Source organism: Rhododendron vialii, chromosome 13a (assembly GCF_030253575.1).
Source record: "Rhododendron vialii isolate Sample 1 chromosome 13a, ASM3025357v1".
Classification (NCBI taxonomy): Eukaryota; Viridiplantae; Streptophyta; class Magnoliopsida; order Ericales; family Ericaceae; genus Rhododendron; species Rhododendron vialii.
Genome location: NC_080569.1, coordinates 18,426,399 through 18,497,974, shown reverse-complemented (window position 1 = coordinate 18,497,974; position 71,576 = coordinate 18,426,399). Strand labels below are relative to the sequence as shown.

General features: G+C 40.9%; 4 protein-coding genes, 1 long non-coding RNA gene and 1 pseudogene across 7 annotated transcripts; 4 read left to right on the top strand and 2 right to left on the bottom strand.

Moving 5' to 3' along the window:
• Window positions 1-11,858: 11,858 nt before the first annotated feature.
• Window positions 11,859-12,679, top strand: LOC131314202 (uncharacterized). The gene is made up of 2 exons (XM_058342708.1): window positions 11,859-11,986; window positions 12,098-12,679. Exons 1-2 carry the CDS (start codon window positions 11,888-11,890, stop codon window positions 12,620-12,622), a joined length of 624 nt encoding a protein of 207 aa, XP_058198691.1. The 5' UTR covers window positions 11,859-11,887; the 3' UTR covers window positions 12,623-12,679.
• A 1,034-nt stretch (window positions 12,680-13,713) lies between these two features.
• LOC131313947 (uncharacterized) lies at window positions 13,714-14,616 on the top strand. Its single transcript, XM_058342442.1, has 5 exons — window positions 13,714-13,856; window positions 13,951-14,044; window positions 14,180-14,287; window positions 14,387-14,489; window positions 14,531-14,616. The coding sequence occupies exons 1-5, from the start codon at window positions 13,828-13,830 to the stop codon at window positions 14,614-14,616; spliced, it is 420 nt and encodes a 139-aa protein (XP_058198425.1). The 5' UTR covers window positions 13,714-13,827.
• Window positions 14,617-25,547: 10,931 nt separating this feature from the next.
• On the bottom strand, window positions 25,548-44,045 carry LOC131313946 (eukaryotic translation initiation factor 3 subunit B-like; annotated as a pseudogene).
• A 1,845-nt stretch (window positions 44,046-45,890) lies between these two features.
• Window positions 45,891-46,156, bottom strand: LOC131312839 (uncharacterized). The gene is made up of 2 exons (XR_009196000.1): window positions 46,025-46,156; window positions 45,891-45,990 (listed from the first exon to the last, which is right to left on the bottom strand). It is a non-coding gene; the product is annotated as an uncharacterized LOC131312839 (long non-coding RNA).
• LOC131312837 (uncharacterized protein At4g19900) lies at window positions 45,989-57,378 on the top strand. Of its 3 annotated transcripts, XM_058340832.1 has the most exons (5): window positions 45,989-47,517; window positions 47,739-47,888; window positions 49,505-49,639; window positions 54,901-55,095; window positions 56,695-57,378. In XM_058340832.1, the coding sequence occupies exons 1-5, from the start codon at window positions 46,082-46,084 to the stop codon at window positions 56,879-56,881; spliced, it is 2,103 nt and encodes a 700-aa protein (XP_058196815.1). In that variant the 5' UTR covers window positions 45,989-46,081; the 3' UTR covers window positions 56,882-57,378. The 3 variants fall into 3 exon arrangements, with proteins under 3 accessions (XP_058196815.1, XP_058196816.1, XP_058196817.1); XM_058340833.1 differs by lacking the exon at window positions 47,739-47,888; XM_058340834.1 differs by lacking the exon at window positions 54,901-55,095.
• A 9,542-nt stretch (window positions 57,379-66,920) lies between these two features.
• LOC131313945 (uncharacterized) lies at window positions 66,921-68,282 on the top strand. The gene is made up of 3 exons (XM_058342440.1): window positions 66,921-66,939; window positions 67,244-67,608; window positions 67,992-68,282. Exons 1-3 carry the CDS (start codon window positions 66,921-66,923, stop codon window positions 68,280-68,282), a joined length of 675 nt encoding a protein of 224 aa, XP_058198423.1.
• The last annotated feature ends 3,294 nt before the right edge of the window (window positions 68,283-71,576 follow it).

Below are 71,576 nucleotides of genomic sequence, written 5' to 3'. Positions count from 1 at the left end.
GGAGCAGTGGATGTAGACGCGGCACTAGTGCTGGGGTGGGCGAGTCTTCTGTCAATGACCCCTCTGTACGAAGGATCGTATCCCAGCAGTATATCAGCGTCTCGACCCCGACCAGCTGTTCGGGGTACCAGGTTCGCCTTTATATTTAAGGATCTTGTTGATGTCCTCTGTTCGGACGTAACTAGGCTCTCGTCTTGGACGTTTGTTGACGTTTTCAGCTGCACAATCGGAGTTATTAAATCAAAAATTAGACACAATAGAAAGCTACGAGAAAGCAGCAAACAAACAAATAGCAAAGATGCAAAATAAGAAGCATACGTGGGTATCCCCATATATGGGGGCAGTGGAGACCCAGCACCTGACCATCCTCTCCTAGTGGCTCAAAGGCTCCAGTGACGTAAAGGAAATCGATTTCATGATCCCGAGCAAAGTCTGGCAGGTTTAGCACGAGACACTTGTCAGCCCTTCTAACTTTGAAGTAATAGGTGTTGTATTCAGGGTTTAGTACAATGCCGTACCACCACTGAATATCCCAAATTCCTAACTGGGTCCCCAGAATCCTATTCAAAGCTATTACACCCATTATCAACCTAAAGACGTTTGTTGATATTTGCATGGGGGTAAGACGATACCAGTTTAGGATCTGGCGAAGTAATGGGTGAAGGGGAAATCGAACTCCGCCTTCGATGATAGCAACAATGGGGATACACATTCGATCCCAGGAACCTCCGTCTCTATCTGCGCCCAGGGGGGCGAGTTCGAGACCAACGTTCTCTGGAACGTTATATTCCCTCCTAAATGCCGCCATGGCAGTAGGGGTTTCACATAATTTCCTAAATTTACTGGGTCTCAAGGGATTCTCACCATCGTCAGCCATGGGTATACTCAGGAAAGAAGAAAGACTGAAAAAGGGTGCAACTGAAACCCTAGAAAACGACTCACGAAATCGAGAATAGAGATCTCAGATAAGAACCTAAACAGAAGAAATGAAGTAAGAACGAGGATCTTACAAGAATATGGTGACGATTCCCTGGAATGCAATCGAGTTTGTAGACGACGGTAATGGCAAAAAGCTTAGAGAGAGAAGGAGTTTTGGAGTTTTGAGTGGGGAAATCCAAAATGAGCCCTTTCTGGGGTTTAGATGCCAGAGACGGAGACGAAACGTCTCGTCTCACACCGTTACCTTTTAAGTAACGGGATAAAGGGATCAAGCTAACGTCGTATTGACGTCGTTAAGATAAAACGTCAGTTCACATTTAATGTAAAAGCGTACGATATGCGCCACGTGGAGTCATTACCTTGAGATGGTATAATGACAGAGGCGCCAAAAGGCATCAATGAGATATTGAAATTATGACTGCACGGGATCAAAAGAGTTTGGTCTAGATAGAATTCTGTTTCTAAGCTTCATATATTGCCCCCGAACAGTGGTAAATACATGAAGCTGGGGAGCAATTGTAGGGAGGTATTCTCGAGAAGATACATTTAGTTACCGAACACGTGATGTTTGGAAACACGTGGTAAATACGACTGGACTTATCGCCGGGCAGTATGAAGAACAGTGATATGGAATAATGACATGTGAAGTCCTTGGTCCATGCAATCTGTTCGGCTGAATAAAGGCCAATGACATGACAAGTCACTGGTGTAAACTATCTGTTCGGCAGATAAGAGACATTCTGATTACATTTGGACCAAGTTACATGTGAAGTCCTTGGTCCAGGTAGTCTGTTCGGCCATGAGACAGCCGAACAAAGAAGGAGCTCCAATCGAGAGTAGGAGCAGAGGGAATACTCTGGAAGATTCCAGAGTAGTCATGTCCCATAAAGGGATAAAGATCCCAAGAATATAGGATCTGAGAAAGATACCCAACAAGTATGGGATGTTCGGCTCTTAATGGAAAAGAATCCTAAAAGGACTCTTTTCCATAAACTGATAAGGGAAACGAGACTCCTTGATATCCTGGGTTTCCTATACGAGTTAGGAATCCTATGGCAACAAGGATGCTTGGACAGCAAGCATCCATAAATCTATAAATATGAGGTAAACCTAGAGGTGAAAGGTACGCAATACTTTGCACTCTTGCTTTCCTACTGATAATTAGGGTTTAATTGCTAGTACGTGATACTAACAAAGGCATCGGAGGGCCTTTGCCACGAGAGGCAGAGGTGCGCTCACCCCCTGTCTATTTTGCAGATTAGGGTTCAGACGACGAGTTAGGGTTCCGGTGAAGAGGCACGAATTAGCCGTTGCGATCCAGTTGATTCGAAATACCAATTGTTTTCATCCCCCTACAACTTCAATAGTGTATACTCCAATTGACACAAGTAGTTAGAGAACTCTTCATTTACCGATGCAATTAATTACCTTTACAAGTTAAAAATGGCGTGTACCAATATTTTTAGCTCATTTAATATGTTTTTTCTTCTGCTTCAGGGGCAACCATTAGCATTTGCCATTAACTAATACACCAAATTCTTTCCCCGCATCAAAACCCTTACAGCCTCTTTGGATGGTGAGAAAGAGTGAGATAAGAAAGGGGAGCCATTTCTCAAAAAATCTCACTATTTTTGGTGAGATTGGGTGGGAAAGGGGATGAGCCAATCAAAACATTTTATTTTGTACTTTTCTCTCCATTTCTCACCAAAATAATCAATCCATATGAGTGATTTGGCTAGAAATCAAAACCCTTTCTTTTCTTCTCTCTTGAAATCACTCCATCAAAGGGGCTGTTACTCCAAAAAAGGGAAATTTACTGGCAGGAGGCGTGGACCAGCCTTAATCACCACTTCAATGGTGTACACTCTCCAAATCACCACTACATGGTATCTCCGTATTTTTATCACCAATACATGGTACCATGTCCGGAATGGACTATTCTGCTCTTACTACTAAAACGACGTCTTTTAGGTAATACTCCTCAAAACCCTTTTTTCTCCCTTCTTCTCTCTCCACTGGAACGTAATGGGTTCCCGAACGTAATCTCCTTCCGCATTCCTCTCTCTAGGGTTTGCTCCCCTTCTTCTCCTCTTTCTCCCCCTTCTCACAATAATTTGCCCCTACCCGACGCCCGACTTGGTTCCCAACTTCCGTTTCGTAATCTGCCGGAGATGCTAGCTCGAGTCCGTCAATCATCCACGCTTCATTATCCCAAATTCGTCGTCGTCGTTCCTGCAAACACACAAGGTGTGTAAATATATATCTCCGTTGAATATTGTAGTTGCATCTTAAATATCATTGCTGTTGAAATGCCCTAGATTTGTTGAATTTGTGCAAGACTCCAAGTCAAGGATTAGTAAAAGTAAAATCCCAAGTTACTAACTGATAAAGCAAGCTAAAGCACCAGTACTTGGGGCTTTTGATGTGCGAGTTATTGTTGAATTTGGGGCTTGTCTGCGTGAGAGTCCTTTTTTTTTATTTTAAAAGAATATAAAGTACTTGAGAAAATTAACATAACTTAGGTGTGAAGAGTCCCAATTTGATTTATACAATATAAATAGAAGTGGAAGAGGGCAGAAGTGCTTCATGGAGTGACTGAGTTGGGCATCTAGTTTCTTCTCTAGCAACACATTTGAGTTTTGGGCATTCATCTTCGCCATTTTTAATTTTTTCAAGGAAGAATAGAGGCTACGGATTTAAAGCGGAGAGGTTGGTAAGAACATAGGGAAAGAAGCTGGGAGCACTTCTTGGGCGATGCATGTTATAGTTTTTTATCTAATGCACTGGACCATAATGATTTCTCGTTCGCATCTATGGTAAAAGGATGCTCACGTGCCGACTAATGCAAAGTGTTTGGTTGTTTATTTTTTGTCTTGGACATAATGTACTTGTTGCCAAGAAACCGAAATTATTAAAATTGGGTTCTTGCCAAGAAACCAAAATTACTAAAAAAAAAAGGGCCATACAATTTTATTTTGCTCTGTACACATTTGCATCATAATCTTAAGAGGGCCATACAATTTATGCTTATGTTATTTAGTACCGTTGTGACCTCTTCATTTACAATATTACAATACTAGGTGTAAGGCACCAATGGAAAGTACCAACACCAATCCCTATCTCTTATTCTTGTACCTAATGAACTTGTTGCTAAGAATCAAGAATTAAAAAAAAATCCTCATTTTCCTGTTGTATAAAGTGCATACATGTTTAGATATACTTGTTGTATACATGCTCCAAGATTTTGATTTTTGTAACTAATAGCAGTTAGGCACTTTTGTGTGCTTTTTGTAACTAAATTCAGTAATTGTGGAGTTGTTTTGGTTATGATTTTTGTAATTGAACCTGTTTTTTTTACAGGTAACTGTACTCTTTCATTTAAATGCCAAACAAGATATGTCAAGGTCCAATCTGGACTAAAAAACAAAGCTATCTCAGCCAAGTCGCTAAGACATAAGTCTTGGAGTCACCAAAGCAAAAAGAATAAAACTATACAACCATGCACCTATCACCTATCAGCCAACTCTCTAATTTGATACTAGATTTCTTAATAGACTTCCCCTTGGAATGCAGCAAGAACTATTTATTTTCATTCTCCCACGTGAGAGGGCCTATGTGAATATGGTTCCTTCGCAAAATCTCCTTTCAGACAGCTCTAGAATATGAGCAATCGAAAAATAAATGATTATGAGATTCAAGAGCCCCATTTCTACACAAAACACAAGTGACATTGTCCACCAGACTCCATCTCAGTAGTCGATCCTTTGAAGGAAGTTTACTTTGCATTAGGCATTACCATTTCAATGTTGTGCCATAGAATAATCTTTCAGCTAAAGGGACAAAATATTATGAAGCATGGTAACTTGGTAAGAATTCAGGAAGTGAGTGACTGTATTGACATGAGAAGATGTGCTAACTTTTTATCTTCATATTAGAGTAATTCAAAGGTAAAAAGTATGTCCAAAGAGATTGCAATGGTACCGGTGGTTTGATATAGGGACATTGCATTATTGCCCAAGAGCAGCTTATTATTAATTTGCTCCTGGTGGTTTGGTTAGGTAAACCACATAATGCTTGATTGTTGTTTTACATTTGCCATCGCTCTAAAGGTTGTTATATATGCAGATTGCTAATTTGTGCCTTCCTGCAGGGTAAAGATTGCTATCCTTACTTAGTTGGATAAAAAGTAGTTCGGACACGTAATGGAATGACTTGTAAAATGGAAATTCATGAAGGTCTCAAAGGCCCTTTATTTTCAATTTGTTGCTAGGGATTACTATTCTCAACTATTTTTGTGTGCCTCTGGTCATTAGATTTGTTAAATCCCCAAACCCCCCTCCTTTTGAAAAAAATAGGTATTGCATTGATAGAAGGGGTGATAAGCACCCAATATTGTAGATATTTGGTGCATCTAGTCCTGGGTTATTGGTGATATTATTTTGCGTTTTCTTTAGCTTTTTAGGGGAAATTACCGGAAAGAGGAGGGCCAGGGCCTTAATCACCACTTTCATGGTGTGAAGTCTCCAAATTACCAAGACATGGCATTTGCAAATAATATCACCAATACATGGTATGAGGTAATAAGCATGCCCCAATCCCTTTCCATTTTTCCTTCTCTCCTTTTATTCTCTTTTCCATTCTCCAGAGCCAGAGGTATGAACCTCCCATCTCTCTAGGGTTTACTTCGGCTTTCTCTCCTGCGTGCTCCCCACACTGTCAAGACTTCTGCCTACTCCCTCCTAGTGAGAGCCAACGTTGTTCCCCAACTCCCTCCTTCGCATCTGTTTGAATCGTCTACCCCGGAGATGCTGCCTTCAATCGTCCAAGCTTCCAACATTGCCATCCCCAGTTCATCAGGTTAGTTGAATCGATTCCCTCAGCAGAATATTATCGGACGCCGCCCTCTGCCTCTGTCCTCTTCGCATTCAAAGGACATGTATCATCTTTACCTTGATGATTCTGTAGTCTAGGGTTTATTTGACTGTGTCGTGGAATGGAGGGCTCACGCTCCTTAGTCGTTTACAGATTTTAGTGTTGGTTTGTAGTTTGAATACTGATACTATTCATTTCGGTGGCTCAATGGGTTTGGCCACCCCTCTTTTTGATATTGATAACAAAATTGGTTCAGTATTTGTTCCTTTATCCTCAATTTAGTTCAACGCTATAATCTGGGTATTGACTTTCAAGAAAAGCGCACTTGTGTTCTCTTAATCGCATCAGAAACTTAAATTTATGGTTCTTTGTTGCTAAGCTTGGATTGTTCTCTTAAATTAGTCGTGTTCACTGATTTAGATAAAGAAAAGTCATTCATGGTTAGTGAAGGTTCTACTAACCCAACTAGAATATGTGGGAAAATTAGTTAACAAAATGGTAAAACCATTAAAATGTTTGGTTATCCTAACTCAGACTTGGGGAGAGATTAATTGATTTTTTAGTACTACTACTACTACGTAGGAGTAAAAGTAGTGTGTGCATTTTATGATGTCCATCATATTGTCATGTGATACACATCCAAATATTGTCATATGATCTCCATCCTCGGAAGACTGCCTCCTACCCGACACCCGACCTTGTTCCCCAATTTTCTCATTCTGTCGGAGACCTACCTTCCAATCCGTTTCAATCGTCCACGCTTCGAACGTTTCAATCATCCATGCTTCATCATGTAACTTTTCTATGGATTAGGGGTTTTGGAATAACGTTAATGTAGATTGAAGTAACTGGGACAAGGGCTTGAAATCTATAGATTTAGTTTCCGCAGTTACGTGTTTTTTTTGGTACGTATGCAGTTATGTATTTGCTTGAATTCTTCTTTTATTTGTTTTCCGTTTCTATTGGTGTAAGTGAAATCAATTTTTTGCAATTCCCTCAAGATACAATATTGTGTCCTATCCTTGCATATCATGGGTTCTAAAAATCTGCTCTTCATTGTTACTTTGTTGGTTCGGTGATGAAATTTGATAGAAAAATGGTTTCTTAGAAAGATTTTGTGCAGTCATTTGGGCATAAAACCATTTTAAGATGTGAAAGAAATTGGGTCTCGAATTTGGTCTTTCGGTATGGAAGGAACTGCCCGTCTTGCTCGGGCTCGGGCTTTGTTGGGCCAAAGTTATATTACTCTAGCCCAATTTAATTTTAGACGAATTGACGTGGTTGTTTGGTTTAGAACCAAACCAGTGTGTGACTATTCGTGTGAACCAGTGCGTGATTCCGAACCATTGCATCAGTTCATTTGGAACCGACACAACCCAATTCTTTTGTGACCCTTTGAACAAGTTTCGTACCCCTTGGGACAGATTCTTGGTTGCCTATGAATATAGGTTCATTCCAGCCATTTCAAGCAACCAAAAAATCCTCAAAGCACACATACATTTCGCATATAGAGTCCGAGAGAGTTCAACATAGTTTTGTTCGCGGGGCACGCACTTGAAGTGCTGCGTTTGCGTGCGTAAAGATTGTTGCATCCTGGGAAGTGGACGTCCATAATCGTGAGCACCGTGGGCCGTGGCGAGGACGAAATCTGCTTTAAGGACACAGTGACCCATCGCTAGACTCGATCTATTTCTTCTTCGTCGGTATCTGCAATCTGTGAGTTGTAATTTTCTTTTTACTGTTACTGTAAGATTTGTTTCCCATTGGCTTAATTAATTTGTTCACACAGTTTCTTTAGCTTCTAACTTATTTGTACTGATTACACACAAGTGCATCATTATACTAGTTCTAATCTAGTTTCTAAGGCACGCACAAAAGTATTATTTCCTTGCTAATTTTCCAACAGAAATTTGGGGTAAACTAATGTTTCCATGTCTGTTTTGTATGAAAAGGAAAAGGGTGAATCTAGGTTGCAAATTTAAGATTGTTTTCCCCCAAGAAATATCAAGTTTGCATGTTGGTTTCTAGAAAGTTTGAAATGCTTCGGAGTTCGGAACTTTCTACCAAAATTGAATTTAGTTCCTTGCGCATATTATTGTCATGGAAATGACATGCTAATGGTATTATCCTTCTGCTTTCAGCACCTATGGCATGTTTGGATGTTTAGAAGGATTGCCTTTTTTGCCAAGTTAAAATTGGGCCCTTCTATGTTCATCATAAATTGTTCATAGTTGGGTCATAAATTGTTGTTCAAACTGGGCTCACCATTTGATATGCCTACAATTCACTAGAAAAGCTTGTCCATCTATCGTACAAGATGCTTTCCAAGTGTCTACCCTGACTTCATAATCAAACTGTAGGCCGGTGTACAAGCGATGAAGGGGCAAGTCAGAATCATTCAAACAGTTTATTTTGTCAACACTTATTTCACACACATCGCGTGTGCTCGGTCTGTAGTAAGTATTTAAGTCACGTGTTTACAAAAGCCATTTCTAATTTCAGAACTTCACTTTCTGCAAGTGTTCTGGCGTTAAATTAACATATGGAAAAGTATACTTGGTTTACCAAAACCCATAAGTGTAGTTAAATAAAACACACGGCAACTTATATGAAACTATGAAAGTTGACAAAAAACATACCTCAATTTGTAAGATTGTGTACGACTTACAAATGTAATTATGTACAACACAAATTGGTGCAAGAGACTTATTCATGTACTTATGTTAGAGGATAAAGTGGGTACTGATATGCGAAAGAGGCTACTCGTACGGTTGGTGTTATGCCCACGCAACAAGGTGCATGATGACATGTTACGGAAGTGCTGATTGTGTTTTCGTCTTGGTCTTTATATCTTGTTTATTTCCTGGCGTGAAGAATGTAACTAGTGTTTGTATTGGTTTTGAAGTTAGTTATCATTAGTGTGAGTCTTTTTTAAGATTGCGGAGACTCCAAGGTATATAAAGATACTAGTGATTGCAGATGATGTTTACCATCATCTAGCTTTTGGGAACACCCAGTTTATGCCTATGGGAGTGTTTGCATCAACGTACATGTCCTTGTTATTACAATTGGCTCTATATGAAAGAGATGGACTGTTTTGTTTTGTTTGTTTGCATAACTGTCCCAATTATTACAAGGGCCATATTACAATTGCCTTTTTTTGTGACTAGGTGGACTGTGTAAATGTACAATAGAAACATATTTAAGAAAAGTTAGAGCATGTCTCTACAATCTCACCCGCAAACAATATGCACACAAAGTGGATACAACCAATCATATTGATGCACAAGTTTTTTTTCCTTTTTTTAGTACCACATGTATAGAGTTCTTTTTAAAAAAATGGGACTTTTCGATGCAATTTTGTAGTTTTTCTTGGCTGTGTGTTGTGTCCTAGTTCTTCATTTCAGTTTCAGTCTTGTCCTAAGCCTCCTATAATCATGGTTTGACCATAACATTTCATCTGATCCTGGTTGCTGCTGATGCCTAATATCGAAGATGGTTTTGATGCTGGTGAATCATTTGTTTGCTACTGCTGCCTGCCTTTGATGATACAAATTTTTGCTTGCTAGTTATATCATTTGAAATGTTGTTCTCTACTTCTGATGCTGCAAATACCCTTGCTGATGCTCATAGCTAGTTTCTTTAGTCTATTGATTTTTTCTATCATGGATGAATTGGTAAACTGTTGTTTGTTACTGTTATAATACTGCTACTGCTTGTTGGCATTTCCATTGCTCCCCATGATTGCTGGTGCTGCTAAAAATCAAGTTCAAATGAGCTTCTTGGTGTTATCTAATGCCATTACCTACTGTCATAGGTCCCTCGTTGCTGTTAGTGCTGTCTATTGCTAATTAGGAGTGATACTTTCTTGTGCTATCCTACCTCCAAAGCTACTTTCACTGCAACACATAAGGGCTTTAATAGCATTAATTGATAGCGTTTTTAAAGAAATGCTATTATAGAAATACACTTATAGCGTTCCGTAGTGCAAAAACAAGGAAACGCGTTCTCACTCAATTACTATATTGTTCAGCGGTGCGCCAAAATTTTGGAAGCGCCTTTCTTCTGCGCCCAAAATTTCACATCCCCTCCCAAAAAATTCAATTGATTTCAGTACTGGTGCCATTCGCACCCTAACTCCTCCTTCGACGATTTCATTAACGCTCTGAGAAACATCAATTTCACCAATCCCTCTCCCCTCTTGTTCTGCAAAGAAACCCTAGAACCATTGTAGATTATCGATCGAAGGGGTATTTCACCAAACCCTAGAACCATCGATTTCATTAATAAATCAGATTTCAGGGGTCTGGACCACCTTACGGACACCTCAATAATCCCTGGGGACTAATCCCGGTCCTCTCGCGGAGGCCTTAATTGAAGTATGCGCAAAGATCCTTGTAGATTAGCCCCACAAAAATTGTGTTAAAATTGATAACACAAGGAGGTTCAATAGTAATAGTTACTCTCCATTTTTAGCCGGGGGAGGTCATATCAACAGATCAAGTGCACGTAGGCAAACAATTACTATCCAACCCAGAAATATAAACAATCACGATTAGAATTATCTGGAAGCACAGAAGCACAGAATCACCCAAACCGACCTCACAAAAACAATATGAGGTCGAATGCAAGGATAACTTTTAATAGTAGATGTGAAGGAAAAGATGAAGTAAAGACCATTACTTTGTAAAACTCATAATTGTCCTTTGTCTTGGTAAAGCCCTCTGAAAATCCATGATTCAAGCAAATCCAAGTCTACTATGCACATTGAATTTACAAAACAAGCAAAGAATGCATGAATTACTTCAGAGAAGTATGCACAGAGAAGAACACAAAATGTGACAAAGGGTTAGGTCTACACTGTTGTGATATTATGATGCATTTAAGTTTGCATGTAAGATTTTGGGACAAAGGTTTTGCTTGTTCATCAATAGACTGGAAAATTGCTAAGACCATTTTGCCTGTCAAATGTTGTGGTGAAAATTGAGTTAGGTAGAATGGATAAATGTCTCTCTCTCTATATATATCATGAGGATGGTGAACCATTAATATCATTATCGACACACTGTTTTGCAATATTCAGTGTGTTCGGGTACTCTTCTCCCATAAAACTGAGGAGAGCATAGCACAGAAACAAACTGTTTACGCAAACAATGGTGATCCAAAGTACTGTTATCTTGTCCTAAAATCCTAGTTTCTCTCTGTGGTTTACACTGTTTTGCAATATTCAGTGGGTTCGGGTACTTGTAAGATTTATTATGTATTCAGCAAGCTAAAAGCTCAATTTATTCTTTAAAAGAGAAACAATGATATTGTTGCACATGATAATAAACTTTTGCTAGTCAATATTCAATTTTCGCTTGTCTTGTTTGACCCACATGGTGATGAGTGATGATGGATCAGTTGAGTTCCTTTCTTGTCTATACATGGATGCTGAAACAGTTTGTGAATTAGATGACATTTGGCACCTAAAGGCAAGATTTTTGTTTTGGCAAGCAAAGGGTCAATAGAAGAAGATATGATATGGAGCTCACATGACTGTTTCTTTTGTTGTTGATAGGTAGGTAGCTCCTTTGCAACAACCTAGGAACTCAAAACAAAGTACCAGCTTGAGTACTTAATCCTGTTTGCTCATAATAGTTTCAATAATTAAAGTTTTGTTATTTTTGCGTTGTATGAAGGATGACAACAGGAAAGAAGCGACTGCGAGTTGAAAAAGCAACAAAGGCAGGAGTTGAAGGGTCAAAGGCAGCAGAGGGACGTACCCACACCAATCCTTATTTGCTTTTCTTGTACGTATTTTACAACGAATATAGTTACTTTGTTAATGTGTTTACTTCCATTTGTATTTGGTTGTGTTGTAATGCATTTTTAAAAATTTCCAACTACAGTAAAGGTTATCTTAAAGAAGCCAAAGCTGCCAATAAGAGTCCAAGGTTTATAATTGGACAGGTTAGAGTTAATGCGGTTGTAGTTTGTATGGTTATTTGGTAAACTGTAGTGCATGTTTGTATGAACACAAAATTTTGTCTCCACTATCCAGCATACCAAACTAGCTGCGGAAATATGGAAGCAGATGTCTGATGCGGAAAGAGCGCCATTTGTGGACAAGACCAATGAAAGAAAAGCCCGCATTAAAAAGCAAATTCCGAAGGAAAAAAAGAAAAATGCTTCGGTATGGTTTTAGTTATTGTTGTCGTTTTTGGTATAGTTAATCGTTATGTTAACATATCATGTGTGTAACAATGATGGGTTGTATTAAATCGTAAACCCTTTGTACGTGTAGCCGGTATTTCGCAGTCGGTGCTCGCCGTTGAAGTTGGTGAAAGTAAATGAGGCATTGACCAAAGCCCAACAAGATGCTGTTCAAAGAGTGGGTTTTGGTTCAATGCTTCAATTGAAGTGTACAATGTTGAACCGTGATTTTATAAGTCGGTTAGTTAAGCATTTCAACCCTGTCACCAAGAGCTTGGAGTTTGGGAGGGTCAAGGTTTATACAATCACGCCTGATGATGTTCGAAGGGCGCTAGGGCTATTTTGTGGAACGATACCAGTTCCGACGGACACTCAAGACCCCCACTTTGAACACATTACGAAGATGTTTGGGAAAAACAATAAACCGTTGAAGAGAGGAGTCACATTTGCGATGATGCAACAAGTATTCAATAAAAAGAAAGTTGATGTGAAGTTCCAAACGTCGTACGTGCTGTTTGTGCTTTCTTGTTTCTTGTGTCCAACCACGAAGGATGTGGCCGCCACAAAATTTTACCCGGCAGTGCACAATATATTGCAAACTCCTACATATGCATGAGCAGAATTTGTGCTTGATTGGTTGGTGAATGAAATTGCGAAGTACAAGAAGAGATGTGGCAAGGTTGGTGGTGGTAAGAAGGATTCTGTTGGCGTTGCTGGTTGTGTGTTACTTCTAATGGTAAGTACATCAACATGTTAAACTTTCGTCAATTGTTTGCTATAAATTTCGTTTGTAATCTATTCTGACTCGTAATATTTTTTTGTTGCAGCTGATATATTTTGACAAATAGCTAATGGGTATGAAGGTTGGGAGTGAAGGTGAACCCCTTATTCAGTCGTGGACGACAAAGTTAATAAAAGAACGTATTGCAAAGGATGAGACGTTGGAGTTGGTTGATCCAATTTCTGAGCAATTCCCTAAGGCTTCTTATCGGCATCCGGTGAGGAAACTTCACTTCGTTGCCGATATACAATTGTACCTCTTATGTCATTTATATTTATAACATTACTCCTTAACCTTATGTGCAGTGCACAATTGCTGCGTATCATGATTTGAAGAAAAATTTCCTCAACCAAATGCAACATCTTGATGCCCTGGAAAGCGCATTGATGGGTGATGTTCCCAAAACATGCGCACCAAGTCTGTCAAAGAGGAAGCCATCCACGAAGAGAAAGAATCGAAATGAAGATGATGTTGAGATGGGTGATGTACATATGGACGTGGAGGATTTTCCTTCAACTTCCACTGTCAATCCGAAGAAGGTTAGGCATGGGGTAGACGTGGAGGACATGGATGGCAGCCGCATGAGTGGCCTTTTATTTGCCCGGGAAATGCCATTGTACTCTCCGGAGGCTTTCCAAGTGGATGTTGTACAACATGCGCAACATGTGGAGCTACAAGAAGAAACTGTGGTGGAAAACGAAGGTGAAAAACAAAGTGCACAAGAAGAAGACGAGGAGGAGGACGAGGACGAGGACGAGGACGAGGAGGAAGAAGAAGAAGACGATGATGATGATGAAGGACAAAGAGATGGAGAAGGAGATGAAGAGGTTGAAAAAGAACAAGAAGTCGCATTGACTTCGCCATTGAACAAAGGGCCATGTACACGTGTTCAGAAAAGTAAGTCCGTAACCCGACCATCTACGAAACGGGGTACGAGGACTTTCAAACCAAGTAAAGCGACAAGAACGCCGTACGTGGCTCCACCGGAGGTTAAACTATCAAAGCTTACAAAATAAGAAAGTCAAGCGTGGGCGTATGTGATGCAACCACCAAACAAAACAGGAGAAGAGTATGACTACTAAATCCTACATTCTAAAACTACTCTCCTGTGCTTTTCAATTTCGTCATAACTACGCGATAATTAAATAAGTTAGTACTTGCAGGGACTATGTTGTGAAAATGGACGGCGGGAAGATCCATTTATCGCATGATATGTTACACGAAGTATTCAAACCAAGGGGTCATATGTCCACTATGGTAAGTTATAGTACATTGCACAAATTTATCTACAATTGCATTAATTAATAAGTGCAAGTGTTCCTTATATATTCAGTCTTCATTACTTCACTTAAATTCATGTCCCATTTTGTGTTTCTTGGAATGGTTTTTCAGGTGATGACAACGATGACCGAATGGTTGATGAAACAAGAAAAGGCAAAGGCCCCAATCAAAGACGGGGTCCCTCGTCCGACACGACACATGTTCTCAAGTTCATTTGTGGTAATTTAGAATATGTGTAATTTCACATTCCTTACTCATTCGGCTACATTTTTATATTGGTGGTAATTCATATTTTTGTTCCATTCGTTCCTGTTGTAGAACAATTTGTTGAATTTCGATAAAGTACAAGATCAGAAGGTCATTGAAGATCCAGTGGATGCAAACATGTTGGGATACGATGTGGCAATGTGCAATCTGGCAAGTTTTACAGTCTACATTTGTCAAACTATCATTCTGATGTAGTTGTCCTCCATGCTTGGGTCCCGATAATACTTATTTGCAAATCCTTGTGGGTTTATGCAACTGTTTCTACCGGTGTTGCTGAATGATATTAAACATTGGTATTGTGTTGTTGTCAACTTGGTGGATAAGCGGATTGAAGTTCTTGACTCAATGGTATTACAAACTACCGATAAGAAGGTAGCTAATGTTACAGTGGTAAGCACAGGCCAGTCATGTTTGTTGAATGTTAATTTCCTTTTCGCATGGTCATTTTTGTGTCAAGCTTCGCATGTGTATTGTACCTGTTTTGTTTGAGTGAGTAGGTAAGGATGTTGTTCAACGTATTGAGTCGGACTCGGTCAAGCCAACAACTGCATACCCCATGGAATGACTGGCATGTCCATGAACCAGAAGTCCCACAGCAATCGAACACGTGAGTGGTTACTTATACAAAGCTACTCTAATGCCGACATAATGCATGCATGTTTATGAACTGCATTTGTGTGGATGCAGGCACGATTGTGGATTTTATACTTTAAAGTTCATGGAGCACTGGACGGGGGGCCGGATGAATACACGGAAACTTGAGGTAAGAAACGTTTGCCCAAATACTTGCTTCACCTTACCTATGCATATAACGTTACAAGCACCAGAAACTTATACATGTGGTTGCATTATAAGATCATGTGGGAGCTGATGCTATTGATGTGCGCAAGAGGCTGCTAGTACGGTTGCTGTTAAGCCCGCACAACCAGTTGCGAGATGTGGTTCTTAAAAAATTAGTGAAATGAACTGAAATTGAATGGTTTTGGGAGATGTTGTTTAGACAACATCGCTGAAGTGATGAAGATGCATTACCATTGAAATTTTACAACTAATGCACGGTATTCCAAATTTTTGCGGTTGTCAATTTATTATATTTGCCGACCAAATGAAGACTTCAAAAATATATGCAGAATATGTTTTTTGGGCTTCAATTTTGGAAAAAGGGATTTTAGTGGTGTATCATATGTATGTACTGCTCTTACATACTTCGAACAGGTTAGTGCTGTTTTATATTATGTCAAATGGTGAATCTTGCTGCTGTTTATTAAGCTGGGAGCTGTTATGTTATGGTAGATGGTACCAGCTGTTTTTTCAAAATGTTTTCCTACGGTGCACCTCACGGTTGCTGGAGAATGTTTTCACTAGTATTGTGCTCCTGTTTGTGTGCAAGATACACTATTTGAAAAGTACCACATACATAGTTGCTGCTACTGCATATGGTGCTGCTATGATCGTACATCCCGAATTTGTTATGGGTGATTCGGTACCCCTAATAGGGCAATGATGAAACAATTACAATGTAAATGAAGGTAGTGCCTTGACGGGGTAACTTTTGTTGCAGCCATGAGTACCCTCATGTTTTCCTAATACTTTTCTGAGCCCAGTGGACATCATGACAAACTGCACAGGGCTACTGCAGTTTTCAACATGGTTTTCTGTTTAGCTTTACTGCAGTTTGATTTACCATGCTATTTTGTGCTGTTACCAAGCTATTATGGAAATGCATAACCAATTTGGTGGCTACGATGTGTTACAAGCTCAGCCACGTGTTTGTGGTTTTGGCTATGATGATATTTGATCTGAGCCTAAGTTGCTTTCAAACTGCATTTAACTGTTTTTGGACTGCTGTTTGTGTGTGTGTGTGTGTGTGTGTTGTGTTGTTGTTTTGGGACTGTTGTTGTATTGGGACTGATTTTTATTCTGGTACTAGTACTTTCAACTTTTTTTGGCAATGATGACAACATTTTGATATGTACATTCAAGACTTAGGCAGGGCAACCGTAGACCGTCAATTGGCAACTAATGTTGCCGCCTTAGTGCCTTTGAACATTTCAATTTTTTCTGAGCCAAAAACATATTTTTTCTTGCTTCGTATATGGCATTGGCATATAGTGTTGGTTATGGTGAAATGCAGGTGTGTGGGTGTGTGTTTGGAATATGCAGTTCAGAAAATTACAAACTGCAGACAACAATATGAAAATCTTGACATTGGTGTTGAAGCATGACCGTCTGTTTCTGCTTTTTTTGAGTTCAGCATGCTGTCATGACTGTGTGTGTTTGGCATTGGCATATATTGTTGGCTATGATGATATATTATCTGAGCCGGAGGGACTATAAGACAGGTTTATGGGTTTACCATGCAATTTTCAACAGCTTTATGGGTGTGTTGTTGCTATCTTGTGCTGTTTTTAGTGTAGTTTTTTTTGTTCAACAGGTGTTTGAAAAGTTTGCAGTAGCTGTGTGTATGTTCATGACCATGTGTATTTGTGGAAGATTCAAGGTTTTAATGCAATTTTGGTTCTAAACTGTGTCCAATATTCTGCTTGCAGCACCAATGAAGCTATTTTCCATATTTGGTGGCTATGATGATAAATTTTTGGAAGATACATTCACGACTTAGGCGGGGCAACATTAGAAGGTCAAATTGGCAACTAATGTTGCAGCCTACTAGTCTTTCAAAAAGTGGTCTTAAATTTACAGAATATCTGAGCCAAATGTTGATAAGTGTTCGACACGTATCCAAGCACGCCAAGAAGAGTTAGTTAGAAGAAGCAAAGGACGACCAAGAAGAAGAGGAAGAAGCATTGTAATTTTTTCTTAGCCTTCGTACGTTGACGTTGTATTTTGTTGGTACATTCCGTAGTGATTGTACCATTTGACAAGCAGCACATAGGTAGTTGCTGCTACTGCATAGCTGGTGCTGGTTAGGCTATTGTTGTTTACCATGCAATATTCTGCATTTACACTTAAGGTTAGGCTAGTGGCTAAAGCTATTGTTGTTCGCTTCAGTAGCCTTCAATGCTATGCTCTGGTTGAAATGGTATGGAACCAATTGGTATCCTCTTTTTTGGTATCCTCCATTGTAATCCTAAACTTGGTAGACGCATAAAACTAATAGCAGGTGTAATTGTGGTTTGGCCAATCCAAGAGGTGTTTGTGTTTGTTTGTGTTATACAGGCAAGTGCATTTGCAGGTTTTTTTGGTGGAACTGCCTGCTGTGTGTGAAGTATGTTTTTGGTTAACAAATTCAAGGTTTGCAGGCAGTTTTGGTTCCTAACTGTATCCAAGATTGTATCCGATAACATTGTAAATGTCCCTTGTAAAGTGCGTTATGTATAATGTGTATCTGACGTTAAGTAATGATGAGACATTGGATCTCCGGTAACATTATATACTTGTGTATCGGTCCATACGGTCTGATAGACAAGATATATATAATTGTATCATCGATATCGTTACATTTCTCGATTGATACTGCAATCAAATTCGAAGAGCCAACGTCAATTTTTGGATTATGTTATAAAATTTAATTTTCAATCTTTCTTGTATGAATTGAAGTTAAATTTTGAAGGTATTACAAAATGTCAAGATTTACCCACATTGTATCCGTCTCCCACTAAATCACGAACAAGGGTTCTGTCCAGTTTCATTTATAAAGGTATTGAATAATTTCTCCACCCACAAGGCTCAGCCGCCTCAAACCCAATTTGAACCAGTTAGATGGATATGATGACAGCAAATTAGAAGCCAAAAAAAATGAAACCCCCCCCCCCCCCCCCCCCCCAAAAAAAAAAAAAAAAACACAAAAAACAACTGCCGACCTTTTCAGTCAAATGTTATGACATTAATTAATTATATATAGTTTGGCAGTGAAAGTACCAAAATGTACTGTGGAGTTCAGAACCTCAACTACCATTCTCCGAGGAAGTTAGAGCAAGTATCAATTACTGAAAGAGTACATTTTATTTTCAACAAGACTAGAACTTAGAATCATAAAGAGCATTTGTTTTTGGAAAAGGGCCCACCTAAGAAGCCCAGCGAATCTTGTCAGCAATCTACGACCAATATATGTTGACATACATTACCGATATATCTTGACAATATCCAAGTAACTAATTATATACAGTTTGGCAGTGAAAGTACGAAATGTACTGTGGAGTTCAACAGCTCAACTACCATTCTCCGAGGTAATAAGACCAAGTAAATATTACTCAAAGAGTACATTGTTTTTCACATAAACTACAGCATAGAATCATAGAGAGCACTTCTGTGTTTACATAACTCAATGCACAGTCTGGAATATTATGTGTCATCCACCCCCTATTTCACCTGCCCTTGTGATGAAAGGGGCACAGCTAAGAAACCCCATCGAACCTTGTCATAAATTTACCCTACCAATATATCTTGACTAACATTGATTTGCAAGTATTCATATACAGCTTAACTACCATTGTCCGAGGTAGTAAGAGCAAGCAAATACTGTGACAAGACAATACGCGGCAGTCGTTCGCAAGTGGAGCGACACTCATAACTTTCCCAGCCACCGATCGACTTCCAAATTGTTCCTTTCTACCGCTGGATGCGTAATCAGATTGTTAAACCCACCCCATCTAACGCAATGGCAGTTTGCTCCGAACGGAGGGAATCAATAAGAATATAAACAGCACTATCGTGACAGATAGACAATGTCCTATAATAATGTAGATGGCCACTTTAGTGGTTTTTTGTAAGACCGCCCATACATAAGAAGAACAGGAGAACAACACACCTTTGTAAAGGAAGACAATTTATGAACTTTGTCTTCTGGTCGCATATTTGTGGGTTTGTGAACAATTCAAATGAACTACATATTCTTAGAGGTTTTTTTGTGATGACACTGAAGTGGGGGAACTTTCTGACTATGTTAACATGAGGTACAACTTGGTGGTATTTATATGCCATAAGGATGGGAATTTAGTAGTCCGCATCTACCTTACTTTCTCCCAGGTCATCATACATAAATGAAAACCATATATATAATTTCTTGATTAGGAGCATATGTTGTGTTGACTTTAAGAAATGTGGAAAGTTAAGTGTGCGAACTTTCATTCCACCTCAACCAACTTTTTCAGAAATTCCAAAACAACGAACTTAATAATTTAAGACAATTATATGAAAAAACATCTGAAAACACCATATAATTAATGCAGTTTAATGCAGGAGGAGGAAATTTGTTTCATACAAAATTGATTTCATCTGACTTAAAATGGCCCAAATAATTTACAACCTTAAGATGGGCATAATCTCAATCACATAGTTCCGTCAATCAAAATTGCGTAAATACAACATCTATTAACTAACATAAGACAACAAAAAGGGGGGGGTCCCATCCCTACGAAAACATAACACCACAGACGTCCTTGATTGCTGTTTGACACTGCTGTAAATGCCAACATGGGTAGCCTTCATCAAAGCTGTGGGGATTTCTTGTTTCTGCGTCATGACAAATCAACATAATAATGTAGATAGCCACTTTAAGTCACCCTGGTTTGCAAGCATAACACCACAGAATTGAAGATGCTTGACAATGCCAGAACGGCCGCCATGACCAGTCTTCATCAAGATGCTGGGGATCGAGACGACAAGTCAACATAATAATGTAAATAGCCACTTTAGTGGTTTTTTACCAACACTGCCCATACCATACCCAAGCAGATAGGTTTACGCATCCAATGAACCTATCATTAATTTTATGGAAAAAGCAACTGCTTAGGAAAGCTCGTGACATATTGTCATTGAAAAGAAATGGACTTGTTGGTTTTCGAACTTATATCGAACTCGGCGTTCGAAATTATGAGATATGCTCGAAATGGGTGTGAGAAGGACCTAATAAGGTAGATAGCCACTTTAGTTATTTCTTACCAACACTGCCCATACCCAATAAGAATAACCCAACAACAAATGTATATAACCATAGATTGTGAAGGAAGAGCATTTTAGAAGGTTGGATTGTATTGTTTGTTTATGGGTTTTTGAACCAAAACGGACTGCATTTTGTTCACGCGCAGCAAGTAGAATTTTTTTAAGACAAACAATTTGGGAAAGTTAAGTTTGGATTGTAGTCAAAGATGAGGTATGAACAAAGTTGGGATGAGAATTGAGGCAAAAAGAAGACGAAGTCAGTATGTTGAGATTAGATAACTATGTAGTTAATGATTGTGGGTTTATGACTAGGAAGTTGGGATGGGAATTGAGGGGAGAAAGAAGATGAAGATGCAAATTGGTTCCCTATCTCATATTTATTTATACACATAATTTTCTACTATAAATTTAACAGTGAAAGTACTACCATTACTATGGAGTTCAGTTCAACAACCATTCTCCGAGGTAACAGGAGCAAGTAAAAATTTCCCAGCGAGTACATGTTTTTTTCACAGCGAATATAATTTATAATCACACGGAGCACTTTTTAATTTACGTAACTGTTGAGTATGGAATATTAAGTGGCCTATTAAGTGTGAGGCATTCCCTATTCCAGCTGCCCTATGAAAGGGGGCCCAGCACGGGAAATGTTTAGGACAGTGAATCTTGACATTAATGGACCCTACCAATAATTCTTGACTAACATTATGACATTATTTGGACATAGTTCCACAGTGAAAGGACTACCATTACTATGGACTTCAGCAGCTCAGCTACCATTCTCCGAGGTAACAAGAGCAAGTAAGTCTTTCTCAGAGAGTACATATTTTGTTCACATGGAATATAATTTATAATCACACGGAGCACCTTTTAATTTTCGTAACTGTTGAGTATGGAATATTAAGTGTGAGGCATTCCCTATTCCAGCTGCCCTATGAAAGGGGGCCCAGCACGGGAAATGTTTAGGACAGTGAATCTTGACATTAATGGACCCTACCAATAATTCTTGACTAACATTATGACATTATTTGGACATAGTTCCACAGTGAAAGGACTACCATTACTATGGACTTCAGCAGCTCAGCTACCATTCTCCGAGGTAACAGGACCAAGTAAGTTTTCTCAGAGAGTACATGTTTTGTTCACATGGAATATAATTTATAATCATACGGAGCACTTTTTAATTTACGTAACTATTGATTATGGAATATTAAGTGTGAGGCATTCCCTATTCCATCTGCCCTATGAAATGGGGCCCAGCACGGGAAATGTTTAGGGCAGTGAAACTTGTCATTAATGAACCCTACCAATAATTCTTGACTAACATTATGACATTATTTGGACATAGTTCAGATAAGTTTAACAATAAATCTTTCCTTCCAAGGTCATATATTGGCCAAATAAATGTACCATCGATACCATTACGTTTCTAGATTGATACCAAATGAAAATCTTGAAGCTAACAATGTACTTTTTTGGATCATTGTATCGCTCTCCCACTATGGAGTTCAGAACCTCAACTACCATTCTTAGAGGTATTAAGAGCAAGTAAAAATTACTAAAAGAGTACATTTGTTTTTCACAAAGACTATAAGTTATAATCATAAAGAGCACTTGTTTCTTTATATAACTCTGTCTGGAGTATGGAATATTATGCCTGACCCACCCCCTATTCCACCAGTTTTGGTTGAAAGGGGCCCACCAAAGAAGCCCAACGAATCTTGTATAAAAAATATACCACCGATATAACTTGACAAACCTTATGCAACTATTTATATACAGTTTGGCAGTGAAAATACCAAATGTACTGTGGTGTTCAACACCTCAACTACCATTCTCCGAGTTAGTAAGAGCAAGTACATATTACTCGAAGTGTATTTTTTTTTTCCCAAAGACTACAGCGTTGAATGACAAAGAGCAATTAGTTACGTATTATGGAATATTAGGTGTGACCCATCCCCTTTTCCAGATGGCCTTACAAAACATGCCCCAAGAAATGTTGTCATAAATGAACTCTAACAATAACTCTTGACCAACATTTTGACTAATATGATGACATTTTTAATATAAGTAATTTGGCAGTGAAAGTACCAAAAGTAGTATGGAGTTCAACACCTCAACTACCATGGTCCGACTTAGTAAGAACATTGAAATATTAGTAATAGAGTACATCAAAGACATTACAAACAGATCATGCACAGCAGCCCCCGTGGCAAAGAAAAAGGGCCCCAATCACACACACACACACACACACTCTCTCTCTCTCTCTCTACCCCCTCCTGTTTTTTCGGAAAAAAATTCATTCTTGCTCCACAATCACCCACCGCGAACAACTGCCGACCACCCGAGATCAAGTGACAACACCGCCGCTCTCTCCACCGACAACCCCCAAAACGGCCACATCTGAATCGTACGACCACTCTGACCACTAATGCCGCCACCGACAACCATTACTTATATGTCCCTGAATTCCATCTCTCATCTCTCTATCTCCACTCTCTCGGCCACATCTGTATGTGTGGGTAGCATTATTGTATAATTAATGCAATTTAATGCAGTATATGTACATTTGTTGCATAATACAAAATTGATTTTGATTTCATCTGCCTTAAAATGGCCCCACTAATTTATAAACTTAAGATGGACATAATCTCGATCACATAGTTCCATCAATCAAACATGCATACATACAACTTCCATTAACGAACATAAGACAACGAAAAGGGTGTCCCTACGGAAACGTAACACCACAAAAGTCCTTGTTGTTTGACACTGCTGTAAATGCCAACATGGGCAGTCTTCATCAAGTCTGTGGGAATTGTCCTGACCATGACAAGTCAACATAATAATGTAGATAGTCACTTTAGGTCACCCGGGTTTGCAAGCATAACACCATAGAAGTGAAGCTGCTTGACAATGCAGAGAAGGCCGCTATGACCAGTCTTCATCAAGATGCCGGGGATCGCGAGGAAAAGTCAATATAATACTGTAAATAGCCACTTTAGTGGTTTTTTACCAACATCGCCCATACCATACCCAAGTAGAATTTGGATTGTATTGCTTGTTTCTCGGTTTGTGAATCGAAACGGACTACATCTTGTATTACCACTTTTGTGGTTTTGTTGCTTCTTTGGATTGTAGTTCATGTTTGGGGGGATATAACTATGTGACCTGAGGTATACAGATAGTTGGGATGGGAATTGAGGGGAGCCATCAAACATTGTATGAGGCAAAAAGAAGATGAAGTGAGTATTCTTATAAGACAACACCCAAATAATGAAGATGCAAATCAGTTCCTTATCTCATATTTATACACATCATTTACCATAAATTAAACAGTGAAAGTACTAACATTAATATGGAGTTCAGCACCTCAACTACCATTATCTCATTCTCCCAGGTAACAAGAGCACGTAAATATTACTCAAAGAGTACATTTTTTTTGGACAAAGACTACAACATATAATCACTAAGAGCACTTTGTAATTTACATCACTGGTGAGCATGGAATATTAAGTGTGAGGAATTCCCTATTCCAGCTGCCCTACGAAAGGGGGCCCACCTAAGAAGTCCAACAAATCTTGCCATGAATGGACGGACCCTACCAATAATCCACCATATGCGTCTATCGATCGTTCCACAACTTTCACGTTTGTTGTGAGAACTGTCATAGTTCTTCATTGAAGTAAACGATGCAGTTCATCATCTACAAGGGCTCAATTATATTGTTCAGCCTGTACGAAAAAGCGGTTAAGGATATAACATGATATATAAAAATATAGTTATTTACAATATCTCAAATAAGGGAATTAACTAGAAAATTTTGAGGAAAAATAAAATAAAAACGAAAACCCAATGCACAAGGCTCCCGCCATTGCGGTGTTTGGAGGTTAGTGCTTGTTTGAGAAACCTCAGCGGAGGTCAGTGAAATTTACCCATAGTTTCACAGTAAAAGTAGTAAATGTACTATGGAGTTCAGTACCTCCACCTACCATTCTCCGAGGTAGTAAGAGCAAGTAAAGATTAGTCATGGAGTATACTTTTATTTCACAAAGAGTACAATTTATTATCATAAAGAGCACTTATGTGTTTATATAAATGTGGACTATGGAATATTAAGTGTGAGCCATCCCCTATTCCACCTGCCCTTTTAAAATGGGCCCAGCTAAGAATTCCAGAGAATCTTGTCATAAGTACCCTACCAATAACTCCCATACAAGATTGGTTTCTACGTAAGGTAGATATGTAGACATTTGGGATATGTGAGAGGGTATGTTGGTAATGGTATTTGTGAATGTTTGTGTAATTATTATTATTATATTTTTGTGCAGGCACATTGAAAGAAGTTGGTTCGAACAAAACCATGGACAAGTCGGACTCAAAATGGAAGGGCAAAGGCATGGGAGAATGTAGTTTGGGATCAGAAAGGGTACGTGATCGGAAGATTCCCGGACCAGCTGGTGTTGTTCAAGAAGCGTTACATCGCAGAAGGGAAGGGGAGGGTGTGTTGGTAATGACTACACAAGAAGCAGTTCATAGAGCCCTTACAGTAGAGAGTGAGGACACTGATTTCATAGACAACCCAGCGTGGATACATATTGTAAAGGCAGTATACCTTCAGTTCCCTAAATACACAGATTTGGCTACTGTGAATAAATTTCCTTCATTTGGACGTGTCGACCTCGTAAGTTCAACTACCTATATTCAATAAATATCATGGTCATTTATCGCTTGACCTAACTACGTGGTTAATACTTAGGTGGGCACATTGGTGAAATCATGCGGCCATACACAGTCAGGAAGGCCAGTATCCACCATAAGGCATATGTAGAAGGAGAATTTGCAAGGAAGATAAAGACGGGTGTTTGCCTCGTTCTAAGAAACATTGTTTTGTTCTGACCTCATAAAACTGCATGTCTGAATATAACAAGTGCAAACCTTGAATGCGTTATTGAGAAGTGAACACAATTGCAGGATGTGTTTTATTTGCGATTTAGTCTTCAGTTTATTTCTACGTAATCGTGCTTGGTAGTTTAACTTGATGTCATGTATCCACTCATATATGAATTGTTTATTTGGTTGGGTTTGTTCGATATTAGTTATTAATGCAAATTTACTTTTTTATGTCGCATTGGTCTTCACTTCATGACCATAATTTTGTCAGCATGCCAACATAATCAATCACTTCCAACATATTTATGATCTCGGTGAATAAACAAAATTTCTCACAACACAATTTCATGTTTGAAACAAAAATGTAAGCTGGAGAGTGTTGCTCTGCATAACGGAAGATGTTAGGGAGTGTATCAGCTCACTCATGCCCAAAGTCGAATAGAACCTCCTCCGAAACATCAACAAACTCTTCAACCTCGACTTCCTTTGCCTCATATTCCTCTTCTTCGTCACTGGCTTGTCCGTCCCTAAGCCACTAACTGTCTGATTTATCATCTTCATGTAATCGCTTCCACTCAAAAACCCATCTCGGTCATGCTCAGTCAACAGCAGCGACACGTCTTCGTCCTAATGTATTCATACTTCTTGGTGTACTTCTTCAAGTTCTTGGCAATCTCCTCCTCCTTTGTAGGGAGGTATTCCCGAACAGGTGCAAAATGAGCCCGAGCACGGTCAACAAAGGGTCAACGCACTGTGGACCAGTGATATGAGAAGTCAATGGTCCAGAGAGGTTGTACGATTCTCGGTGCAATAACATGAGACGTTATTAGGACCAAATACAAGGAAAATGACATGAGATGCCACTGTTCATAGAAACTTGTTCGGCAAGAGAGAGCCGAACAGGAGGAGAGTTCCTTACAAAGGATATGGTTCAAATTGTTTCCTTAGGACCAGTAACACGTGAGGTAATTGGTCCAGGCCATCTGTTCGGCCATGAGATGGCCGAACAGAGAGAGAAGTACTATTTGAGGGAACATTCTGGAAGGTTCCAGAGTAGTCATGTCCCATAAAGGGATAAAGATCCTAAGAATATAGGATCTGAGAAAGATACCCAACAACTATGGGATGTTCGGCTCTTAAAGGAAAAGAATCCTAAAAGGACTCTTTTCCATAAACTGATAAAGGAAACGAGACTCCTTGATATCCTGGGTTTCCTATACGAGTTAGGAATCCTATGGTAACATGGATGCTTGGACAGCAAGCATCCATAAATCTATAAATATGAGGTAAACCTAGAGGTGAGAGGTATGCAATACACTGCATTCTATTTGCTTTCCTATTGATAATTAGGGTTTGATTGCTAGTACGTGATACTAACAAAGGCATCGGAGGGCCTTTGCCACGAGAGGCAAAGGTGCACTCACTCCTTGTCTGTTTTGCAGGACAGGGGTTTCATTGACAAATTAGGGTTACGTTCAAGAGGCACGTGAAACCGTTGCATTCCAGTGCTGTTTATAGCACTACTTGAATTTATCCACCTACAATTGGCGCCGTCTGTGGGAAACGAAAGAGTTCCCTTTGAAATACGACCATGGTGGAAGTAGAGCCAGTAACGCCACACGACCCGAAGGATGTGCTAATTGGAGGAGGGGATAAGTCTCCACCTGGGGCTCCGAGAAAGCCCGAAGGAGGACACAGAAGGACCACGAGTAAGGGCCACCCCCTTACTATCCATGGCAACTCCAGAAATAGAGATGGAGAGACGGCATCGAAGTCCACGAGAAGGACTAAATCCCATCGAGGGGATGAATCGATTGCACACTCCAGGAGTGTATACCGTAGCGAAGACGTTCATGATAAGAAGAGACAAGAAATCGAGGAGTATGCTCGTTTGATCAAAAAACGAGAACATGAGATCAGAGAATTAGAGAAAATCAGAGAACATCCGGAGGACTCTGGACTATCTCGAAGAAATTCTAGAGGTAGTCAATACGCTCTGGTGCAGTATCAAAAGGCTCCTTCACGAGGAAGGAGGAGCAGAAGCAGAAGTCTGACCCCGAGGCGACATAAAACTTCTCCACGAAAAGGGAGGAGCAGGATCCGAACACCCGAGCGAAGGAGGGTATCTCCAAGAAAGAGGAGAAGCAGAGGTCGGAGTTCTACCCCCGAAGAAGAAGGGAGTAGAAAACATCATAGGGACAGGTACGAGAGACCTGATTCCGATTGGGAACGAATTAGATCCAAGAAAGGACCGGAGGATGAAGCCATGACTGCACGGGAAGCAGCACGGAAAGCACTGCAGAATATAGCATCCTCCCCTTTTGCAAAAAAGTTACAGGAGGCTAGATTGCCGACCAGGGTAAAGCACGGGACATTCATCCTCTACGAGACAGATACTGATCCCGTGGCCCATATACAGCATTATCAGCAAGCAATGTTTATGCATGAAGGGGATGATGCAATTATGTGCAAGATGTTCTCGTCGAGTTTGGGGAAGGTTGCTCTGTCCTGGTTCCACAAATTGGGCTCACGCTCCATCCGAACATGGGTGCAATTGGCCGAGGAATTCACTGCACGGTTTTTGACGAGCAGGAAAGCTCCCAAAACCTTTGAGAGTCTTTCTTTTATGAAGCAAGGAGAGGACGAGCTGATCAGGGCTTATGCAAAGAAGTACTGGGAAACCTTCAACGAGATTGAACGATGTAGTGAAGAATACGCAATAGCCACGTTCAAAACAGGCTTACCTGTTCGGGGGGAACTGCGTAAATCTCTAAACATGAGTCCCGTGCAGACATTGGCAAAATTGATGGAGAGAATTGAGCAGCACGCCAGGAACGAGGACGACATCCTACGAGAGGATGGAAAGTTGGCCGCCGAGCAAGTAAAGGGGCCTATAAAGAAAGCTGACAAGCCAGAGCCCAAGACTTATCGTGAGAGGAAAGATTATGGGCAGGCGAAGAAAGAGCGGTACAAGGATAAGCAAGCCCCGGATCCCAAGTCATTCTTTTCAATAAACACGGTTTGGAAAGAGCCCATTTACAGGATTCTTTATCGAATAAAGAATCAACCATATTTCAAATGGCCCCCAACTCTTGGTGGGAATAAAGATGCAAAACGTGCTACGAATCAGCACTGCAGTTACCATAAGGATTGGGGTCACATGACTGAGGACTATGAGATGTTTAAACGGCATCTTGATGATTTGGTCTCACGAGGTTACCTCAAAGAATTTGTCCAAGAGGATTCCAAGGATAAAGACAAGGCAATGGAATTGGATTACGAACAGAATCCAAAAGGGGTAATCCATATGATACATGGATTAGCCGAACCTTATACGAGAAATGCGGTGAGATTGCTTCAGAGGCAAGTAAAACATGACCAACATGTAATGCAGTTGCGGAAGAAAAGAGGGCGCAACGAAGGGGCAAGCAACGAGGGCATAGTTTTTACGGATGAAGATCTGGGAGGAGTCCAGGTACCTCACAATGATGCTTTGGTCATAACCCTCCGAGTTGAGGAATATGATATGGAGAGAATCCTGGTGGATTCAGGGAGTTGCACCGAAGTGCTATACTACGATGCGTTCAAGAAACTGGGGCTCACACAAGAAGATTTGGTACAATCAGTAACTCCATTGGTCGGATTTGGAGCAGGAGCAGTTTGGCCGTTAGGCAAGGTAACTCTGCCTGTTCGGGCTGGGACAGTGGTGCTACGAACCGACTTCTTAGTGGTGGATGTACCGTCTTCCTATAACGTGATTATAGGAAGGACATGGTTGCACAAGATGAGGGCAGTCTCTTCAACTTTCCATCAGATGGTAAAGTTCCCAGGGTCTAATGGGATTGAGCACATCAAAGGTAACCAAAAGATAGCTCAACAATGTTTGGTATCCATCATTAAAAGAGTCCATAATGCCCACCATATTAATACTGTGGAAACTCCGGATCTGCCGACCATTGAGGATATCGGAAAAGACCCAACCGAGAGGGTGGTTGAGGATTTGAAGAAAACATTGATCAACGAGACTGATCCAGATAGGTATTTTCTAATTTGGGAATCACTGCCAGAAGAGGAAGAGAATGAACTGGTTAGTTTTTTGAAAACTTATGTCGATGTTTTTGCTTGGACACCAGAGGAGATGCCTGGGGTGAATGCAGATGTTATCTGCCATCATTTGAATATAGATCCACAGTATAAACCGGTCATTCAAAAGAAACGAAGGGCAGCCGTACAGCACGTTGACGCTGTAATTGAAGAAGTGGATCACTTGTTGGAAGCCAAGGCAATAAGGGAAGTTTATTATCCAGAGTGGCTATCAAACACTGTTGTCGTCAAGAAAAAGAACGGAAAATGGCGTGTATGTGTTGACTTCACAGATTTAAACAAGGCGTGTCCTAAAGACAGTTTTCCTCTTCCAAGGATTGACCAGTTGGTTGATGCAACAGCGGGATATGGACGGATGAGTTTTCTCGATGCATATCGAGGATACCATCAAATTGCAATGTTTGGGCCAGATCAGGAGAAGACGTCTTTTATTACACCACGAGGGTTGTACTGTTATAATGTCATGCCTTTTGGATTGAAGAATGCAGGGGCAACGTATCAGAGACTGACGACCATCATGTTTAGAAAATTGCTCGGCAAAACTATGGAGGTCTACATAGATGACATGGTGGTAAAGAGTAAATCTATGCAAGGCCATATTGCAGATTTGAGAGAAGCTTTCGAGATTTTGAGGAGGTACAAGTTGAAACTCAACGCCTCGAAGTGTGCGTTTGGAGTCGGCTCTGGAAAGTTTTTGGGCCATCTTGTAACTCTAAGGGGAATAGAGGCAAATCCCGACCAGATAAAGGCCTTACAAAATCTGGAAAGTCCTCGGACAACGAAAGAAGTCCAACGATTAACTGGGATGGCAGCAGCTCTTAATCGATTTATTAGCCGATCAAGTGACAAGTGCAGACCTTTCTTTCAGCTGTTAAAGAAAAGGGAAGGGTTCGAATGGGGAGCAGAATGTGAACAAGCCTTTCAGGATCTAAAGGGATACTTGGCCTCTCCTCCCCTTCTTTCGACTCCAGAAACAGGTGAGTCTCTAATTTTATACTTAGCTGTTTCTGAGCATGCCGTAAGTGCAGTACTTTTAAGAGATAAGGGATCCGAGCAAATCCCAGTCTATTATGTGAGCAAAACTTTGTTAGATGCCGAAACAAAGTATTTGCCCCTCGAGAAATTGGTTCTAGCACTAAGGACAGCAACTAGAAAATTGCCACATTATTTCCAGAGCCATAAAGTTGTGGTTTACACTGAGTTCCCATTAAAATCATTGCTCCGAAAGGCAGATTTCTCGGGAAGGATCTCAACTTGGTCCGTTGAGTTGAGCCAATATGACATCGACTATCAGTCGCGCACAGCAATCAAAGGCCAGGTGTTGGCAGATTTTGTGGCAGAATTCTCACCTGCGGTTGCACCTCTGCCTCCTACGAGAAAGGAGAGTGAAGCAAAGTCTCCTGTAACGAAGAAACAGGCATTAGCCGAACAAGATCCCCTGGAATGGAAGCTGTTTGTTGATGGGTCAGCTTGCAACACCGGTTCAGGAATTGGAGTTGTGCTTTTACCCCCTGAAGGGTCAATGTTAGAATTATCTGTTCGGCTAGGGTTCAATGCATCAAATAATGTGGCAGAGTATGAGGCACTCTTAGCTGGTTTGAGAAGTGAAAAAACCCTAAAAGCTGAACGAGTTAGGGTGTATTCTGATTCACAGCTCGTAGTCCATCAACTGTCCGGGCAATATGAAACCCGGAGCGAGAAGATGGCGGCATATGTACAGGTGACCAGAGATCTGCTCGATACCTTCGAAAGGGTGTATATTGAACAGATAAGTTCTGGAAAGAATGCTCATGCAGATTCATTGGCATGGTTAGCCGCAGCTGTGCCATCTGAGTTTAAAAGAAAAATAACCGTAGAGTATTTAACTGAGCCGAGCATTGGCAGAAGTGTAGAGATGGTCCTAGACGTGAACCAAGGACCAAGTTGGATGGACCCAATAGTGGAGTTTTTACGAGATGAAGTACTCCCTTTGGACAAAAAGGAGGCACATAAAATCAGGACCAAATCTGCTCGGTTCTGGTTATCCCCAGAGGGAAAACTATATAGGAAGTCTTTTACAGGACCCTACTTGCTTTGTGTGCATCCTGAGATGGTGCAAAAGTTCCTCCACGAAATTCACGAAGGGACTTGTGGAAGCCATGCTGGTGGTCGGTCCATAGCCCACCGAGCAATCACCCAAGGGTATTGGTGGCCGTACATGCAAGAAGATGCTAAGGTGTACGTAAAAATTTGTGAGAAGTGTCAGAAATTTTCACCAATGATTCGAACACCAGCCGAGGACCTGGTGCCGCTGACAAGTCCCTGGCCGTTTGCTCAATGGGGAATGGACATAGTGGGTCCACTACACAAGGCAACTGGGAATCGAAAATTCCTATTAGTTGCAACAGATTACTTCACTAAGTGGATTGAGGCTGAGCCGTTGGCCAAGATTACTGAACCTATGATAGAAAGGTTTGTGTGGAAAAGCATCATAACTCGCTTTGGGGTACCTTATTCGTTGATTACAGACAATGGGTCGCAATTTCAGAAGAAATTCAAAACTTTCTGTGCCCAGTATGGGATAAGAAATTATTATTCGACTCCAGCTTACCCTCAAAGCAACGGACAAGCGGAGGCTTCAAACAAAACAATCCTTGATGGGATTAAGAAACGTTTGGATAAAGCAAAGGGGAAATGGCCCGATGAATTGCCATTGGTCCTATGGGCATACCGAACAACGCCTAGGAGGTCTACGGGCGAGACCCCCTATTCATTAGCATATGGAACAGAGGCTGTTATTCCATTAGAAATAGGTCTGCCGACCAACAGGACCACTTTGGTTGAAAGTGGAGGAAATGACAGAGCCTTGGAGATTGAGTTAGACTTTGCCGAGGAACGACGAGAACGGGCCTTGGTGCACTTGGCCTCATACCAAGAGCAGCTCATCAAAAGTTATAACAAGAATGTACACCCACGAGAGTTTGGTGTTGGAGACCTTGTGCTACGAAAAGTGCTCGGCAATACTAAAGTGGCTAATGAGGGAAAGCTAGGGGCAAATTGGGAAGGCCCATATCGAGTTACAGAAATCGCAGGCATTGGGGCTTATCGATTGGCAGACTTGGATGGGAACCCAGTGCCAAGACCTTGGAATGTCCATAATCTAAGAAAGTTTTTTATATAATTTTTCTTTATGCACATCGTGATTGTGTGGGAGTTACGAATAAAACTCTCTTGTGTTCTAGTTTTGTTATTTTTACAAGGGATACGAGTAACGCCCTCTTGGGTTTTACAGTTTATGAATGAAGTTATGTTTTTGTCTAGACTGCTGTTTTCTTGGTATTTGTTTTGAATATGAATCACGACATTGGTTTCCCTCATTCGTATTGGGGAGCAGGGTATAGGATATCCATTTAAGTACGAAATACAAGTACGTGACACTTGTGAGAACGCAAGTACGAAATACTTGAGAAATTGTTCTAAGTACGTGATACTTTAAAGTACGTGACACTTGTGAGAACGCAAGTACGAAATACTTGAGAATTGTTCTAAGCACGAGAAACAATTGTATGAAAGCATACGAGTATATGCACCAACAGTCCACAGCATACGAAAATATGCACAAACTTGAAAGCATACGAATATATGCATAAAAGTACGTGAAACTTTAAAACTTTAAACGATTTAAGTACGAAATACTTAAACATCTTAAAACACCCATGACAGAAACATATGGAAAAGGTATCTTGACAGGAATAATTCAAAAACAGATGTGAAGAACGACAGAGCTCATTCATCTTCTGTGAGATCTTGGACAGCTGCAGGAGTAATTATAGGAGCTACTGGAGGAGCCAGCTCTTCTGTGGGATTTTCGTCTCCAAGTTGACCATCACTGACTTCCTTTTGGCCAGGATTGGTCATATCAACTTGAGGCTCCACTTCAGAGACAGGTTGCTCAGCAGACACGTTCACCTCCTGCTCATCATTTATCTCCTCAGCAACATCCTCCTCTTGACTAGCAGCACTGGGTAGTTCAATATTGGTCCACAGAGGAGATGATTCAGGAATCTCAGCTTTGGCAAGACAAGCTGTCCAAGAGGCCACCCAGACTTGGTCTTGTATCCCAGGCATTTGGCTAGTGTAGCTTTCCGTGGCAATCTTGATTCCTTCATTATATCCTTTCTCAAAAGCAGCTTTGGCTTCAGTCTGGGTCGTCTCAAGCTCCTTCAAAGTTTGAGCAAGACTGTCCTCCGCCCCCTTCAGTTGTCCCTTTAACCCATCTGCCACTGCCAAGGCTTGGTTCCTTTCTTTCTCGAGCCTGATGATGGTACGTTGAAGCTTGGTATTCTCACTTGCAAGCTTGACACGTTGAGGCTCAGACTGGCTAAGCTTTTGAGCCATAGCCACCATTTTTTGCATCACCTGGAACGATCAAAATAGTTAAACATGGATACCAAATGCTATGGTATGCTATGATTTACGAAAGCGAACTTTTTACCTTGGCATTGTGAGACATGAATGAGCTTAGAAGGTTGTCAGGCGAGCTTGCCACCTCCTTCTGCATATCTCCTGGCAGCAGAAAAGCTTGAGACAAGGCAAGGGCAGTGCCTTCTGACTCAACACTGTCCCGAGCAGTGATAGCTCGGCTCCCGTGTGAGAATGGAGGAGCCCAGAGGGGAGCAGGAGATGAGGAGGATGTAAGGGGTCTTTCTTGAGTTTCCTCCACTCGTTGACGTTTTTCACGGTGAAGGGCTTCAATCTCTTCAAAGGAAAATCCAGGGGGAGCATCTGTTTGAGTTTGGACGCGACGACCACGACCTTGAACACTTTGGCCCCGACCACGACCTCTACCAGGAATGGTGAGGAGGCTGCCCAAGTCAATTGGCTGGTTCATCTCTGAAGTTGAGAAGGTACGGCCGCTGGAAGACGAGTTGGATGTGGAACTGGAAGCTTCCTCAGCAAGAGGGATAGGCTCGTCAGAGATTGGAGGAGTCTGGGAACGCCTCTCTTCTTGTTCGGGGACTGGTCTTGAAGGACCAGCTATTGCAGAGATGTCAGCTGCTCGGGTTCTCCGATCAATAAACCCACCGTACGAAGCTTTGTAGCTGAGAATTACTTGAGCTGCTCTTGCTCGGCCTGCAAGGTATGTCCCTTCGCCGTTGAATGCAAGTGCTCGTTTGATATCAGCTACGTGAACTTGTGGGGTTATGATGTTATAACCACGGTTAATATTTGATGCTGAAACAAAGCATAAGCAATTAGAAGCACGAAAAAGCTTTTCCTATGAAAGAGGACAAAACCAATGAAATTAAGGGAGAGCACTAACGTGGGCTCCCGAATATGTGAGGGGCATGAAAACCAATCACTTGGTCGTCCTCGTCTCTGGGTTCGAAGTTGCCCGTAACGATCAGAAAGTCGTCATCATCCCCTCGAGCAGAGTCAGGGAGTTCGAGAACGAGCTTCTTTCTAGAATCCCTACTCTTTAAATAATACGTAAGGGCGTCCCCAGTTCTGGAAATGCTATATAGATGATGGATATCATACAAGCCTAGAGAAGTCCCTAACATTTGGTTTAGGGTATTTATACCCATAACTACTCGGAAGAAATTAGCAGAAACTTGCATTGGCGAAAGCCTGTAATACGCTAAAACTTGGCGGAGTAGAGGGGCTAAGGGAAACCTAACTCCGCCTTCGACGACGGCTACTACTGGAATATGAAGTGTGTCGAAATCGAAGCTTTCGCGAATGGCATCCTCAGGAGCCAAAACAGTAGCTACGTTGTCAGGAATCCCATATCGAGATCTGAAACTTGTCATGGTTTGAGGAGTATTACAGTGTCTACGGAATCTCCCCATTACCAGAAAAACTTTTGGGGTTCTTTGAAGTATAAAGAAAGAGGACGATAAAACCCTAAAACGAGATTGTAAACAATCCACTAGAGAAAGGGAGTTGTAAGAAGAAGAAGTGATGACTTACGAGAATAGTCGATGGAATCCCTAAAGAGCAGAAAAGAAGAGGCCTTGAGACGATGAACAGAGCTTCAATGGCGGGGAAGAGCTTGAACCGTTTGTTTCCTGTAGAAGGAGTCTAAGAGAGAGATTGGGGTTTTTTAAAAAATGGGACGAAAACCCAAAAATACCCTAAAAGTAGGTGGCGTACGTGAAACGTCACCCAGACGCCGTTTTGAGCGTTCCGTTTTCCAATAAACACGTCTGTTCGTATTTGATGTAAAAGCAATACGATGATCGACACGTGTAAAAATTAAGGCTAAAAGCCTGTGGCGACCACAAGAAAAGATGATCTTTTCTTAGCAACGTGATGAAACAACGCACCAATATATGAAATAGGGTGCAAAAACAAAATAAATTTGTTCGGTAAAAAGCTTTACTCATCATCTGAAGTAAAATATAAACGAGCAAAGCTAGGGAGCAATTGTAGGGAGGTATTCCCGAACAGGTGCAAAATGAGCCCGAGCACGGTCTACAAAGGGTCAACGCACTGTGGACCAGTGATATGAGAAGTCAATGGTCCAGAGAGGTTGTACGATTCTCGGTGCAATAACATGAGACGTTATTAGGACCAAATACAAGGAAAATGACATGAGATGCCACTGTTCATAGAAACTTGTTCGGCAAGAGAGAGCCGAACAGGAGGAGAGTTCCTTACAAAGGATATGGTTCAAATTGTTTCCTTAGGACCAGTAACACGTGAGGTAATTGGTCCAGGCCATCTGTTCGGCCATGAGATGGCCGAACAGAGAGAGAAGTACTATTTGAGGGAACATTCTGGAAGGTTCCAGAGTAGTCATGTCCCATAAAGGGATAAAGATCCTAAGAATATAGGATCTGAGAAAGATACCCAACAACTATGGGATGTTCGGCTCTTAAAGGAAAAGAATCCTAAAATGACTCTTTTCCATAAACTGATAAAGGAAACGAGACTCCTTGATATCCTGGGTTTCCTATACGAGTTAGGAATCCTATGGTAACATGGATGCTTGGACAGCAAGCATCCATAAATCTATAAATATGAGGTAAACCTAGAGGTGAGAGGTACGCAATACACTGCATTCTATTTGCTTTCCTATTGATAATTAGGGTTTGATTGCTAGTACGTGATACTAACAAAGGCATCGGAGGGCCTTTGCCACGAGAGGCAAAGGTGCACTCACTCCTTGTCTGTTTTGCAGGACAGGGGTTTCATTGACAAATTAGGGTTACGTTCAAGAGGCACGTGAAACCGTTGCATTCCAGTGCTGTTTATAGCACTACTTGAATTTATCCACCTACATCCTTCTATGGGCTCCAAGAAGGATGGTGGGCCTTGGATGCCATAGGAACTGCAATGATCAACACAAAACACATACCATAGTCAGGCCATGTCGTATTTGACTACGTAGGCACTAAATTTTCATTTTCGTTGCTGAGAGACTGAAATGGAACACCAATGAAATTAAGTACTGTCACTGTTTGTAGTAAAAGACAACAGAATGGTGAAACATGTTCTGGAATGATTCTTTCTCTTTGCTTGCCAAAATAACAAAGCAAAATGAAATAAAATCCCTGTTGACACCGCCCATGCAGAAGAGCTCATAATTACTAGCCCAGCAAGATGTTCAGAACTTCGACAAATACAAGATCAACATTTGAGGTGCTTTGATACATCTTCCATTGTGTAGTCATTGTTTTAAGGAATTTTGCTAACTGGAAACAACAATATGTTTAAGTGAGGATTGGTTTGGACCGGTTCGGTGGCTTTCCAAGCCTCCTTTTTTAATGTGAGGGATTCCCCACATGTCCAATACTCTTTCATTTCCCTCAACCGCAGGTCATACTTTTCCCTTTGTTTTCGGTCTCTTGTCTCCCCCATGACCTCCAGCCAAAATCAAAGTTCCCCAATTTTCAACATATAGCAAACTGATGACGTAACCACGCGAATGAGTGTTTTGTTTTCTTTTCAAAAACATTATTGCAATTCATGCTAGCATCGTACACATTTGACAAAGTTACAATGAAAGGTGTTCGATCATATAATTTTACACAAGAGTAGGAACTTAAAACTGTAGATATCTGATATCTCCACCCATAGAATCTCTATATAGTGTACTAGCGACAATTCTATTTACTTATGTCACTCGTCCATTATATAATGAGATCCATTTTTACCTAAGGTAAATCTACAGGGTCATGAAGACATCCAGGACCATTTCATTTTCACAATTAAAATGTCATTACAAGCAGCAACACATGCACCAGTTATGACACGATAGAATGTTTCTTTCGCTATTGATGAATGTGAGAACAAAGTAATTCACCCAAAGCCAGCACAAACATTGGGGTTGGCTGCATGATCAAACCTATTAAATGAATATCAGTAAATATGGTAAAGCAATATCCTAGGAAAATCCAAGGCAGTCATGTATTACTAATTACTCTATCCACAACCCCAAAGGATAAACGTTGCATAATAAGATCAATTTCCTCCCCCCCCCCCCCCCCCCCCAAAAGCACCAAATCTTACTTGAAAGAAGTGATCCTCTAGTATACGATATAGAAGCTTGCCATTAAAAGACCAGATGTTGAAACCATTTTCCATCTCGTGAACCAAAGTAACTAAAGTTGCAACATACCTGAATTCACAGGCAGATGAGCTTATAAAGAAAATAAGATGAATTTATTTCAGAAATAAAACAAGGAGTCTATCGCCACATGTGCGTAAAAAAATCAAGCAAGGATTCTATGCTCTTTCAAGAGAACTGTATATTGAAAGCTAAGGAAATAGTAGGGCAGGAAATTGATAAGCTTCAGTTCACTTCAAATCATAAGCAAGTTTTTGCCGAAGCCCCAACTTGCCAATTGACTTTTATCACCTCCAACATAATCGTAACCAAATTCTTCCTACAAATTACCTTCCAGTTGGATCCCATTCAATATCCGTTGCCATGAAATTCTTCATCGACATCGTAGAACTCCAACTGTCCATTGAAGCCCTTCAACCCTTCAAGTAAGATGAAACGTCCAGCTGGCGACCAGTACAAAGCATTAGCCTGCTTTCCCTTAAGAGTAGTAAGCTTTGAAACCTAGCCAGAATTATGAGTGATACGCATGGAGTAGAAACTAATGTCAGGGTTAGGGCTGTCGCCGTGAATGACAGAGAATCTGTGGACCTTCGGTTCCCAAGCAAATGCAATAATCTTGTCATTTTTGTTCTCTAACTCCAACAAAACCTCAATGGGTATGTCCTGTTCCTTGATGCGGAAAAGGTCAAAGCCAGTCTATGTGCTCTTCTGCCTCAACTCCTTTTGAATCAGATTTTGAATGAGACTTACCTGAGAAAAGCATGGCAAGTTAATAAACTTCCACTATTCAAAGAAAGGGAACAAAATAAAGGGAATATGGAAATGAAACAGCTCGACTCACGCAGGTTGGTTTCCTCCTCCAAGTTCAGGAACAAAGAGTGCAACAATGGGTTCAGTAGGCGACCAACTAATTTCCACAAGGTTTTCAACCTTTATGGATTTGTTGTCAATAAGAGTAAATGTGTCTGTTTCACAGACATAGACAGAGATAACACTTTTACCAATTCAAGGAAAATACTTATCCTCTTTTCCGCCACACCATCACTGATACTCATACATGAGACAAGTATGAATAACAATTGCCACAAAGCATCCATCCAAATCAAAGATATTTTTAATGCACCTGAAAACAGGCCTGAAAATGCCGCTTAATGCACCTTCAACTGCAAACTGATATGCGCGTCCCTTGAAATCTCTCATCACTATTCCAGTTCTCACATCGAACATATTTAAAACCACCCTGTAGACTATTAACTCACATTAGGGGTGCCTCAAGGAAACAATTCTTCGTCAAAATTACAATGACAATAGTAGTGGAGGATTAGAAATTATTAAATGAGTATCACGAGGATTGTGTGGTTCATGGTTGCTGTAAGTCACAAAACATGTCTCCCCATGAGATAAATCTATTAACTTTACCTACAGTGAATAACACAAAATCTATGCATCAATCGAAAACCGACAATATATAAAAGGCATAGTATAGAATACTAAAACAATTATGAAAATTAACTTGGGGATGAAAATAACGCATAAGCCGGTTGAAGCTACCACCGCCCCGAACAGCAGCCTCCCTGTCTATCTATGAACTGTACCCAAGTAAGTTCCTAGAGGGGACCATTGCACAAAACTTTCCGTCCAAAACTGCCAAGAAAGTGCTTTGGATTGTTATCTTCCACCCATCTTGAAAGATCAAGACAAATCCCATAGAACTTGCCCAAATGATACTTTAATGAGTCTTCGGTTCTTGCGACCCAAGATCATTAACCATCTTTAGAGCCGTCTTCTATCTTTCAGCTGTCAACCCCTTTGAGCTAGCAAACTTGTTCAACCCCTTTAAGACACCATGAATTACTATCCCCGCCAAAATGTTAAGATTTATTGGTAGGTAGGTACTGTCAATCCAAAGATTCACTGGCCTTCTTAGCTGGGCCCCTTTCAAAAGGGAATATTTCATACTCCACAGTTATATACAAACATAAGTGCTCTTCGTGATTCAAAAGGGTAGTCTGTGTGAAAACCCAATGTACTTTTTTCGTAAAATGTACTTGCTCTTACTACCTCGGAGAATGGTATTCCAGTAGCAAGCAGCAGAAGAAGCAACAGCAAGTAGGAGCAAACAGCATTACCAGCCATGGCAGGCAAACACTACTCTGATCAACAGCAGCCAAACATCAACTTACAATCGCCACAAAATGGAATTGAACTATACAATCCACTACTGCAAAGAACTTCAAGTGCTGATTTTCGACTTTCACAAATGCTAATTCTTGTGGTGGTGCTACTTTTTGACAGTGCTTCGAATTACATACATGTTGAGCAGGTTATATGACTAAAATACAACAATCTTAGGTAGGTGAGGCACAACCATTATAATATTACAAGGTCCCAATCCATTGTATTCAACAAAATCCAAACTCAGAGGCAACAACAGTTCCATACGTTAGATTAAAATCCAAAGTATCGCATACCTAAAAAATCGAAAAGGCTCAACCAAAGTAGCTAAAGGTTGGATTACATTCTCAACGCTCACCCAGGCAATGGAGACTTGCATGTGCTTTGATTGTGTCCAGGCTCATGGCAAAGCCCACAAAAAATAGTTTTTTTTTCTTGGAATTGTGACTCAATCCTCTTTTTCTTCGGCCTTCCAGCTGGTCGCTTTGTAGTAGGAGGTCGAAGCGCTTGCATGGCTATGGAAGAAGAGGTGGCTATGTCAAGGTCTTCACAACCGTACTAGATCTCACGAACTTGTGGCACGATGTCAGTCGAATTAGGCATGTCATGCAAAGGAATGAGAGACATTACGGTCGTGTAAATAAGAAGTTGTGCCTCCACCTTATAGAAAGGATCCACAAGGTTATATATATTGTACGACGAACCTTGTATTGCGCGCACCGCATGCTTGCAAGGGATGCCTTTCATCTGCCAACGCACACAACTGCAGTAAAAAGGATGGAGCTTGACCGCATGAGATTTCCAGTCGGATGCAGACACGATGAACTCTATGGGAGAAGTGGGTCGACAAGTGAGACCTCGAGATTTTTCCTGAGATTCCTTAATCATTTTGTCTATATTACGACCAACCGGCAAGGGATGCCATTTACCCACCTCCATCTTATGCCTATATAACATGTCAGTGGTGATGGTGATGTGGCCCTTCATGAATTGGATGATGTCCAAGTCTCTCAATTTCAATATCCAATTGTTGAAGCTTTTGGCAATGTTGGTGTACAATTTGTTCCACCTCCGAAACGAAAATCGCGCATTCGACCAGTGTTGTGGACCATTTTCTTCAACTCACTTCGACAACTCAGGTGATAGCCCAAACAATTTCGTCAAGTACACCCCATATAGCCGCTCATCACATGCATAGGCAATTTTTGTGAAAAGATGCAATGCCGTCTTCTTGGGGTTCCCCTTCATTCCTTTTCCGGTGGCAAACTTGCTAAAATTTTCCTTCACGTGGCGAACACACCATGCATTGCATTCCTCGCCAAATAATTCCTTAACTGCCCTCAATAACCCAGGATTACAGTCTGTCACAACCACAACTTCCTTTCCGGCAACAATTTCCTTCAAGTTATGCATGAACCATAACCAATTCCCGTAGTTCTCTGATGATACAATAGCATATGCAAGAGGGTACAATTGATCATTCGCATCATAGGCAACTGCAGACAAACAACTACCGCGATATGGACCAGTCAAAAAACATGCATCAATAAACAACATCGGGCGACATCCCCCCAAGAACCCCGTAATGCTGCAACCATAAGCGACAAAAAGTTGCTTGAACTTACCATCCTCAGAAGAACTCCAAACTGCCTTCGTGTTGGGAATTGATTCTATAAGACGTTGACACATCCACGGCACTAAGTGATACGTCATGGATACCGGCCCACTTATGAACTCACGGGCACGTTCCCTAGTCCTCTATCCTTGCGAGTAAGTTAGGGGAGTATGGAACGCAAGCTCGTAGTCCTTGCATATGCTCCTTGGGAGGAAATTGGGTTGCCCTGCTATTTTGTCCATGAATATCATACCCATCTCTTTTGCCCGAATCCTTGGCTTGAAATTAGTGTTGTCCTGTGCAGTGTGGCAATGTTCATTCTTCATCTTGATGACTCTAATGAGTTCAGACTTACCTTGTGCCCTAGCTGTTAACTTCCATGGACAACCATCAACCACGCAAGCTAACCTATAATAATGACGACTATTGTCCAAATACTTGAAAGTGAACTTGTTCAATGTTGCAAAAAGAATAACAGCCTTCTTGAATAGCGTATGGTTGTCAAACAACTGACCATCACCACTTAGAATGTCTTCACCTCGCCGTTGCGAGTACGGCACCAAACCAATTTCATGGCAAATAGTCAAACAATCTTTGGTAGTCGAAGAAGGTTCTCCTGCGGCAGTGGATGGACTGCTACTCAACAGGTTCGACTCCCTACAAAAAAAAAAGTCTTAGTAGAACACTTGAGTAGGGAACTTATCAAGTAAATCATTAAGGAGAGCAATTGCCATACATGTTATGCAACAACCAAGTCAGTTAATGAAAAAGTGGAAAATAGTAATCTTTTCTTCCAAACCATATGTTACCCATTTGTAACCTCTTCAAAACAATATCACCTTTCACGTAAACACAAACATGCAGAATCCTCATATATGTATATGTGTGTGTGTTATATTTACAAAAAAACAACAGTTATACCTGCTACTTATGTTACATTGTCTTGGTGTGTTCACAATGGTCTTTTCTTCCACAAATATGTCAACCTCATCCTCATTCAAACAGAACATCATAGAAACACCATCTGCATCCCTCATACGCAAATGCTTCGACTTGTCCTTGCTTGTACTATAAAATAATGACTTCCCATTGGACCTCATATCTATGCGCAAGTAAACTTTCACGACTAACTCCTCAAACGGTATGCCTTCTTCAATGATTGTGGCTTCAGATACACCACACATATACTTCCCCAAGCTACCATCCGCATTTGCCATGCGCTGACCACCCGAATAACAAAAACACATCAACTTCCGAGGAGTCGTAGACATGGCTGCACAACATCAACTACATATATAAGCATTACGCAATTCATACCCAGTTACATGATACAAGGGACGTTCAATTGTCCGATGAGTCCAATAAAACATGTAACCCTTTACACTACACCCACAACACTTGTTTGGATGAGGTAATTTGTAAATCACACAGGACAGCAATAGGAAGTCAAATTAAATATTTGTATGCAGCAACTACAATGCTATGCAAAAACCACATCATTTAATCTTTCTAGATTAAGCCACTAAACTCTTTAATACCATATGTTACACACCATCTATAAATCATTTGGGATTAAGAGGATAAGTAAAAGGGACAATTACGGGTCAGAGGTGTTGGCCCGGTTTAATGCAAATTTTACATTTTAATACTAATACTATTACACAGCACCCACAAATTTAATGCTCAACAACAACACATTAAAGATGGTCTAATAAAGCTATGTTGGTCCTCAAATGGAGAAGCAATCTACTAGACAACTATTGTAGTAAACATTTAAAAAAGCAGACATACCACCACACTTTCATTATCAATATCGATTTGCATGTGTGCACAAAAGAGGATAGAGATAAATGCTTAAACCGAAAGAAGACCTTTGCCTTAGATACAAGGTTTGGAAACCCGAAGCGCATTCGCTCTTGGGTCATCCTGGCAAAGTTTTCACCAGGGGGTTGGCCTCGTGGTCAGAATAATCCTTTTCGAGACGTTTTACCTGAAACACTGAACAACCTACCTTACGAGTAAAATTGAGTAAAAACGACAAGTTATAACTAAGAACACTACTCACTAGGGGACTTAAGCACCACAATCATACAATCTTAGGTGCTTATCAATAAACTGCATAACTTAGTAGGTTATTAACGATACAATCTATGCCCTACCATCCGCTCCTTCATTCCTGGCAAGGTCTTCCCTTGCAATTGGTTGCATATATATGCATAGGGCAAAGGAGTGAATAGCTTTACCTTTTAACCAAATCAATGACCATACTCATAAACCACATCCCAATAGACTGATTTTCAGCTCCCTACAACACAATTACATACTATAATTAACAAAGAACATTGAAAAGATTCTAGCAATTAATACTCAACATGGCTAAAGCGGCAGAGTGTGTGGAGGGTGAACATCACTAATGACACATCCTAGACCAGTAGAAAATTTTCCAAACTGAGGACCACATAGACCATTGGCAATGGAGGTCTATATTCTTTAAGGTTGGGAGAGTGTTTTATTCAATATGGGTAAGGTAAATCCTTTTGTACACTAGCGCTTGCGGAGATGGCCTGGACCTTGAAACACAATCACCATGGAAATTGTGGCTCAAATCCCTGCCGATTCTCTTAATATTGGGATGGAATTTAACAAATCATCATTATCAAGCCTTGAGGAGAATGCTACTTCTATTCCATGGGGAAAAAATCACTTGGTTTATCCATCTTGTCCGTAGGTGGACTTTTATTGAATGGCTGATTTTCTGAGGAGGCTTACAACTAAACGTCTGTTTGGAACTTGGGGAAAATAAAGGAAAAGGAAAGGAAAATGTATAGGAAATTTATTGTGCTTGATTCTTTGTTTTTTTTTTTTTCCTTTCTTTTCTTTTCCCTAGGTTTCAAACAAACCCTAAAGATGGACTTGTAGGTTAGGAATGAATGTGAATCCTAAATGTGTCCTTTGCAATTCTCACGATTCCCATGAGCATCTATTCTTTGAGTACTCTTATGCTGGACAAATTTGGGGGCTTTAGAGTGTTACATGACAAAGGTGTGCTATGCTTGGCAAAAGAGATGAGCTGGTGGAAAAGGCCATTGAGTTTGCATTAGCTCTAGGACGAAATTCAAGAACGTTGATTCTAAAAGGCTTCTAGCTACTGACTAGAGGGTTTCCTTCAGGATCTTTGATCCTCGATCCCGAGGTAGCTTTGCTTACTTCTATTTATACGTTTTGGATTGACTGATTTGTGTTTGTTTCCAGGTTCTATACCTGACTGTCGTTTGGGTTTGTTTGCTTTCATGGAATCAATAACCCCAAAAAGAAAAGTTATACATAAAAGGAAAACGGCACAACAACAATCATTAGCCACCATTAGAAATATCATTCCTTAGACAATAGAAGCGTAAGAAGGAATACATATATAGGTTCTAATTCATAGAATGCATACAAAGGACACATAAATGAATCACCTTAATGCCCAGGTTTCTATGCCAGAATTGGTACAGTTTTGTGGTATTGTGCATAATATACTGTAACCTAACAGCTCCTCACCAAAAGGGCTCTGATCACACCTATCAAAAACCAATCTATTTCTTCAAAATCCATTCCCACTTATTAGCATTACAGGTAGCTTTTCTTGACTAGGTAACAACCTAGCTACAAGCATTATTAACTTAAGCATATCTACTTTTCAACTTGTTCAAGCCATTTCTATTTTGGAACGAGTTACATCAAAAAAGGAAAACAACACTCCGACACAAACTTATAAGAACAAGTTAGTGTTCATATGCTGGCCAATTTTACTTCCAAACTGCGCCTAGGGTTTCATAGTAACCCTTACCCCCTGCAACTCCAATTTTACAAGCGTCATAATGGATTTTGCTTATTTTTGTCGCGACTCCATTGCTCCGATTTGGTTTTTCAACCAAAAAATCGCCTCCAATGGTAGAACAAATAAAGAGAGCAGAGAACCCCAGAGAGAGAGGATAAAGCAAAGAACGACGAAGAGAAGAGAAGAAGGAGAGAGAGGGAGAGGAACATACCAGTTGTGCAGAGAGAGAGGAGAGTCCGTCGATGAGAGCAGTAGACGATGAGGAAGGATTTGGGAGCAATTGAGAATTAGGGCTTTTTTACTGGTATATAAAAGGGAGGGTATAATTGTCAATTCAACTTCACACACCATGTCTTGGTAAATATTTTTCCTTGTATCATTAGAATGGTGATTTTGAGAGTGAAGACCATCAGATGGTAAATAAACCTGGTCCCCCCCGCCTCTGCCCGGTGATTTTCCCCTCCAAAAAATAGGACCACTTGGCATTCGCGAGGAAAGAGCACTTCGCTGGCGTGGTTCAACTAATTCCAGCTAGAGGTACTACTCCTTCGCAGTACTGCATAATCTACCGGCGACTGGACAGCCTCTCTCTCCCTCTGTCTCTCTCTCTCTCTCTCTCTCGACCTCGACCTCGATATATGTATAGTTACATATATCCACTTGAACACCTGACGGACTGAGATGCTAAGGAACCTACGTGCACGGCGGCGACCCCGCTACGGCGCTCACCTGTGCGCCTTGATCGCCGCCCTCCTACTCCTCCTATCAGTGTCTATCCTCCATAGCCGCCTCGGATCCGACCGAGGAGGAGACTCACGTAATCGCCACTACCACCTAATATCCGCCGACGACGTCGTTCTCGATCCCTTACTCGGTGACGCCGATCCCGACGACGCACGTTCCCTCAATAATAAATCGGACGACCGCATTGACGAGCTCGACGAAGTCGTCCAGGTTTCCAATGCGGAAGAGATTCTCGGAGGGGGGGTAGATTCGGAAGAAGAAGAAGAAGTAGGCGGAGCCGATCAGTCCTATAAGGTTTCTAATTACTACTTCGATCATATCAACGGCGTCATCCGACGCGGTTTCGATAAGCGCTCCATCGATCAGTGGGAGGATTACGAGAGCTTCGATGCGAATTTAGTAGGGATTGAGGATCAAAGCAAAGTTGCCATCGGTTCCGATGACGTGGCAGTGGACGAAGGGGTGAGGAGGAAGGTGGTTGAGGTGAAGGGGATTGAGGACTTGCTTTTGTTGAAGACTGGAGGTAGGGTTTCGAAATTGAGGGAAGGTTGGGGCCCTTGGTTTGATGCCAAGAGTGATTTCTTGAGGAGGGATAGGATGTTCAAGTCCAATTTGGAGGTTCTGAATCCACTGAATAATCGCCTTTTGCAAGACCCTGATGGGGTTGGGGTAACTGGGCTGACTAGGGGCGATAAGCTTGTTCAAAAGGGCTTGTTGAATGAATTCAAGAAAGTGCCATTTCTTGCCAAGAAACCACTAGGGATAGAAGATTCGGATTTGAAATCTGAGGTGCTAGAAAAGGATGTGAAGGCCACAGAAGTTGATAGTGTTCAGCAAGGAAGGAGCCAAATGAAGAGGGTAGAGAGACGGACCTTGGATGAAAATGCTAGCAAAATTTCCTTTAATAGTGGGATTGGTGATGGTAGTGAAGCTTTGAGTGAAACAGCTAATAATTTGCCATTGAGGAGTCATAGGAGTAAGGGAATTGAACAGAGAACTGTGGAAAGTCGTATTGGCAAGGTTTTTGATTCGTCTACTAGTGATTCGGTTCGATCAGGTGGCTTGAAAAAGGTGGAAGCTAATGGTGGGATTCGTTCTGAGTTGTCTGGTCAAGTATATGCTAATGGAAAGAGATGGGGCTACTTTCCCGGTTTGCATCCTGGGCTATCTTTTTTGAACTTTATGGATGGATTCTTTAGGAAAGGGAAGTGTTCTATGAGGGTTTTCATGGTATGGAACTCTCCACCATGGATGTTCAGCGTTAGGCAACAACGAGGTCTTGAAAGCCTTCTGTTTCAACACCGTAATGCTTGTGTAGTGGTGTTCTCTGAGACCGTTGAGCTTAACTTTTTCGAAGGATTTGTGAAAGATGGGTAATCGCTCTATCTACTCTCGCTACTTCTTTGGATTTCTTTGTAACTTTCTAGTAATTGTCTCTTATCATATTTGTCAACATATGGGTCTGAATTCTTATGTGCACTCTTGTGTGTGTTTATTGTGGTGGCCTTCAATTTTTTGCTAGAATAAACCATGTATCAACAATCTGGCCTTCAGAGTGGTGTAAGGGTTAAACATATTTTTACCTGTTTGCCAGTTTCAAAGTAGCTGTTGTCATGCCAAATCTTGATGAGCTCTTGAAGGATACGCCCACCCATATATTTGCTTCAGTCTGGTTTGAATGGAGAAAGATAAACTTGTATGCTACTCACTACAGCGAACTTGTACGGCTTGCTGCTCTCTACAAGTAGGTTTGATTTGTATTTTTGACACCTGTGTATTTTGTAAGCGAGGACTCTGATTTTGTCAATATCAGCACGTGCATGTTTTCATCGGCTTATTAACCTTTTTGGTCTCCAAAGTATTCAGAAAATCTCAATTTAGTCCCCAATCTAAAAATTGGAGACATTTAGTCCCCATAGTATCAATTTTGTACCATTCAAGTCCCCAAGTCCAACACCGTTAGCTTCATCCGTCAAAATGAAGGGCATCCTTGTCATTTTGCCCACCCAAACCCTCTGGACGCCTAGATCTGCTACCCCAAACGTTAAAAAAATGGTTGTGGTGGTTCCGACTGGTGGAGGAAAAAGTGGTGGTTGTTTAGGTGGTGGTAAGAAGGTGGTGATGTGGGTGAGAAAGAGGAGAAAGAGAGAGTGTGCAGAGAGGGAAGTGGGGAGGTGAAGGAGAGAGTCTGAGCTGCCACAGCAGCTACGGCAGCAGCAGCAACGTGCACGACAGCAGCGTCTAGGCGGCAACTGGTCCGCGGTAATCTTTTCCAAGAAGAAAAGGAGAGAGAGAAAGGAGGATGGGAAAGGGAGAGCAAAGAAGAGAAGAGGAAGAAGGAGGTAGAGGTAGAGGTGTGGAAGAGAGAGGTGGGCAGTGGGCGGCCATGGCTGCCGTTTTGTTGTTTCCATCTTTCTCTCTTTTTTTCGCTTTGTTTCTTAGAAAAAAAGGGGAAGCTGAGAGGTGAAGGGGAGTGGGGAAAAGGAAGAAGAAGGAGGAGAGGAAGAAGAGGAGAGGAGAGAGCGGTGGGACGGTGGCAGAGGCCGGAGGCCATTGCTGCCACTGAATTTTTTTTTATTTTCCATTTTCTTCTGTTCTTTAAACAATTTACTGGGCTACTATCCAACAGCCCGAGAAAGAGTGAGGAGAAGAGAGTGTACCGGAGAGACGAGTTCGCCGGGATGGTCGCCGGCAACCATGGATGCCGCACCACTTTTCCCTTTTTTCTCTTCTTTTTTTTTTCCCTGTTTTTATTTTGACAGAAATATGGGGTTGGGCGAAATGACGAGGATGCCCTTTATTTTGACAGATGAAACTAACGGTGTTAGACGTGGGGACTTGATTAGTACAAAATTGATACTATGGGGACTAAATGTCTCCAATTTTTAGATTGGAGACTAAATTGAGATTTTCTGAACACTTTGGGGACCAAAAAGGTTAATAAGCCTGTTTTCATCGCTTAATAAAGCAGTGGTTATCATTATTTGGGGAAGAGAATGTATCAGCTCTAGACGACATATATGAAACAGGTCGCGAATAGTGTAATAGTTGAGTAAAGTTTGCTCTGAATCTTTCTTTATAGTCTCTGTCCTACTCCCCTGTGTGTTTCTAGATACTGCATGCTTGGGGATCTGATTTCCTTCTGTTACATGTCAAAGTAGTAATTAGTAAACCATTTCAGCAATTTCACATACTTTTTCTGGTTGGTCCCATTCAACATTCTTTTGTTTTCTTTTGCATCTGGAGGGTGATACTGTTCTGAACTACAAATGTATTTCAAGTCAAATTTATACCAAGTATTAGTTCACTTTTATTTCTTTTGGTTTACTACGGTTACATGTGTTCCGATATGTTATTCAGATATGGTGGACTCTATCTTGATTCTGACATTTTGGTATTGAGACCACTGTCTTCACTTAATAACACTGTTGGCTTGGAGGATCTGCAAGCTGGAAGTTCCCTGAATGGTGCTGTGATGTCATTTGGAAAGCACAGGTAGCCTTCTCTTGTAAGAGAGTTCACTTTTTGTGTCTTCTTATGTTTGAAATTGCATAGAGTTTATATTGAATCCTTCCTCGTTTACCTTGTTTTGTGTCTTCTTATATTGAATCCTTCCTTGTTTGCCTTGTTTAAGCGTTTTTATTTCTATGATGTCAATTTTGATAAGTATGTGAACAGAGTGACAATCTTAGAAGCCTAACCCACCAGCTCCTGGTGTCTTACCCCATTATACGGATTAAAGCCAACTTTGTTTATTTACATTCATAAGGCCTTTCCGGCAACTTTGGTAGTCAGGCCAAGATGGGCCCACACCATGGAATATTGGTTATTCATAAGCAGAACTAACTTGATGTTTAACTTTATAGGGAAAGGATATACCCTTTCCTATTGCCGCAGAGTGGCTCCAACAAACTTATAGTTCAATCTGACAATAAACATCTAACGAAACTTGTACACTTAAAGATTAGTTGACAGTTTTAATGGAGGCATATAAAACTCTTGAGTAAATGACTACCCCTCTTGGAATTGTCATTTAAAATTCAATAAGTTTTTTGGGTTTTTGCCATTTTTGTGTGTGGGTAAATCAGCTTAAAATAAAAACTAAAGGCCATCCGAATATACAACCTACAAGGGGCATACCCCAAGAAGAATAGAAAAGGAATAGAAATGAAAGAAAATTAGGATGGCCTACCCCAAGCGGCTACATCGAGCTAGTGGGAAATATAACAAATGTTTCCTATCCATCTAGAAAGAGGGAACGAAACAAATGGCAAAAATTACATATGATTGAACCTATCAACTAGATACACAATCTGCTGCATAATTGAACCTTATACAAAGGCAGCAATCTCAGCTTCTAGGAAAGTAGAGGGAACTTGGGGCCCAATTGGAATGTAATGCATGAAAGAGGCCCAGAACGTCCAAGATGAATGCCCTTGAACTGTTCAAACTTAAATCACATAGCCTAACCAAAATGTGAGAGTGTACAAGGCACAAGGTGAGGCCTTTACACAAACAGCAAAAGAGTGGCCTGTGCACAACCAGCTAATGATAAATATCCGAAGGACAGCACCCTTCGATTGGAAGAATGAAATACCATAGCAAAATTAAAACATGCGCGAATAAATTCCAAGGGACAACCCCCCTAGGATAGGCAATAAAATTATAAGCATGAGTCCAACTCAAATACATTTACAACAAGAGAGAGAGAAATTATAATTGATAATGGAGCGCCACACCAGCTCCAGATTTTGCAATAACAGCTAATCGAAAGAGAAGAACATGCATGAATGACCATAGAAAAGTCATGTACCCATGGGACTTCTTTAAGCCGAACAAAACATGAACCAAGTAAGACCCACAAATGAACTGCAGGTAATAACTTGATCCAGCCTACTACATTTGAACTGAGAATGCATATGAAAAGGACGAGAAGAAAAGAAAAGAAAAACCCTTTTGTTTTTATGGTGCTTACGCCAATCTCCCTTGAAAACCTCACATCTCCCACTCTTCTTTTCACTGGAAAGCATAAGGGGAAAATGGTTCTAACCCTCTCCCTCTGCTAGTGCTCACATGATTCCCCAACTATGTATTACCTCCACTCCAAAGAAAGGGATACTAACACACAGCTCATGGGAATCACACGTTCACACTTTTAGGAATGGGAATAATGCGTATGAAACACATCCTCCAAACAGTGATATGGTTGCCCCTGTGCCCACACACACAAGCAGTTTAAGGTAGTTACCACATATATAGGAGTAATAGGAGAGGATCAAATTGCTGACAACACGTTCATGAGTGCCTCATGATGAACTAGCTTTTTGCAAATGGACAACCACTGAATCAAATCATAGCACATTAGTCCAATATATCACAACTCATTACATAGGTTTGACACTGGACAAGAAAGAGGGAGAAGGCGAGAGAGGCACACACAAGGGTCAAAACCCTAATTCTCAAATTCTCACTAATCAAGTCTGCCGATTACATCATTGAGCATCTTATTTATAGACTCAGCCCTAATGGAAATAAAAAGGAAATATTAAAAATAACGTAATTAAATATTTAAATGCCTCCTATTTCTAATAATTAAAATAACAAAATTACCAAAGACACTTATTGGACCAAAAAAACTTAATTCTACGCATCAGGCCCATAGCCTTTACTTGGGGCTTCCAAAGCAGACAACTATGGTCCAACCAATCAACGGCTACCCCATCAATTCTCCTCAACTCGACTCCGGTGAGTTAGGCACAGGACCAAGGATACCCCATCTGAAGGAGGGACACGCCTAATCAACGAAGAGGTCTTCTTCAACTTGACGGTGTGTGAATCGGTGGCACAAGTAAGAGTGCACTTCGTGTACACCGGCAACGAAAGAATAAGTATTGGTACGCCTGCATGCTCAACATTGCGATCCCATATCCATGTGCAGCCCAAAAGAATGTGGCAAAGCTTAAGAGGAAGAACATCACACATCACTGTTTCCTTGAGTTTGCCAATAGTGAATGTCGCGGGACACTGCTTGTCAACCTTAAGCTTCGTGTTAGTGATCCATGCTACATGATAATCAACTGTTAAACCCAATTTCTCCACAGCTTCCTCGGATACGGCATTCGTACAACTCCCTGTATCAATCACTAATGAGCACACTTGGTCATTACACTTTACCCTTGTATGAAAAGTCTGCCCACGCTGCAACTTCTCAAGGTTTGGTTTATCTCCCTTAGTAGCAAGTAGAGGACGAATGATTCCAAGCACAATCACTTCATAATCAGATTCCTCATCGGATTCAGGATTAAGAGGCTCAACATTTTGAAGATTAAATGGTTTCTCCAATTTTTGTTCCTCAAACAAGTGGACTTAGTATGATGTTTGAAACCGTGACAATTATATCTGAAGGGCAAATTACAGCAACAGACTTAACAGGCAAATTAAGTTTAGGAGAAGGGCAGTCTTTAGCATGATGTCTGAAACTATGACAATTAAAACAAGTGAACTTAGTATTACCTCCGTATGGAGTCGGAGAAGGAGAAGCAGTAGCACGGGGAGGGTGATCCAAGAACTTGTTACAGATGGGATCCACAAAAGTTCTTTCACTCCTTGTAAGGGATTCCAGCAAAGGGCGTACGGGAACCTTCTTCTTATCCTCCTCTTCCATTTGAAGGGCTACTTGGACTGCATCTGCCATGTTGTACAATCTACTAGCAGCCAATCCCCAAGAGATTTATGGATTCAAACCCTGACGATACATTTAGATCATCACATCTTCATTCCATGGGAACTTGGATCTAGTCACCAAACTATAGAACAATCGGGTGTACTCTTCCACAGACTTGCTCCCTTGTGTCAACTGAGTAAACTGCACACGTTGCTTGTAACTCGGTGGAATCATTGCAATTTTCATGTCCTGCCATACACAAATAGCAACATAATGTTCCCTTTGAAATTTAGTCCACCAAATTCTAGTTGTACCCTTCAACTTGGCTTCGGCCAAAAGTAATTTTCTTTCCTTTGTCATTTGGTACCAATGAAAGAAACTCTCTAAGCTATGCACCCAATCAAAAAATACCTCTGGATCGTGGTCCCCATTAAAGTCTGCAACTTCTAGCTTTGCTCCTCTGTCAACATCAGTTAACAGTGGATCTTCTACCGTGTGTTGTGTCCCATATCCTGGAATTTGTGGAGAAACATTGGCAGACCCACTAGCTTGAGCTTTAGCTTTCAGTTTACTTCCCAAACCTGTGGCTTCTAATTTTTCCACAAGTGCTTTTATTTGTGCAACATCTTCATTCAGTACTTGTTGTGCCTTATTAATCTCTTCCACTGATTTCTTCAAGCCTAGTTGTTCTTGAGATAGACCATCAAATTTTGAGTTCAACTCAGCATTGGTAACCCTGGTTATGACTGGGGATAAGGGTTTTTTATTTATTTATTTTTTTTGTAAACTAGGGGTGGAGTGAACTGGGTTATGTAGATGGACTGGATTGGTCGGGATTAGAACAGGTAAGTAGGCTGGTCGTGTGTCTGATCTGAGTGGGCTGATTAGGCTTAGTGGGTGAGTGGACTTTAACCATAGAGCTGGGTTTGGTTTTGAGTTCAAATGGGTCAAGGCGTAATAAAACCTATTTACCAGTTTACCTTGTGAAGGTTGTAATAACGCTGGAAGCTGTAGATTGCAACTTCAACAATGATCACTGCGACTGAAACGTGGTGAGGGTCGATCTGATTGGGTTGGTTTTTGGGGTTCGACCAGACAGTAAAGAAAAGGACTACGACGTTGGGTAGTCGCGGTGGGATGCGAGGCGCGATGATAGTGCATCTTGTACAGTACCGGGGATTGCGAGTGATGCCAACGATAGACGGATGTGGGAGAAGAAAGAGAGAGAGAAAGAAAGTGAGGGGAAGATGGATCTCGAGTCGAAGCTCTGATACCACTTGACGCTGGACAAGAAAGAGGGCGAAGGGGAGAGGGGCACACACAAGGGTCAATACCCTAATTCTCAAATTCTCATTAATCAAGTCTGCTGATTACATCGTTGAGTATCTATTTATAGACTCATAACCCTGATGGAAATTAAAAGGAAACATTAAAAATAACCTAATTAAATATTTAAATGCCTCCTATTACTAATAATTAAAATAACAAAATTGCCAAAGACACTTATTGGACCAAAAAGACTTAATTCTACGCATCGGGTCCATAGCCTTTACTTGGGGCTTCCAAAGCGGACAACATGGTCCAACCAATCAACGGCTACCCCATCAAGGTTAAGAAGCAGTATTAACAGAATTGAGAGAGCAACTAGAATTGGATAAGTTCCATTCAGAAATAAACCAACTCGCTTGGGGACCTCGGGGAAGTTTGGGAAACACAGGAGTCTAGATCTGACAAGTAAGCAAATCTTATGCACGACAACCTCAGCAGAACGGGTTTTTGCCTTTTGTCAAGTCTAGTGGTAGAGATAATTCAATTTCTTTAGGATGCATGACAGCCCCTTTTGCATTTTAACTGTTGACAAAAGGAGGTTTCGAGTATATTATTGACTGTGGCTATTTCTTTTTTGGAGAGAGAGAGAGAGAGAGAGAGAGAGAGAGAGAGAGAATATTGTATATTTGTATTGGTGCAACCCTAATATATTCTATTTTTCAGTATCCACATCGGACGTAACTGATTCTTTCCGAACATCAATAGCTGTTTTTGTTGCATTGGTTTTCTTTTCTTCATCTGAGATTTGAATGTTTCCACGCAGTCCTTTCATAATGGAGTGCTTGACTGAGTTTTATTCTACATATGACGATAACCGCTTGCAGTGGAACGGCGCTGGACTTTTGACAAGAGCAGCCAGAAATTTCTTGAGAAACAAGAATGCTTCTGACAATAGGGTAGAGCTTGAATTGCAACCTTCTTTCATCTTCTTCCCTGTTAGCCGGAACAACATTATAAGGTACTTCCAAAATCATGCCAAACTCGTTGTGTTTGTGCAAGAATTCAAGGTTTGTGTTTCTCCTGAGCATTTCATCAGCTCGACCAACAGAGACAGAATTTTGTTTTAGCTAAGAAACCCTGTGAAACTGTTGAGTATTTTCACTAGTTAGTGTTTTTCATCTAGTCGTTAGTATTTACAAAGAAAATATCTAATATGCTAATAATGCTTGGTGCTGCCTTGGTTATACATACCTTGGCAATTGATATTTTATAATACTGTGTGATATAGTGGCTTGGTGCTGCAAGCTTCCAAAGTGTTTAGTCATTCTCTAGAAAGAAAAACAATAGCCACAATGAGCCTTATTCTTTAAATTCTGATCCTCTAGGCAACATGTTTCACTAGTAATTGGCTGCACTCCATCTATGGCATAATTTTCAAATAATTTTCTCGACATATTAGGCAGGGCAGCAGAAGTAATGGTTTTCACTATTTTCCCTTTTATCATGGGGCAAAACAAAGGGAAAACTTCCATGGCTTAGTAGATGGGCTGTAAATTGATCTATTTGTCCAATTGCTTCATCGGGGGCAGGGAGCAAGCCGGCTTGTGCATCAAAGAAGTATGTTTTAAGGAATTTTGTGTAACAAGTCATTTGACCTTGCATCCTATGCAGTTCTCATGCACTTGAGACATTTTATGGAAGTGTCCAATAAGAAATTCCATGGGGGCCAAAGAAACATCTTTCCATTTTCTTCATTATGAGCTACATGTTAAAGTTCTCATGCATTTATCCACCTGGTTGAAAACCAGGTGAATGTCCTTTGTAGATTCTGTTTGTCACGATTTTCTATTACTTCCTCCATCCCTATTTGTTTCTCTAGTTTTGGGATCCCAACTTATTAAGGGAGCAAAATGATTATTATGAAAAGACATTGAAATTCCTAATGCTGTGTTTTGATGAGTTTTTGAGAAATTTTTTATGGGAGTAATGATTGGAAGTAAGAGGAATGAGTGGAGAGAGATAGAGAGAGAAATGAGAATAATGATTGGAGATAGGGTAATGAGTGGAGAGTAATAATTGGAAGTAGGGGTAATGAATATTTTGAGTTGGAATTTTTTTTTTAAAAAGGGAAACGAACAAGGCATTTAAAATATCCTCATTTTTATAGCATTAATTGAGAGTGCACTCTTTTCAATGCCTATTATTGTACTCTAACTCTTTTTTTTGTGCTTTAAAAGGGAAGGGCATAAATGGAACTTTCAAGAGTCAAACTTAGAATGGGAAAATATTTTGGGACATGGATAAGCTAAAAAGTAGATAAACAAATTGGGACGGTGGGAGTATTACTGTATGTCCAGAAAATGATAATTTAGGAAAATGGCCAATACATACAGTATCTACAAAAAAGAAGAGCAACTGACTTTTGGGCTTATTGAAATTCCCGCCTATGGATTATAGGTGCTTATAGTTCTGGATACAGCACCGTTCATCTCAATTGCTTTCCTTTTCTTCCTGTAACCATCTTGTTTGTCCATCCTCAAAATTTTAGATCAGTAATTTCACCACTTCTGTTCATTGAAGTTCTATGTTCTTCCTTTTCCCTTTTGAGTTGGAACAGGTACTTCTCTGCACCTGCAACAGAGTCTGAAAGAACTCAACAAGATGAACTGTTTCAAAAGATGGCAGATAAATCATTCACATTTCATTTTTGGAACAGCTTAACATCTGCTCTAGTTCCAGAGCCCGAAAGCCTTGTATCCAAGCTTCTTAACCGTCACTGTATCCGATGTTCTGATGTGTTGTAGTTTTCGTGATACCTAAAATTTCTCAACATAATGCTTAAAAGCAGAATGTTGGATTGCAATATCACAGAAGCATCCTTTTGTCCACTGCCTATGCAACTGAAGCTGAAAGCTATGAAGCTCATTGCAGCCGTGGAGATCGAACAGATCTATGACAACCGATGGTCCAAAGTAATTTCTTTATGCACGATACTAGATGAAGTTTGTTTGCTGAGTGCATCACATCCTAACAACCAACATAGAGAATGTAAATGTATCAAAACTTGGAGAAGAATCCTTTTTTGGTTCCCGCAAGTAAGCTCTCTCTCCCCCGATCAAGAAGAAAGCATAAAGCTATTTATGATTACTTCCCGAAAAAAAGCAGCTATTTGTGATTATTTTGGTTTAGTGGTTGAAACTCTACTTATTAATTTTGAGGTGGGGAGTTCAATTATGATGTGAGACACTTTGTGCATTTAAAAGTGAGTCTTTTTAATCTCATGTCCCATTGAAGTGTCCAATCTCATGTGAAAGTCTTTCTAGAAATGAGACCTGTTGTCCGAGATGATAGAAAAGGGAACACCAATCCTCGTGATGATGTTCCTCCACGTGAACTTTTTCACCATCGGTTCAGTGATTTTCGCAAGAGGCTCTACCTCTATCCACTTTGTGAAGTAGTCAGTTGTTACCAACAAAAATTTCCTATTTCCAGAAGCCTTTGGCAATGGACCCATGATATCCATCCCCCACTGGGCAAACAGCCAAGAGCTTGTAAGCGGCACCAGATCTTCGGCCGGTGATCGTATGATTGGGGCAAACCTTTGGCATTTCTTGCACCCTTTTACGTAAGCCTTTGCATCTTCTTGCATGTGCGGCCATCAATAGCCTTGAAATATTGTTTGGTGGGCCATGGATCGTCTGCCAGCATGTCCTCTGCACGTCCCCTCGTGGATCTTGTAAAGGATCTTATCTACCATTAAGGGATGCACACACAGTAGGTATGGCCAGGTAAAGGACTTCTTGTACAACTTCCCCTCTTGTGAGATCCAAAATCTGGAAGACTTGGCCTTGATCTTGTGAGCCTCCTTCTTATCGGCCGGGAGCGTTTTGTCGTGTAGATAACTCATGATTGGGTCCATCCAGCTCGGGCCCAACTCTAGTTTCAATACCACCTCCTCGGTATCTTCTACACTTGGCTTACTTGAGTACTCAACGGCCACTGTCCTCCTATACTCAGTGGGCACAGCCGAGGCCAAACAAGCCAACGAATCTGCATGTGCATTCTGCCTCGAACTAATCCGCTGCACAAGGACTTGCCCTAACTTCTTGAGAAGATTCTTGGCTGCCTCCACATAGGTCGCTATCTTCTTGTTTCGGACTTCATACTCCCCAAAAAGATGATTTACAACTAATTGGGAGTCACAATGAACCCTTAATTTTTTCACTTTGAGTGCTTTGGCACTTCGCAGCCCTGCAAGTAAGGCCTCGTACTCCGCCATGTTATTTGACGTGCTGAAAGCAAGCCGAACAGCTTGTTCTAGGACAAGTCCTTCGGGGGAAAATATTACCACTCCTGCCCCTGATCCTTTGTTGCACGCAGACCCATTTACGTACATCTTCCACTCTTTGGGATCCTTGGGGGCGAGGTTTCTTTGCTCGGCTGTCTCCTTCCCCTTCCTGGGCTTTTGCATTCCTACTGCGGTCCTTTTAAAGGTGGTGGGGGCAGCGCCGACAGTGAAAATTCTGCCACAAAATCTGCCACACTTGGCCCTTAACCGCCGTTTGAGGCTGATAGTCAATCTCGTACTGACTTAATTCCACTGACCAAATCAAGATACTTACTGAGAAGTCCGTTTTTTAAAGCAAAGCCTTCAACGAGATCTCTGTATACACAATGATCAGGTGGCTTTCAAAATAATGAGGCAACTTCCTCGAAGCAGTTAGCAAGGCTAGAACCAACTTTTCGAGTGGGAAGTATCTTTTCTCCGCACTCAGCAAGGTCTTACTCACGTAGTAGATTGGGACCTACTCGGCGTCCCTTACCCGCAGAAGTGCCGCACTCACCGCGTGATCCGATACCACTAAGTACAGTGTCAGCGGTTCCCTTGACTCGAGGGTTGATAACAACGGGGGAAAGGCCAGTTATTGCTTCAACTCCTGGAACACCTGTTCGTAGTCTACTCCCCATTCATACCCCACTCTCTTTTTCAACAACTGAAAGAATGGTATGCACTTATCGGATGACCGACTTATAAATCGATTGAGTGCGGCCGCCATTCCAGCTAACTTTTGGACCTCCTTCACAATCCGGGAACTCGCCAAATTCTGAATTGCAGAAATTTGGTCGGGGTTCTCTTCAATGCCCACCCTCATTACTAAGTGCCCAAGGAACTTTCCCGAGCTAACTCCAAATGCGCATTTCGATGCGTTGAGCTTCAGCTTGTACCTTCTTAGCACCTCAAAGGTTTCCTTCAGGTCCATCACGTGGCCCCCCTTCTCTTTACTTTTTACTGCCATGTCATCAACATGGACTTCCATGGTCTTCCTGAGCTACTCTTTAAACAACTTGGTCGCGAGCCTCTGGTACGTTGCCCCTACATTCCTCAAATCAAATGGCATCACTTTATAACAGAACAGCCCACGTGGCATTATAAACAATGTCTTGTCTTGGTCGGGGCCGTACATAGCTATCTGATGATACCCTCGGTATGCAATGAGGAAACTCATTCTTTTGTACCCCGCGGTAGCGTCTACCAACTGATTTATCCTCGGCAATGGGAAGCTGTCCTTTGGGCAAGCTTTATTCAAACTGGTGAAGTCCAAACAAACTCTCCATTTTTCGTTCTTCTTTACCACGACAGTGTTGGACAACCACTTAGAGTAGTATACTTCTCTAATTGCGTCTACTTCCAGAAGTCTATCAACTTCTTCAATTACAGCCTCAGTGTCTGTATGGCAAACCTCCTCTTCTTCTAGACTATGGGCTTATGCTGGGGATCAACGTTCAAATGGTGGCAAATCACTTCGAGATCTATTCCCGGCATCTCCTGCGGTGTCCACGCGAACACGTCGATGTGTTCCCTCAAGAACTCAACAAGTTCTTGTTCCTCTTACTCGGCAAGGGTCTTGTCAATCAGAAAGTATCTTTCTAGGTCGTCCTCAATTTGGACCTTCTTTAGCCCCTCCATGACCTTCTTGGCGGGATCTCCCCCGAAATCTTCGAGTGTCAGTTGATCTGGGACTTCGACTGACTTGACTAAGTATGCCTTAGGAGATTTCTTCACGATTTGGACCAAGCACTACCAGGCCGCCTTTTGGTTTCCTCGGATGCACTCAATGCCATCCGCTCCCAGATACTTAATCATCTGGTGATAGGTTGAGAATAGCGCCTTTATCCTATGCAGCCATGTCCTCCTTGATAATCACATCGTAAGAAGATGGTAAGTCCACCACCAAGAAGTCCGTGGGCAGAACTATCGATCTTGCCCGCATTTCAGGGTCACCTTTCCGATAGGTCACACTGCATCCGTGCTGAATCCAGTCCCATCTACTTGAATGCCTTATAGTACAACACTTCGGTGCAACTCCCTTGATCCACCAGGATCTTCTCCACGTCATAGTCTCCCACATGTAGGGTTACCACAGCGCGTCGTTGTGGGGGAGTTGTACTCCTTTCAGATCTTCGTCTATAAAGCTGATTGCATCTCCTGACCCTCCGTCTGGCCTTGTCCTCTTTTTGGCAAGCTTCATCACATGGTTCTTGTGCTCGGCCTAACTCCTTAAAATCCTAACCTCCTTACGAGTATATGGAGAAGCTAGGCCATGTATCATTTGAATCACCTCTCGTTGTGGCTGGTCATATTCCAACTCCATGGCTGCTCCTTGATTACCCAGAGCTTTCTCGATATATTCATCCAAGAGCCTCTTCGCGGCTTTTTCCTCCAAGAACCTCTTGTAGAACTCACAGTTTTTTGTCATGTGACCCCAATCCTTGTGGTAACTGCACCGCTCGTTGGTTTCCCTGCGGGACTTAAAGTCCCTTGGTATCTTGTCAGCCGGCCATTTGAACCACTGGCAATTCTTTATTCAGAAAAAAAAATCCTGTAAATAGGGTCCTTAAAGACCGTATTCATAGCGAAAAAGGATCTCGGGTTTGGAGCAGGCTTATTCTCCTTCCTCCCTTGGCCGTAATCTTTCTGCCCATAATCTTTCTTCTTCTTGTAAGACTTTTGCTCAGGCTGGGTGGCTTGTTTCACGACCCCCTTAGTCTACTCGGTTGGACACTTATCCACTTCCTGTAAGAGATTGTCTTCGGCCTAAGCATGGTGCTCTATTTTTTCCATCAGCTTGGCCAGCATATCCACTGGATACATGTTAAGATTCTCACATAACTTACCAGGCTAGTCTTGAATGTGGTCAGCACGTACTCTTTGCTACAGTTTTTGATTTTGTTGAACGTTTCCCAAAACTTCTTTGCGTACCCCCTCAGCGGCTCGTCAGGTCCTTATTTCATGGAGGATAAGACCTAAAAAGTTTTTGGGGCTGCCCGGCTTGTAAAAAATCGGGCCGTGAACTCCTCAGAGAGTTGTTTCCAACTTTTAATCGTGTTTGGATCCATAAGTTTTATGGAACCACGTCATAAAAGAGAACATCTTGCACATGATGGCATCGTCCCCCATGTGCATAAACATAGCCTGTTGGTAATGTTGTATGTGAGCCACAGGGTCCGTATCCATCTCGTATGGTACGAACGCACTATGCTTCACCCTACTCGGGAGCTGCGCATCCTGCAACCATTTCGAGAAAGGGGAGATCACAATCTTTTTTAGAGCTCTTCGTGCCGCGTCATGTGCGGTTGTTACCCCCTCGTTCCACCATTCGGACCTACATTCCTCCTTCCGCCGTTCGGACCTACATTCTTCCTTTCTTTCCCAGTCTGAGTCAAACCTCTCGTATCTGTCTCGATGGTGTTTTCTCAACTTTCCTTCCACTGGGGTCAAACTCCTCTTTTTTTGTGGAGAGCTCCTCCTGCGCCTTTCGGGAGTCCGATTCCTGCTATGGTACCCCCGTGTACTAACTAACCTCTCTACATAGGTTTCTCGTTTATTTAATTCGCGAATCTCATGCTCGCACTTTTTCATGCGCCTGGCATACTCCTCCAGTTCGCGTTCTTGCTGCTCGAGACTATCATCGCAATCCCTAACGCTCATGGAGCGTTTATCAGACTTCTCAAGCCTCTCTATTCGAAGAGACGGAGATTTGTCCCTCATCCTTTTGCTATCATCCGACTTTTGGCTTCCCTCCCCATCTTCGCGGGCTTGGAGTTCAAGCAGGGGCTTGCTCAGGTCCACCGTTTCTTTGTTCTTTCCCTGCGATGGCTTCTTCGAAGCCAGTGGTGGGGTTTTATCCCCACCTCTACCCAGGTTCAACCGTGGAGTTTTAGGATCCTGTTCTATCATGACCTTGATCTCAAAGAGTTGCTTCGTTTCCCACTGACAGCACCAATTGTAAGGAAAAAAGCTCTTAACGTAGAACTACACCTTTTGAGATCAATCTGCACGTGACAGCCTCGCCGGAACCCTAAAACCTGCAACACAAAAACAGTGAGCGCACCTTTGCCTCTCGTCGGCGAAGGCCCTCCGATGCCTAAGTTAGTATTCGTACTAAGAACCCTAATTTCGTTAGCAAGACAAAAAGTATAATTATTGCTCAAAGCGTACCTTTCCCATTAGGTTTACCTATTTATAGACTTCGTACGACTTGCTCCTCAAGTATCCTCGTTGCCCTTGGTTTCCTATCCTGTATAGGAAACCCAGCATTTCTGGGATTCTCTCCCCCAATAAGCTCCTCTACATGGAATTCGTTCCATATCATAACTCCATCTCTGCCCTTCGCGGCAAAATATATTATTCCCTTATTCATGGGACCCGTCCTTATCACGCAAGGAACTTATTCCAAAATATTCTAGATCAATCTAGCTACCCATCTCATTGGTCGGCTTATCTCAGCTAATACTACGTGATCGTGCCCTTTGCTCGGCAATCATGTTGAGCACCTTTACTCATTATTGTCCGTTAGTAACCTTGCTCAGCCTTAGGCACCTTCTCGTGGTGTTGTCGTGCTGCCACGTATACTGTTTCGTCTGCACTCTATGTAGTGCTCCCGTGCGTCACACGTGGTCGGCTTTTATCCCCTGCGATGCACCCTTACGTGGTGCCCACTTAACACGTGCTCGGTTTTGATTTCCCTAGTCCGGGGAAAACCCCACTATTTGCAGAAGAGTTTTTTGTTAGTGAATGTATAATCAGAATAAATAAAAAAAAGCTTCTCTATGATGATTTTTGAATTTTTCATTCTCCGGTTCCTTTTTCAAAACTGAAGTTTGCCAAAATATACGCATCTCCCGAACATGCCAGATGCAAAACAAGATAATAATAAATAATGCAAAATGTTTAATTTGGTGCAGATCAAAACAACAAATTGTGTTCACTTAAAAGGTTAAATTTTCAAAAAACGAAACAAAATTTTGGAACGGAGAGCGTAACAATTTCGTTTTTCATTTGAATTTTATTTTGTTTCCAAGTAAAAGCCGTATTGAGTTTGGAAGATAGTTGCTGACTCCCAACTGAAAATTTTCTTATCTTAAAATACCCTCGCCTTAATTCTTCTTCTTCTCCTTCATTTTTGGTAAGAACTCCAACTTACGGACACAGAGCCAAAGGCCCAAGCAAAAAGCAAAAGACTTTTTTGAGTGTGTGTCTTCAATCCATCCTTCATTCTTCCATATTTCTATATTTTGGTCCTCAAAAATACCTTTTTCATATTTTCATATTTCTACATTTTGGAAAATGTATTTGCTCCAACGCATCCTCCAAAAACTTTTTTTTTTGCCTCCACTCCTTCAAACATGGGGAATTTTTTTTTTTTCATTCTCCAAATATAGAGGATGAAAGTACAATTGCTCTCAAATGGAGGATGGATTGAGCACTATTTTCCTCTAAAATGGAGAATTGATGTCAAAACACTTTTTGGAGGATTCCTTCAAAATTTCTTCCATTCCTCCATTTTGGAGGAAAAAATCATTTCCAACCCATCCTCCAAAAAGTGTTTTGACATCAATCCTCCATTTTGGAGAAAAATAGTGCTCAATCCATCCTCCATTTGAGAGCAATGGTACTTTCATCCTCTATATTTGAATGATGAAAAAAAGGTTTGCCCCCCTTAACCCCGCCCCCCACCCCCACGCCAAACATCTGAAGGAATGGAAACAAAAAAAAAAAAGTGTTTTAGGAGGACAGGTTGGAGCAAACACATCATCCAAAACACCTATTTGTAGGGCAAAAAGGTGATTTGGAGAACCAAAATATAGAGATATGGAGAAATGAAAGATGTTCCAAATTTTTATTCTCAAGAAGTACATATTTTTTTAGTATAGGTAAGAACCTCATATAGTATCTAAATCCAAATCTCTCTTATGGTTTTTTTTTTTTTTCCGGAAAAGTAATCTACTAATTTGATCTTTTATAATTTGAGATGAGGAACGAACTCCACGATTGAAATCGAACCTAAAGCTTAGTCTTAATAAACAAAAATATGCCTTTTCTATTGGGGTCACCTCACCCCCCAAAAGTTGTAAGTATTAGTTCGAGGCAGTGGCAGACTCAAGAATTTAACATAGTGAGGGCACCAATTTTTTTTTTTTTTTATGATGGCAAAATATGAGTTGCAATTAAACACAATCACACCAAAATAATCTTCACATTCGTGATAAAATAACAATGTTTAAAATATATAGTATGTTTTTTAATGACCAGTTACTTGGTCAAAACTTGTGCACCTCGACTATATGTATTAAAAAAAATTATCATGTGTTCATCATCTATTTTTCTATTAATAACTCTATGCATAAAAAAGATTTAGAAAAATATTCTACCTTCTAATCATCTCTAGCAAGGCCTTAAATTCCACTCATTGAGAAATTGCAACAATTTACGTCATTAATTGTCATTGGAGACAAAGGAGTCCACCGATCATGATTTGATAATTGAAATTGAAAGTATGAAGTGGGTGATGTGAGGCATAAAAGTGGAGAAGATAATGGAAACTACTTCTACTATATGATAATGGAGTAAGGGAGAACTTACCCCAAAAAAAAAAAATTGGAGGAAGGGAGAGGAGAGAGACTTTTAACTTATTAGTATACTAAAATGATGGTCTGCTATTTATTACTAATACTATTTGAGATAGGGTTTTATAAGGGAAAATAATGGAAGTTTCACATTATATGATCATATCATCTGTGACGGAGAGAGCCAGAGAGAGAGAGAGAAAAACGACAAGGTGCTCTAATTCTAATACTTAATTAAAGACTTTATTTAGACTTTTGTTAATCATAATTTATTTTATGCAAATGACTCCAAACCTTTCACTTTCACCCATGATCTCCTTTTTCCATTTTTCTCAATCAAACCGATAGAGTCATTTGGCCCTTACCCCTTTTTTCAAGTGGTAGGACAATAGAAGTATAAAGATTACATAGAAGGGGAATTTTTATGCCGGCCTCAAAAATTAAGTTCGGACCTAATTCAGTCCGCCCAAAATATTCTCTACCTCCTTTAGTCCCGGCGCATCATTGTGGACAAAAATACCCCTTGCGGACCAAAACACACATCCCAAATCCAAAAAACACGTCGCGGGTCACGTTCGCAAACTCTCTCCCTACCGCTCAACAAAACCCTAATCCAAACTCTAGAAATTCAAAATTAAGCTGACAGAACTCTCTCTCTCTCTCTCTCAGTGGTCCACAGGCATCTATTATCATTGATTAGAGCTGAGGAGAGTATAGCTAAGCAAAAGTCCAGAATTCGGTGGCTTAAACTTGGTGATCAGTGCACCTATTACTTCTTTAAATCAGTGAGTAACACTAGAAATAAAGGTAAACTCACCAGTCTGGTTTTAGATGATGGGTCCCTCACTCATGATATTAAGGTTATCAAATCCAACTTTGTTAATTTCTACAATTCCTTTCAGGGGACAACCCATCCTTCTCCTTATCTGGGTCAAACTAGAGTCCAACAAGTGGTTAGGAAGAGATTAACAAACAGTCAAAGGTCTGAAATGATTTCTGAGATTACTGATCTGGAAATCAAGGAAATCTTCTGGGCTCTTAATCCTTCCAAAGCCCCTGGTCCTGATAGCTATAATGTTGGGTTTTTCAAAAAGGCTGGGCCTATCATTGGCCATGAAGTCACCTCAACTGTTAAGTCTGTCTTTAGGTCTGGAAAATTGCTCAAAAAGGCCAATTCCACTATTGTTGCACTTGTTCCTAAAGTCCCTAATCCATTAAAGGTTGGGGATTTTAGGCCCATTTCCTGTTGTAATACTGTTTACAAGTGCATCTCTAGAATTCTTGCTAGAAGAATACAAACAGTCCTTCCAATGTTAATTGACCCTGTTCAATCAGGTTTTGTGAAGGGGAGAAGGATCGCTGATAATATTTTCCTCACCCAGGAGCTTATGAGAGGATATCACAAATCTTCTCCATCTCCCAGATGTGCCATGAAAGTAGATATTATGAAGGCATATGATAATGTTAGATGGGAATTCCTTTGGGATGTTTTGTCCTCCATGAATTTTCATCCTACAATGATCAATTGGCTTCAAGCTTGTGTTACTACTGCTAATTATTCTCTTAGCATAAATGGTGAAGTCACTGGTTTCATTGTAGGGAAAAAATGTCTTAGGCAAGGAGACCCTTTATCCTCCTATCTCTTTGTGATTGTCATGGAAGTTCTCACTTGCCTCCTAAGGGAGAAATCCGTCCTTCCTAATTTCCACTTTCATTGAAGATGTGGAAGAAATCAGCTTATCAACCTTTGCTTTGCTGATGATTTAATGATTTTTTGTAAAGGGGATTTGTCCTCTGTTCACCATATATAAAAGGCACTTTCTGAGTTCCAAGCCCTGTCTGGACTTTCTCCTAGCCCTGGGAAGAGTAGCATTTACTTTCCTGGGGTTAACACGATCACTAGGCTGGCCATTTTAGATGTCTTGAAATTTAAAGATGGCTCTCTCCCTGTCAGGTATCTTGGAGTTCCCCTCCTCTCTACCAAACTCAAAGCTTCTGATTGTCAGAGTTTGGTAGATCGTATAATTGCCAAAACCAAGTCCTAGACCAATAGAGATCTTACATATGCTGGAAGGGTCCAATTGATTCAAAATGTTCTCTTTTCCATCCAAACCTATTGGCCATCCTTGTTTATCATCCCCAAAAAGGTGATTAAAGAGGTTGAATCAATTCTTAGGGCCTTTCTCTGGACTGGACCTGACCTTAAAAAAACGGGTGCCAAGGTCTCTTGGGAACATCTTTGTTCTCCCTCCGTTTAGGATTCAAGTCCATGCAAATTTGGAATCAAGCAGCAATTGCCAAGCATATATGGTTCATTATCTCTGGGGGAGAGCAGTCTATGTGGTGTCAGTGGGTCAAATCTTACTTAATTAAAGGGAACAATTTCTGGAATTTGAGGATTCCAAGTGATTGCTCTTGGGTTTGGAGGAAGCTTTTGAATCTTAGACCCAAGGTGCAGCCCTATATTTTTAGAGTGCTAGGGAATGGTCACTCTACTTCATTGTGGTATGATAACTGGCATCCCTTAGGCCCTTTAATTGCCAAATTTGGCCATAGAGTTACCTATGATTTAGGAATAGCAAAAGAGGCTACTATGCCTCACATCATTCATAACTCTAAGTGGGTTTTCCCCATTACTCAAAACTTTGGAACTTAACGAGATTAGGAGTGCTCTGCCTATTCTTTTTCCTTCCAGGGTGAATGAGAATGACCAATTCAAATGGTCACTCACCCCTAATGGTCAATTCACAATCTCCTCTTTGGGACAAATTAAGAACTTCCTTTCCCAAGGTGTTGTGGCACAAATTGGTGTGATTTTCTGGTCACATTCCCAAGTTTAGCTTTATCACCTAGCTGGCTATTCAGAACAGGCTTTCCATAGCAGATAGACTTGTGTCTTTTGGTCTTCCCCTTTCAGCTCAATGTAGTTTTTGCCTAGAAAATGAAAGTCATGATCACCTCCAGTTTAATTGCTCATTTTTTAAGCTAGTATGGGGTTCTATTCAGTCCAAGCTTCATGTTTCTTGGTCCTCTAGAACTTGGAATGATTGGGTCTCCCTTCTCACAAATTCAAAGGGCAAATCTCTCCAAACTGTTATCACTAAATTGGGTTTTACAATCACAGTCTATCATGTGCGGATTGAAAGGAATGTGAGGAAATTCAAGGGGAATCCATCTACTTGCGAGGTAGTTGTTCATAAAATTTGTTCAATGGTGAGAGCAGGGATTCTATCCTTACCCAATCTTCATCAAATTCAAGCAGATCATGTTAATGAGTGGCATTATGCTGGAAGTTAGCTGTTCAGTTTTGTTACATATTTTGACTCATGCTTCAATTGTATTATTACTTGTTTGGCATATGTGGGCAGTAAGTGTAAAGGAGATTTGGCCTCACATGATCCAGTCCCAAATCAATCAGAGCAACTACACAAGTTTCCACACATTGGCCTTCTATTACTGCAAAGTAATCAGAATTGTGGAGCCAAAAGGAGAAATACAAAACATTCAAGGGAGGGGGAAATGATTCAGCAGATACATTCACAACTTCCCATATTGGCCTCCTATTACTGCTAAGTACTCAGGTAGTTATCTTACTCCTTATACGATGACTTGGAAATTCATAGCACTTGAGTGTTCTTACTATATTGTGTGTCCAAGTGAGCTGAGTGCTAGAACCCCATCTTTCCTTGTGAGAGGAGGTAATAATTAGCGGGGGAATCATGTGAGGTTCAGTGGAGGGAGAAGAGCCCCCCCCCCCCCCCCCCCCCCCCGCCCCGGTCTTGGTATTGAAAAAGAGAGTGGGAGTGTGAGAATTCAAGGGAGTAAAATGTGAGCACTATACTTACCAAGGACTTGTTTGTTTATTTGTCTGTTTGTGAGCATTTTGCAGTGAGGCTGTCTGTTTAGCCTCTGTTTGCTGGACTATGTCCAGCCTCATTTCATCTCATTTTGATCTTATCTTAGGTGTTTTGGGATCAGAGCATTAGTACTTATGCATGATATTATCCTTCCTGTTTTTACTGAAGATTACTACTACTTTTGCTACTACTTTGATGCTTGGGAATTTGTATGTGGAATGTCCCAAGATCATATACAATGTGCTAGCTCCACCCATGCTACTGCCTTGCTTTTACTGCTACTGCTGAGTTTGAAAGTTGTCTAAGCAGGTGGCCTATTCCAATTTGCTTATTCTGCTACTGCTCACTTTATTGTAAGCAGTTCAGCAGGGGTTTCTTTGTTGCCTTTGTTATGAAAATGCCGTGTGTCTCTTGCCTCCATGATTACTAGTGCTAGTTTGCTTGTAGATGAGCTATATATCCTTGTTAAAATAGCTTAAGTAACTTCTAGCAGATTTTCACATGGTTCTAACCTATCCTTGGGGGGTTGTCCCTTGGAAGGTTTATCCTTTTCTAGGGGGCATGTCCTTAGCTATTCATTGTGGCTGCCTAATATTGAACTGTTCTATTCCTGCTGTTTTGCTGGCAAACCATTTGTTCAAGCTACTGCTGCTGCTATATACACCTACAGCTACTGCTAATATGTAGTCCCCGTTCTCTGCTGTTATGTTGTGGTTGCCTCATTCTGCAACTGTTTTGCTGCCTTACTATGCAACTATTTTGCTGTTGTTTTCCCCATAGTCCCTATACTGGGACTTGCTGCTGTTTTCAGCCTTGTGTTCAATAGTGGCTCTAGAAAGATTTTGTAAAGTCCAAGTGATGTTGTCCAATTTGAAAGGGATTTATCAAGTCCTAGCTGTTCTTATAGCACAACTAACCATTAATTGGAAAGATTTTGTAAAGTACCTCGGATTGGTAGGAGGCCTCCCTTGGCGGCTAGTTCAACTCTGTCATCTTCATGTGTAATTTTGTTTTGTAAAGGCCTGTGGCATATTAGTTTCAATTGTTCTCGACCTATTTTGCCCTTGGTTTTCTCCTCCATCTTGTAGATGGATTAGAAACCCATGGATAGGTCATTTCTATTCCCCTCTAGCTCTTTGTAGCCACTTGGCACAGGCATCTCCACTTGTCTCTCTTTCTTTTGTTTCTTTCTTTTCTTTTTCCTCCTGGGGTATGCCCCTCGTAGGCTGTACATTCGGTTATCCTTTTTCTCTATTTCAAGCTGATTTACCCGAAAACTCTCTCTCTCTCTCTCTCTCTCTCTCTCTCTCTCTCTCTCGTGCAATCGTTCATCTTCAACATCTTTCATCTCCAACATCGTTAATCCTTTTCAATCTACAGCGGTAGCAAGACTTCAATATGGCAAAGAAAGGTATGTGAATCAACTGAACCCAATTACTTATGCCACTCCAACTGTACATTAAAGCATATCGAATGTCTATGCGAAATTTCTATGCGAACTGTCTATAAGAAATGTATTTAATCACATGTGAACATACTATGTGAACATTTTAACAAAGCCTATGCCGACATTGTGTATTTTCTGTGAGAACTTTCTATGAGAAATGTGTTTTTTCTATGGTAACTTTGCATTTTTCTATGAGAACGGTATATTGTCCATGAGAACTGTCTATGAGAAGTGTGTTTTTTCCATGGGAACTATGTATTTTCTATGAGAACTGTATATGAGAAATGTGTTTTCTCTATAGGAACTGTGTATTTTAAATGAGAACTGTCTATGAGAAATGTGTTTTTTCTATGGGAACTGTGTATTTTACTATGAGAACTGTCTATGAGAAATGTGTTTTTTCTATGAGAACTGTGTATGAGAAGTGTTTTATTTTGTATGAGAACTGTGTTAAAGCATATAAGGATTGTCTCTCTTGCTATGGGAGGTGTGTATTTTTCTATGAGAAGTGTTTATTTTCTATAAGTAGTGTGTATTTTTCTATGAGAAGTATTTATTTTCTATAAGAAGTGTGTATTTTTCTATGGGAAGTGTGTATTTTTTTATGAGAAGTGTGTATTTCGTGTCGAAGTTAAACATTCTATGTGCTATCAATTGTATAAGAAGTGTTTATTTTTGTATGAGAACTGTGTTAAGGCATATAAGGACTGAATATTTTCTATAGAAAGTGTGTATTTTTCTATAAAAAGTGTGTATTTCGTGTCAAAGTTAAACATTCTATGTGCTATCAATTGTATACCAAAGTATATTATAGAATTTTTGCATGATAACATATGCGAATTGTCTATGCGAACTATGTGTTATTCGTATGATGAGCCAACGTAAACACTCTCTCTCACTTTTGCTCATATATTTAACAGGGCACAAGAAGACTTACACACAAGATTTGAAAACTTCTTACGAGATCAAACCAAGAACACTAATAATGGAGGAGGCAGGAGTCATTACAAGATCAAAATCTCAACCTGACAGGACAGCAACCTCAATGGTTAGCCAAGCATCACAGTCCCCTTCGCAAACTCGAGGAAAGAAATGACAGAACCCAAAACAGAAAAAGGTGGCCAAGAAACGCCAAAGGCTTACCCAAGAATTGATATCTGAACCAGATTCCCCAATCTAGACCCAAAAGCAAACCCGACAAAAGAAACAACATAGCCCAAAACAGAAAAAAAATGGCCACGAAACACAAAAGGCTTACCCAAGAACCAAAACCAGACTCCCCAACCC

What these genes read in the sequence shown, in the direction of transcription:
- LOC131314202 (XM_058342708.1), top strand. Translation starts at nt 11,888, where the DNA reads ATGTCTGATGCGGAAAGAGCGCCATTTGTGGACAAGACCAATGAAAGA. An exon ending in AAAAAAAGAAAAATGCTTCG is followed by an intron (nt 11,987 to 12,097) that starts GTATGGTTTTAG and finishes TTGTACGTGTAG; the next exon opens with CCGGTATTTCGCAGTCGGTG.
- LOC131313947 (XM_058342442.1), top strand. Translation starts at nt 13,828, where the DNA reads ATGCAACCACCAAACAAAACAGGAGAAGA. An exon ending in CCAAACAAAACAGGAGAAGA is followed by an intron (nt 13,857 to 13,950) that starts GTATGACTACTA and finishes TAGTACTTGCAG; the next exon opens with GGACTATGTTGTGAAAATGG. An exon ending in TGTTCTCAAGTTCATTTGTG is followed by an intron (nt 14,288 to 14,386) that starts GTAATTTAGAAT and finishes TTCCTGTTGTAG; the next exon opens with AACAATTTGTTGAATTTCGA.
- LOC131312837 (XM_058340832.1), top strand. Translation starts at nt 46,082, where the DNA reads ATGCTAAGGAACCTACGTGCACGGCGGCGACCCCGCTACGGCGCTCAC. An exon ending in GAAGGATTTGTGAAAGATGG is followed by an intron (nt 47,518 to 47,738) that starts GTAATCGCTCTA and finishes CCTGTTTGCCAG; the next exon opens with TTTCAAAGTAGCTGTTGTCA. An exon ending in ATGTCATTTGGAAAGCACAG is followed by an intron (nt 49,640 to 54,900) that starts GTAGCCTTCTCT and finishes GTTTCCACGCAG; the next exon opens with TCCTTTCATAATGGAGTGCT.
- LOC131313945 (XM_058342440.1), top strand. An exon ending in TCATTCATAACTCTAAGTGG is followed by an intron (nt 67,609 to 67,991) that starts GTTTTCCCCATT and finishes GGTTCTATTCAG; the next exon opens with TCCAAGCTTCATGTTTCTTG.